The 70,761-nt window shown below is 53.7% G+C and overlaps 1 long non-coding RNA gene and 1 pseudogene across 1 annotated transcript; one reads left to right on the forward strand and one right to left on the reverse strand.

The window, feature by feature from the left end:
• Positions 1-17,300: 17,300 nt before the first annotated feature.
• On the reverse strand, positions 17,301-25,202 carry LOC125166560 (uncharacterized). Its single transcript, XR_007152465.1, has 4 exons — positions 24,977-25,202; positions 24,706-24,711; positions 22,577-22,579; positions 17,301-17,313 (listed from the first exon to the last, which is right to left on the reverse strand). It is a non-coding gene; the product is annotated as an uncharacterized LOC125166560 (long non-coding RNA).
• A 17,560-nt stretch (positions 25,203-42,762) lies between these two features.
• Positions 42,763-55,237, forward strand: LOC125166095 (F-actin-capping protein subunit alpha-1-like; annotated as a pseudogene).
• Positions 55,238-70,761: the final 15,524 nt, after the last annotated feature.

Raw genomic sequence — 70,761 nt, forward strand, 5'->3', positions numbered from 1 at the left:
GAAGAAGGGGGCAGAAGGCAGAGACTCCTGGGGTCCATGTGGGGTAATGGCTAATTGCCAGGATAAGAATAAGCGTTGGAGCTCCAGGGTGGCTCAGTCGGTTAAGCATCCGACTCTTGATCTCAGCTCAGGTCCTGATCTCAGGGTCATGAGTTCAAGCCCTGCATTGGGCTCTGTGCTGGGGGTGAAGCCTACTTAAAAAAAAAAAGAGTGAAGCGCCTGGGTGGCTCAGTCGGTGAAGCATCCAAATTCAGCCCAGATCATGATCTCACGGTTCATGAGTTCGAGCCCCGTGTCGGGCTCTGTGCTGACAGCTCAGAGCCTGGAGCCTGCTTCGGATTCTGTGTCTCCTTCTCTCTCTCTGCCCCTCCCCCGCTCATGCTCTATCTCTGTCTCTCTCTCTCTCAAAAATAAATAAACATTAAAAACACAAATTTCTTGAAAGAGTAAGAGCTGAGGCAAGAAGCTAGGAGTCAGAGGGTCAGTGACCCATAGGAGTCAGAGGGTCAGTGACCCATCCATCCACCTATTCCTTAGCTAGCCATCATTTAGGGAAGTGGTTATTTAGCTGACCAATATTTATATAGTGCAAGATAAAGCACAAGTCCTGTATGAATATTAAGTAATTGAATTAACTAATTGAATCCCCAGAACAAACCTATAAAGGCAGCGCTATTGTCATCCCCAGTTACAGATTGGGAAACTGAGACCCAGAAAGGGTTAAGTGACTTGCCCAACATCATACAGCTGGAAAGTGGCTAAACCAGGATTCAAATCCAGACGTAATGTTACCGGAACCAATCCTTACTGCTAGCAGGGTCAGGGACAGTCAGAGGTCATGAGGCCAGGCCAGGGATGACATCTTTCCTTCAGGATGAGACGGTCCTTTCAGGGAATGGATCAGAGGCCTTTCCCAGAGAGGACTGGAGCTGGAGAGAGCTGCTGATGTAACTGCTCCCTCTTGTGGGGTGGGGGTGAGGTGGAGTTGGCCGAGGCCCAGGGGGTGTGCCTGCCATGACAAGGGCCTGGCCAATAGCAGGGCCAGGGAGGAAAGGAACCTCTCCCGGATATTTCTATTATCTTGAGGAGAAAGGGAGGCGGGAAGAAAATTTGGCCGGAAAGCAGACTGAACTTGCAACTTGGTTTAATAACCAAATCCCAGTTCTCCTGTGAGCCAGAGCTCCCCCTCTGTGTCCCCTCCAGGGAAATCCAGGCCAGGCTCGGGGCTGGGAACTGGGAAGCCTATCTCCATCAACACCCGACCGGCCTAGAGTCCCAGAAGCGGGGCCCGTCTCCCCCAGAACTCTGGCTGGCCAGGTGGAGGAAACGCAGGGTCCTTCCCAAGTTCTAGAGAAGAAGGAGGCTCCCGGAGATGGGGATGCTTTTTCCACGCTGAATACAAGGCTGCATGGGTGGGAAAAGTAAATGGCACTGGTGGGGCAGGGGGTCAACCATTTGAAGGAAGGCGGTCCTGAGAAATGCTAGACTGCATCCCTAGTGAATGGCTGGGGGACGGGGAGGCTAGGGAGAGTGGGCAGAGCTCCTCGAGTCATGGCTTCCGCACCACTTACACACATGCACTCATGCACATTCATATACACATTCACACACCCATAGACACATGAGCACCAACACTCCATACACACATGCACTCACTCATCTACTGTTACACACTCACACACTCACATATATGCACACACACATACACACACACACACACACACAGGAGTGGGCACACTCACACAGGCATATACACATGCACCCACATACGCACCCGTCCCCCAGGGGTTAGGACCAGGCTGGGCAGGAGAGGGGCCTTCTGAGAGAATGGCATGGCTAGTAGCTGCCAAGGGGTGGGTGGGCAGAAGACTGGGACCGGGCAGGGAGCCCAAGAGTCGGGGGTGGTGCTGACAGCCACCATGCCATGACAGGGCCAGGGCTGTGAATGGAGTGGACACTGCTCCTGCCCCCTCCCGGGGCCTGCCTCTGGCCAGGCCAGCCTCCATTCCCGGCATTGTCTCGGGTGCCTTGGGCAGGGTTCCCAGGCCTGGCTGAACTGGGGGCCCGGCCAAACAGACCTCCTGTGCCCTCCCATTCCCCTCTCCCCTTGGAAGAGAGGGTTGTGTGGGGAAGCAGAAGAGAAGGAAGATTCCTGAATCACTGACATCCTATCCCCTAGCCCACACAGGCGGCCTACAGAGGAGCTCAGGTGCAGAGGATAGCCCCAGAGGCCGCCATCTTTCCCAGGGCAGGAAGCCTTAGAAGTCCAGCTCATCCTTCCACACACCCCTGACCATGACATTCATTTCCTCTCCCATCCCTGGGGTTCCATCAGCCCTCTTCACAAGCTGGGCTTACTCTGGGGTAAGCTAGTCTCCCTCCCAACATCCCCACCCCCCAAGCAATGGGAACTACCTGGTTTTACTCTTAATGGCCAAATTAATCACCATTAATTGGTGGTTAATGGGCGGGGGACGGGGATGCAGGTATTAATGGATTAATGCAAAGCATCTCCTTCTCGGACAACTGGCTCTTCCCTGCCTCATTCAAGAGGTCTCCCACCCGCTTCTGGCAGCCTTCACCCAGAATGGGGCCCACCCTCCCCCATGGTGCCAGAGAGTTGGGCCACCATCGCAGTGGCTGCACCTCAGCCGGAGGAAGGGACCCCGTGGACAAGAAGACCAGCCATCACCTGGGACCCCACATGGCCTCCCTTTTGGGACTTGGGCAACACTCCCCTGGGCCCTGTGGGCCAACAAGAAGGCCACCATCCTGCCTTCATGGGGCTTGTGTCCAAGAGGCGCTCCTCCCTGCTCTGGAGCTAAACACGGTACAGGACTTCCTTCTGGCGCCCTCCAACCTGATTGTCATCTGAGCCAAAGGGATTTTTCCAAAACACAAGTCAAATCCCGTCCAGCCCTTGCCCAAAGCCTGTCAAAGATTTCCCAGTGCCCTCCAGACAATTCTTTAATGTAGCACAACTCGTGAGACCTGGTCCCTGCTGCCACTATACCTCACCTCCGCTGCCCCCCCTCAGGCCACAGATCTTGCCCCACAGAGAGGCCCTTCCCCACCCGCATCCCAGGATGCCTCCTCTCCTTCCAGGCCCCCCCTCCCAGCTCACTCATCAGCCTGTGGGTCTTTGCTCCGCCCCCTCTTTGCTCTCCTGGGGCCCCTGTCTCTCCCCTCCTGGCACTGATCGGTATGTTGGGGTGGCCTGTTTGTTCATCAGCCTTCCATCTGAGCCAGGAGCTCCAGGAGGGAAAAGACACATCTATCCTGCTTGTCATTAAGTGCTCAGTCCCAAGCACAGTACCTGGCTTAGAGGAGGTACTAGGTAAATGCAAATGAATAATGAATGAGTGAATGAATAAACGGTCCATATCTGCCCAGCCTTTAGGGCCATGATGCACACATCTTCCAGGGCTGGCTGGGGCACGCATGCCCACACCCCTCCCCTCTTCTTCTCAACCCATTGCCATGTGCAGCTTATGAAGGCCGGCTCCCTATCTCTGGGAAGAATCACCCCTCCCCTCTCCAAGCCCCACACCCTTTAAAGCTCAGCTCCAATCAGGGACCCCGCCTCAGGAAGTCCCCTGACTGCCTCCACTCACCTGGTCCAAACCCCTGAAAAGCTCTCTGCTGGGGCTGCTCTTGGATTTATATTATGATGTGCATGTTTCAGTGCCTTCACTATTGGTTCCCCGAGGGCTCCTAGACTCCCCTGAACTGTGAGGCCCTGGCAGACGGAGCCAACATATGCTACCTAGGCTGTGCCAAGCGGCATGCCCTGGGCTGGATCCCCTAGAAAGGTAGATGAACTTGGTCTGCTCAGGGGGGCGTGGGCAGGGCTCAGGAAGCCAGGGCTCTACGATTTCCTTCCTCACCACCAGGCTCTGCTGGGGAACTCCAGGACCTGGAAAATGAACATCAGAGCAGGAAGCCCCCAGCGTGGAAGGGGAGGGCGTGTCAGCCAAGCAGGTGGGATCCTAAGAGAGGAAAGAGCTAAGATCAGACATCAGAAGCCAGACTCCTGGCCCTGCAGCAGGAGCCCAGAGAAGCCTGGCAGGAAAGCAAATGGAAGCTTCCACCCATTCTACCCATCTTCCTTGGCTGCTGCTTAGCTGGGGCTTCTAGGGAAGCAAAGGGCTTATTGTCAGGGCAGGGCTATGTACGCACACACCCGACCCCCTGGCGACCTGCCTGTTCCCCTCCCACACCTCCTGGCAGTGGCTCAGTCAGCCCCCACTCAACTCACCAGTGTTCTCAGTACCTATCTGCAGGGGTTTAGATGCCCACCTACCATGTGCCCAGGACAGGTCTCCCCCTTCCCCACCCACCACAGTGAGCCAGAAGTGCAGTAGACCCAGCCCTGGCTTGACAGGGGAGCAGGGGCGGGGGGGCGTGGCTCATGGCGCAGGCACTCTCATGCCCCCCACGACGCACACACACTTAGAGGCCTGCGAAGCCCTAAAGACAGGGCAGAAGCCTCCGAAGGGGACCTAGAGCCCTCCTGGCCCCTGCTGGGCTACGCTGGGTGACTTTGGAGGAGCCCTCATCCTCCAATCCATAAAGTGAAGGTGATGACCCCTGCTTAACTCACCTCTCGGGGTTGTCAGCCAAGGTGTGCCCTTGAAAGCACTCCCCATGGGCTTTGTAATCTGCAAAAAGAGAGTTTTCTTATTGTCATTCTTATCGCTGATCTTATACATCCAGGGAAACTGGTCCTACTGTCTCATTAACATACAGCAGCTTCGGGGGGCGCCTGGGGGGCTCAGTCGGTTAAGCATCCGACTGACTTTGGCTCAGCTCACTATCTTCTGGTTCCGTACCTTCCAGCCCCCGCATCAGGCTCTGTGCTGACGGCTCGGATTCTGTGTCTCCCTCTCTCTCTCTGCCCCTCCCCCGCGCTCGCTCTCTCTCTCTCTCTCTCTCTCTCTCTTAAAAATAAATAAACATTAAAAAAAAATACGACAGCCTCACCTCCCCCACAGGATCCCCTCGCCCAATAACCATCTGGGGTCCCCTTTGCCTACAGGAGAAAGGCCTCATTCCATGCTCTAGGGGTTCCCCTGGCTAAAGTCCACTTTCCAATTTTATGTCCCTTATACTGTAATCTCTCCAGCCCTCTCGGATTGCCCTCAACACAGTTTTTGCCTCCCTGCCTCCATGCTTTTGTTCATGCTGTCCCCTCCTCGCGGAATGCCCTTGCCCAGTGTCATTTCTGTATTTAGCTCTATCCTTCAAGACCGAACTGTGGTACCAACTCTTGCCTGAGGCCTCTTTCCTCAGCCAAGCCAGAACTGATCTCTCTGCTGCCCTGTAAGGGATCTGGTTTACACCACATGTCATGACACTTCCTGGCACAGAGTTGGTGCTCAGGAAACAAAAGTTGTAATAATCACACCCTGGGCTCTAAACACTTTATATTGACCGACTCATCCAATCCTTACCTGTTGGTGTACTTCTATTAGCATTCCCATTTTCCAGGTGGACGAACCAAGATATATGCCCCGTATCTTGCCCAAGGCAGCATGAGACCAAGATTTGAACCTGGAGACTGACATCAGAGCCCACGTACATGCCTCTAAATATCACGAAGAACTGAGCCACATCCACTCGTTCATCTAAGTCATCCCCCTGCCCAGCCCAGGACATGGTTCAGTACATATCTGATGGTCGTGGCATTCACGTGTCTCCAGCCCCCTGTACATGCTCAGCTCACTGTGCCGGGGGGGGGGGGGGGGGGGGGGGGGGGGGCGGGGGGCGGGGCTCCTTTAGGGTGGCGTCCAGAAGCTGGCTCAGGGTTCCAGGAAATGTGACCCGACAGCCTCCCTGGGCTGTGGACCCACACCATCCTCAGGCATCAGAGTGCCAGCCTAAGGCTGGGGAAAAAATGCGGGCAGCAGCCCTTCGGCCACCGCACAAGGCTGCCTGGCGGTACGCTTGTTGATTACATCGATTGCCGACCAAGGTTGTGATTAACGCACCCACCGTCACCACGACGGGGTATTGGGAGAGCCCAGGGTGGGGGTGGGAAAGGAAGCAGGCAAGAGCGTCAAAGTCCAGGCACAGGGGACTCTAGGGACCACCTAACCCCATTGCTCGCTCCCATTTAACAGATGAGAAAATTGAGGCCCTAGAGGTGGAATAACTTGCCTAAAGCCGAAGAGTACAGCAAAGTCCCGCAAAAGCACCGGCACTTCTGAGCCTTTCCTCCTCAGCCTGCCTGCGGGCCCGGACCCCACCTCTCTCCCTGGAGAGCTTTATAATTAGCCCTGGGCAGTCCAGTAACCAAGAGGCCCGAACGCTTCGGTGATCCCAGCAGAGGAAAGGGTGCCCGCAGACAGCTTCGCCAGGCTGCCGTGCCCAGCCAGCGGTGGGTCCTACCATCAGAACTGAGAGAGTAGTTGGGAGAAGGCCAGCCGCTAATTGTGGAAAATAAATCACGGACATCTAAACCACGCAGTTGAAGAAAGGCCAGTTGCACATAGACATGTTTCCTTTTGTGCTCTTGCTCGCCCACTTCAATTGTTAATTGAAAGCCATGAGTTACATAAGTTACATGGATACCAAAGAAGGAGTTGAATGAGCTCCTGAAAATAACCCACTCGCTGAGTGGTTTTCGGGATGAGGAGAGGTCTTAGAAAAGCAGGTGGCTGAGGAGGGCAGCTGGCCTTCAGAGGGCAACCAGGGCAAACCTGTCCCCTAGTGACGGCAATCTGGATCTGCAGACGCCTCGTTCCCAGATTTTGAGAGGACGAGGATGTGTGTTCGAGTTGCTGGTTCTTCACAAAATCTCAAAGAAAGTCAAAAGTTGTGCTATTATATGGATGTCTTTTTTTTTTTAATGTTTATTTATTTTTGAGACAGAGACAGAGCATGAACGGGGGAGGGTCAGAGAGAGAGGGAGACAACAGAATCGGAAGCAGGCTCCAGGCTCTGAGTCATCAGCCCAGAGCCCGACGCGGGGCTCGAACTCACGGACCACGAGATCGTGACCTGGGCCGAAGTCGGACGCTTAACCGACTGAGCCACCCAGGCGCCCCTGGATGTCTTAGTTTCATAAGAAGATAAAACCTCTCCCATCTCTGACGCTGAGCAAATTGAGGGCAGGGCTGTGTGTCTCCCCCCTCGGCCTGGGGCTCCCTGAAGGCAGGGCTGTGTCTCCCCTCAGACTGGGGCTCCCTGGGGGCAGGGCTGTGTCTCCCCCTTCAGACTAGGTCTGAACTACATTTTCTCCAAAAGACTAAGGTCTCCCTGAAAACAAGAGCTATGTTGTTTCATTCCCTTCCCTAAGGCAGGGGCCGGGTCTCTCCATTAAATTAAGCCCAGCCCACTCCCACCAACCTGGGTTGAGGAATGAGGGACCTGGAGTCACCTGTCACCGTGGGAAAATCTCAGGACACACCCTGGTGCCGGGGGGTGGGGGTGGCAAGGGTTAAGAAACTGCAGCTACAGGGACACCTTTCTCATTAGCTGCCCTCCCCGCTGCCGCCTGCTGCCAGGGCTTGGTTGGGCTTCTGATGGGTTCCAGCTGACAGCTGGGCCTCCTCTATTCTGACCCTCGGGCAGCGGTGTCCTGTAATGACCCCACCACCAGTACCCTTAGCCACCCAAGCCAGGGAGGCTGGCCGTCAGGATGGAGTAGGATGCAGGGAGGGAGGGGCAGCCCTGCCTTGGAGGGATGCAGAGCCCAAGGAGGACTGGGGGAGGGAGCCAGGGGCAGGGGTTCCATTAACTCCCTCTGAGGCCCAGAGCGGAGTGACAGGGGCCACCCTGTCCACATGGGCTAGTTTCTTCCGCTGCCACCACCCCTGGGGGAGAGGCCTCCACATAGCCTCCAGCCTGCGCAGAGACCCGTGGCTTCCCCGGCTCCTCCTCAACCGTGAGTCATTCCCAGCAGTCTGTGCGAGCAGAGGCAGCAAACCCCATCCTGCAGCCTGAGGAGAGCAGGGAACAGACTGCAGCACTGGCCAGACACAGGTGCCCAGCACAGGAACGCCAGCCCGGTCTGGATGCGGAGGCTAAGACTCGCCCCTTGAGAAACCCCCGGTCTGGTTTCCCAAACGTGGTCTCCTGCCCCACATCTCTTCACGCCCGGCTCTCTGAGACTCTGCTGTCGTTCTCACTTGTGCCCTTGTCCCTTACCCACACCTCCTCCCAGCATCCTTGGCCTTTCAGGACTCATCTCAAATGTCACTTCTCCTGGGAAGCTCCCCTGTTCTCCTTTGTGCACCCTCAATGCCATGGGCATCCTTTTATCTGCTTTCCACATCTCTTCTCAGGCTGGAAAAGGAGCCACAAAGAGGGCAGCGGGGACCGTACTCCATTCCTCTCTGTATTTCCAACCCCCGACGCAGTGCCTGGCACGTCCTAGGTGCTCATGGTAGTGTTTCCAAAGGCAGATCTGGCTAGGAGTTAAACAAAACCACTCAGACCCCAATAACCAATATTTGCTGGTCCCAGCTGCTTCCAAAATCCCACCAACTATTCCTGGACAGGCCTAGGAGTTTTCTCATCCGATGCAATGACCTGGTGCCAAACCTCGCCCCAGGACCACCCACAAAGGGCACGGTTGATGTGCCCGAGCCCTCAAGGTGCCAAAGCTGTATAGTGGCCTGTGTTACGGTGGGAGAATGCATCGCCCTCTGCCTTTCCCTGGGGCAGAATCCAAGAACAGAGCTGCCTGCACCTAGCATCTTACAGAAGTCTAGGAGACAGTGTGCAGGGGACATTATGGACTGGATCTTAATCCATTCTACCTTCTGCTAGGTGCCCCACCTAGACTGAAGAAACAAGAAAAGTAAATAATAACAATTATAATAATAAATAAACAAAACACTACATTTGTCAGTATCCCTTGCCGTCGAGATTCAGGATATAATTCAGAGTCAGCCAATCGGATGCAATTGCATAAGATTTAAAAGGCTGCACTTCTGCAGGTGCTGCTGCTGCTTTCTGGGAAAAGGGACAGGGACAGGGGTGTTTTTTCTTCTTGATATTGTTGTTTTGCGGCAGTGCTGGCCAACAGGGTCAAGAAGGTGAGGCCCAGGGGCACCTGGGTGGCTCAGTCAGTTAAGCATCTGACTTCGGCTCAGGTCATGATCTCACATGAACCTGTTTCACATTCTGTGTCTCCATCTCTCTCTCTGCCTCTCCCCCGCTTGCATTCTGTGTGTGTGTGTGTCTCTCTCTCTCTCAAAAATAAATAAACATTTTTAAAAATTAAAAAAAAAAGAAGCCAGAAAAATCTCAAATAAACAACCTAAACTTACACCTAAAGGAGATAAAGAAGAACAAACAAAACCCCAAATCAGAAGAAGGGAGAAAATAATAGATTAGAGCAGAAATAAATGAGATAAGAAACAACAAAAAGCTAGAACAGATCACTAAACCAGGAGCTGGTTCTTTGAAGAGATCAACAAAATTGATAAGCCTCTAGCCAGACTCATAACACAAAAGAGGGGGGTGGGGGTGGAACTCAAATAAACAAAATCAGAAATGGCAGAGAGAAATAACAACTGACACCACAGAAATACAAAGGATTGTAAGAGAATGTTATGAAAAATTATATGTGAACCAATTGGACAAACTAGAAAAATGGATACACTTCTAGAAACACTTGCTAAAGTGTTTCCTAAAGTGAAGCAGGGAGAAATTGAATATGGGAACAGACCTATCACCAGCAATGAAATTGACTCAGTAAATCAAAACACTCCCAACAAACAAAAGTCTAGGACCAGACAGTTTCACAGGTAAACTCTACCAAACATTTAAAGAAGAGTTAACACCTATTCTTCTCAAACTTTTCCAAAAAAATAGAAGAGGAAGGAAAATTGCTAAATTCATTCTATGAAGCCAGCATTACTCTGATACTTAAACCAGATAAAGACACCACAAAAGGGGTGCCTAGATGGCTCAGTCAGGTTAAGGGTCCAACTTTTGTTTTCAACTCAGGTCATGATCTCACGGTTTCTGACATCAAGCCCCAGGCCGGACTCTGTTCTGACAGTGCAAAGCCTGCTTGGGATTTGTTCTCTCTCTGCCCCTCCCCCACTGGGGCTCTCTGTCTCTCTTGTCAAAATAAATAAATAAACATTTAAAAAAAGACACCACAAAAAAAGAGAACTACAGTCCAATATCTCTGGTGAGCATGGACGCAAGAACCCTCAACGAATTATTAGCAATCCGAATCCGACAATACATTTAAAAAAATTATTCGCGGGGCGCCTGGGTGGCGCAGTCGGTTAAGCGTCTGACTTCAGCCAGGTCACGATCTCGCAGTCCGTGAGTTCGAGCCCCGCGTCGGGCTCTGGGCTGATGGCTCAGAGCCTGGAGCCTGTTTCCGATTCTGTGTCTCCCTCTCTCTCTGCCCCTCCCCCGTTCATGCTCTGTCTCTCTCTGTCCCAAAAATAAATAAACGTTGAAAAAAAAAATTATTCGCCACAGTAAAGTGGGATTTATTCCAGAGATGCAAGTGTGGCTCAATATTTGCAAATCAATCAACATGATACATTACATCAATAAGAGAAAGGGTACAAACCATGTGATCATTTCAGTAGATGCAGAAAAAGTATTTGACAACATCCATTCATGATAAAAGTATAGCATTCATTCATGATAAAAACTCTCAGCAAAGTAGGTTTACAGGGAACATACCTGAACATAATAAAGCCCATCTATGAAAAACCCACAGCTAACATCTCCTTAATGGGGAAGAAGTGAGAGCTTTTCCCCTAAGGTCAGGAACAGGACAAGGATGTCCACTCTCACCACTTTTACTCAACATAGTACTGGAAGTCCTGGCCACAGCAATCAGACAAGAAAAAGGAATAAAAGGCATCCAAATTGGGAAGAAAGAAATAAAACTTTCACTATTTGCAGATGACATAAAACTATATATAGAAAACCCTAACAACTCCACCAAAAAACTACTAGAACTGACAAAGGAATTCACTAAGGCTGCAGGCTACAAAATCGATATACAGAAATCCATTGCATTTCTATACACTAATAATGAAGCAGCAGAAAGAGAAATTGAGAAAATAATCCCATTAACAATTGCACCCAAAATAGTAAAATACCTAGGAATAAACTTAACCAAGGAAGTGACAGACCTATACTCAGATAACTACAAAACACTGATGAGAGAAATTGAAGACAACACGAACAAATGGAAAGATATTGTATGTTCATGGATTGGAAGAACAAATATTAAAATGTCCACACTACCCAAAACAATCCGCATATTTAATGCAATCCCTCTCAAAATGCCAACTGCATTTTTCACAGACCTAAAACAAACAATCTTAAAATTTGTCTGGAACCACAAAAGACCTCAAAACAATCTTGAAAAAGAAAAACAAAGCTGACAGTATCGCAATTCCAGATTTCAAGTTATATTCCAAAGCTGTAGTAATCAAAACAGTATGGTGCTGACCCAAAAATAAAGCACCCAGCTCAATGGAACAGAATAGAAATTCCAAAAATAAACCCACAATTATATGGTCAATTTATATTCGACAAAGCAGGAAAGAATATACAATGAGAAAAAGACAGTCTCTTCAACAAGTGGTGTTGGAGAAACTGGGCAGCTTCATGCAAAAGAATGAAACTGGACCATCTTCTTACACCATGAACAAAAATAAACTCAAAATGGATTAAGGATCTAAATGTGAAACCTGAAACCATAAAAATCCTAGAGGAGAGCATAGGCAGTAATTTTCTCTGACACTGGCTATAACAACATCTTTCTATATGTCTCCTGAGGCAAGGGAAACAAAAACAAAAGTGAATGATTGGGACTCCATAAAAATAAAAAGCTTCTGCACAACAAAGGAAACAACCAACAAAACTAAAAGACAACCTACTGAATGGGAGAAGATATTTGCAAATGACATATCCAATAAAGGGTTAGTATCCAACATATATAGAGAACGTATACAATTCAACACCAAAAAATCAAATAATTCAATTAAAAGAAGGGCAGAAGACATGAACAGACATTTTTCCAAAGACACACAAATGGCCAACAGACACATGAAAAGATGCTCAACATCACTCATCATCAGGGAAATGCAAATGGAAACCACAATGAGATATCACCTCACACCTGTCACAATGGCTAATATCAACAACACAGGAAACAACAGGTGTTGGCAAAGATGTGGAGAAAAAGGAACCCTCCTACACTGTTGGTGAGAATGCAAACTTGTGCAGCCACTTGGAAAACAGTGTGGAGGTTCCTCAAAAAATTAAAGATAGAATTACCCTGGAGAGTATGGGTGGCTCAGTCTGTTAAGCGTCTGACTTGGGCTCAGGTCATGATCTCATGGTTCGTGAGTTCAAGTCCCATATGGGACTCTCTGCTGTCAGTGCAGATCCTGCTTCAGATCTTCTGTCTCTCTCTCTCCAAAATAATAAATAAACATTAAAAAACAGAATTACCCTATGATCCAGAAATCATACTACTAGGTATTTACCCAAAGAATATGAAAACACTAATTTGAAAAGATACATGCTCCCCTATGTTTACTGTGGCATTATTTACGATAGCCAAATTATGGAAGCAACCCAGGTGTCCATCGACTGATCAATGGATAAAGCAGATATGGTGTATATACACAATGGAATATTATTCAGCATAAAAAAGAATGAAATCCTGCCATCTGCAGCAACATGGATGGAATTCGAGAGTATAATGCTAAAGCGAAAGAAGCCAGAGAAAGACAAACACCATTTGATTTCACTCATATGTGGAATTTAAGAAACAAAACCAAGGGTAAAAAAAGAGAGATAAACCAAACCAAAACAAAACCAAAAAAACCGGACTCTTTTTTGTTTGTTTGTTTGGTTTTTTCAGACTCTTAATTATAGAGAACAAATATATGGTCATCAAAGGGCAAGTGGATGGTGGGGAGGGGTGAAATAGGTGAAGGGAGTTAAAAGTACACTTATCCTGATGAGCACTGAGTCATATACAGAATGGCTGAATCGCTACACCTGAAACTAATGTGCCATTGTATATTAACTACACTGGAATTAAAATAACATTTTAAAAAAATAAAAAAGAAGGTGAGGCCAAGGATGCCGCCCACCTACTAGTATGGATCACAGCAGGTGTAGTGTGGACCTAGCCACAGAAGCAGCTTCCTATCACGGCACTGCATGTGGTTCTGGAGTTGGTGACCTCATGATTGCCAAAGACACAGCAGCCTCTTTAGTGGCCCAGTTCTGTGGGCATTGAGAATTGTTCCTGTAAGTTCAACCTTGAGTCTCTGTCTTTGGCCTTCCAGTAGTTCTGCAGAGTTTCGTACTCTGGAATAAATCTCTTCCATTTAAACTCACCACAATGGATCCTGTTCCCCGCAACAGAGTCCTGACGCACTGGGCTTCGTATTTTATTCCCAGCTCTGTCTCCTGCTCTGTCTCTGAGATGTGGACGCAGGTCTACCAGAAAGCCAGACCAGAGCACATCCTGGTGACAATCGCCTGCCCTGTTAAGAACTGCCCTGGCTTGGGGCGCCTGGGTGGCGCAGTCGGTTAAGCGTCCGACTTCAGCCAGGTCACGATCTTGCGGTCCGTGAGTTCGAGCCCCGCGTCAGGCTCTGGGCTGATGGCTCAGAGCCTGGAGCCTACTTCTGATTCTGTGTCTCCCTCTCTCTCTGCCCCTCCCCCGTTCATGCTCTGTCTCTCTCTGTCCCAAAAATAAATAAACGTTGAAAAAAAAAAAAAATTAAAAAAAAAAAAAAAAAGAACTGCCCTGGCTTGCCTTCTGACAGTGAAGCACTGTCACTTGGCCAAGACTGTCTCCCAACTGTCTCTTCCCTCTGGAGGGTTTTCTTCTAGGAGTTTCCTTAGACCCTTGTGCATGTCTGAATGCCCATGCAGAACGGTAGATTTTAATTTCATTACGTTCTGATGCGAGGGCCTGGACCGGTGTGTGAGGTAAAAAGCATGAGGCTGATTCTGGACTCGGAAGGACAGAGGGCTCTAACCAGCTAGTATGGCTGCCGTGGTGCGGAAGTGGATGCTGACAGTGGGCAGGCTGTGTGATTGCTCCCATATTTGAGGGAGAAGTGAATGAAGGTGCTTTCTGCCTAACTCAGACAGGGATCCATTCAGCCACACACTCCCCAGGCAGCTACCCAGCCTGAATGCCCCCACCCAGCTTTCTGACACGACCTCTGATTTGCCCACCTAAACATTTGTTCATTGCCGCATTGCACCGACTATTCCCGATGCTTCCTGACTCCTGTCTCCAGCTTACATCCCCAACCCATCGCTCCAATGTTCACACTAGCTGTCACGCTACCCTGGGGAGTTGAACCCAGGAAAGAGCTGGAGCTGAAATGGACTAATTCCTAAGTCCACACCTCCTCCAGGGAGAGCCTTCACCTCCAGGCTCCCCGAAGGCCCTCCTTCACACGTCTCTGTGCCCAATCAGGGCTGGGCACTTGGGAAGTGCTCCATAAACCCATGGATCAGTGAAAGAATACACAGATTGCCCAGGAATGATCTCACCAACCACTGGCTTCCCTTTCCCATTCTTGCCTCTTGCCCTTTCCCGCACTCAAATACCTTTGTTGACATTGACATCTGGCCTCCCAAATCTCCAGGAAACTTGCACGCAGTGGGCCCCCACCCCCCTGCATCCCATCTGAGTCACTGTTGAACCTAAATCCAGCCTGCTGCAGAAGCCAGCTGCGGTGGGATAGAAATTGTGTCCTCCAGGGGGGCCCCCAGGCTCTCTCGTTTGAGGGAGGGGAGGCACCCTCTAGGCACAGTAGAGATGGCGGGGAGAGTGGTAAGTCATTTTCCGGGGAAGAAAACCATCCCTGAGCCCACCGCACAGCATCCTTGCTCTGGGCTCCTGCTCACCAGCCACACTCTTTCCACTTAAAGGGAAACAGATGGTGTGGTTAATTGGGGTGTCGTAGTGGGCTCTGGCCCTCGTTAAGGCCGAGGGTGGGGACAATGAGTGATTTACCGGGTCATAAACAGCAGCTCAAGGGAGGGTCCGTGCCCTCATGCCCACAGCCCCTGAGGATTGAGCAAGCAGTGGCCAGTGGCCACTGGTCTTGGGCCGTGAGGTCAGGCTGGAGTTCAGACGGATCGGGACACTCGTCACCTCTCCCTGATCACTGGACTCTAAGCTGAGGCAGCCTGCGGCAGCGGCAGCGGAGTGCAGCGACAGCTCCTGGGGGGGTCCTGATGCTCACAGCTGGAGAAAGTGAAGACTGACCTAGGAGGGGCGGGCAACAGCAGGGTGGAAGGGGCAACCACAGAGAAGCAGGGACACCCAGGGTAGGATGGGCAGGAGCTGCCGGAGGCCGGGAGATCCCAGAGGGGTAACCGGGGCCTGCCTCTTCCCACCAGAGGCACACCGCCCCAGGCACACCGCCCAGCCCCAGCCCTTCACACAGAGGCATGTGTGGGAAAGGCAAGTCCATCCCTCTCTCCAGGGAGCCCTACGCCAGAGAGAGGAAGTAGTTAAGAGCCCAGCTGCCTGGGTTCAAGCCCCAGCCCTGCCCGTCACAGGCCTGTGTGACCTGTAGCCCCTCTGTGCCTTGATTTCCCCGTCTGTAAAATGAAATAACATTTCCCCATGAGAATTGCCTCGTTAGTAGGCTCAGAACGGCACCTGGCACACAGCACTATGTATTTGGTTTAGGTGATTATATTTAGGTGACAGACCCTGTGTTGATGAACTGGGCGGCAGCAGGGGGCAGGGGGCGTTCTCACCCTCCCCTGTAGCCAGCAACAGCAGCCTCTGGGGAGCATCTCCTTGCATATCCTCTGAGTCTCCTCTCTCACCCCACCAGGATCCCCAAGTGACAGCAGAGACAAGGGGCTCCAACCCTAACCAGAAAGTGAACGAGCCAGCCAAATCCCAAAGACAGCCTGGATAAACGTGGAGAATGAACACTGTTGACCGAGCACCTGCTGTGTGCCAGGCCGGACGCTGGAGTTTTATCTGCACTTGCTCACTTAGTCCGTGGTAGATTTTGCTGTCCCATTCTATAGATGTGAAACCAAGGCCTCGAGAATAAGTGTCTAAAATCACCCAGAGAGCAAGAGGAGGGGCTGGGGTCGGGACCCAAGACTTCCTGCCTCCAGAATCTGAGCTCTTTCCTCAAAAACAGCTACTGATGGGGCGCCTGGGTGGCGCAGTCGGTTAGGCGTCCGACTTCAGCCAGGTCACGATCTCGCGGTCCGTGAGTTCGAGCCCCGTGTCAGGCTCTGGGCTGATGGCTCAGAGCCTGGAGCCTGTTTCCGATTCTGTGTCTCCCTCTCTCTCTGCCCCTCCCCCGTTCATGCTCTGTCTCTCTCTGTCCCAAAAATAAAATAAACGTTGAGAAAAAAAAAAATAAAATAAAAAAAAAAAAAAACCAGCTACTGATGTCACAAATATTGAGGGACTTTTAAACTAAGACCCCTCCAGACCTAGAAAATTCCAGTCCCTGTAAGTAGAACCCAAGAGCCTATATTTATTTATTTGGGTTTTTTCCAATATATGAAATTTATTGTCAAATTGGTTTCCATACAACACCCAGTGCCAAGAGCCTATATTTAAATACGATAGCTGCCCCTGGCTTTGGACCTCCTCCCACCCAGTGTGGGCCCCCTCTCAGATGATAGGCGGACCGGATGCAGAAGGAAAAGGGAGACGGAGCCCAGTCAGCCTGCACTGGTTATTTCTGGGGGATAGAAGCATCACCCCTGCCTCTGTGCCCCGTTTCATCCCCAGGATCCCTCATTCTCTCTTAGAACCGGGGCCCAAACAGGCAGAGGGGGCCAAAAGAGGGCAAGAAAACATGTCTCCAACATGTCTTGGAGTGGGAGGTCCAAAGCATGGGGTGCGAGGAGCAACAAGGTCGATGGGGCCAGCTCCTCTGTCCATGGCAGGGGCACAAGTGGAACGCAGAGGGGACTGACACGCCAGACGGCACCAGGGGCCCCGTCAGCTGGGGGTGACCAGCTCTGCGGTGGGGAGCTCCTTTTAGACCAGCCCCTCCTCTCGTCGCACAAGGATATCCCTCTCCCCACTCTGACTTCTCCCTCAAACACCCCCGGACATGATGAGAGAGCCGCCCCAGGCTCCCTGTGCTGCGGGGGCAGCAGACGCTGGTCTTCAGTAAGGAGTGGAGAGGGATCAGCACACATCACATCACGCTTGGCACGGCCCCCATTGGCGGGCACTGTGCCACTGTGTCGGCCAGCCATCTCCCCGCAGAACCTTTGTCAGCGGAGGAGGGGCTGGCAGGGGGATCGGCCCCCACGCTGAGCGGCCCAGACTCAGGAAGCCCCCTTACTGCCACCCCACCCCCTGCCCCCAAGCCCTGCCTCCCCTGGGCCTGGTTTGTGATTCCTTTTTACTAGTGTGACTATTTGCTTTCTCTCCTGGCTCCGTGAGAGCCTGCGTGTGCGGGGGTCACCAGAATATCCCGAGCACCTGGTGCATTTGTTGAATGATGAATGACTTGAACGCGAGTGCCACGTTCCTGTCCACGCCCTTGCCCCTATAGGTGCCCCGTGCTCAGACGTGGTGGGACGAGGAGCCCATCTTGCCAGAGCTGGTAACTCAAGGTCAACCTCAGAGCAATGCCAAAGCAGTTAATCAAGGAAGGCTTCCTGGTGGAGGTGGGCAGGGAGTGGAGGCGCCTAGTCTCACATCTGTTTTCCCTGCTCATCACCTGTTTCCGGCGGGAACTCCCAGAGGGCAGAGGTCATGTCTGGGTCTCAGGGCCACCGCCAGCACAACCTCATTGGAGCTGCACATGCCTGCCTCACTGTCAACTGTGACTCATGGCTCATGAGCCTTTCCTCTTGACTAGGGATCAGGGAGCAGTTATTACAGTAACATTACTAACCTCATATCGTGGCTGTGACCACGCTTACGTTCAGTGTTCCTTCCCCAACCCCAGGCCAGAGCAGTGACCTCACCCTTGGGGGTCAGCAAGCAAGGATAGAACTATTCCCCCAGAGGCAGGGGTTGGCCTTGATGGGTCTGGACTGCCTGAGAAGCCCAGAATCAGGCCCCTTTCCCTCAGAGCTGGTTGCACATCCTGGCCCTCCTCTCCCCAAAACAGCCAGCTAGGGTAGGGGCTAGTCCCCTGCTGCCTCCTCCCCCACCAGGGTGGGCACAGGAGAAAGAGAAAATGGTCGGGGCTGCCCTATGCCTGCCTTTCCCCACCACTGGGTCCAGGATGCTCACATGCTGGGGAAAGTTGTGTAGAGGAATGTGGCCATAGTGGCCAGCTCCTGGCACCAGCAGAAATCCCCGAGCCCGTCCATAGGCCCTGTTCAGACACGTTCCCTGACCATGGCACTGAGTAAGTGCTGAGGAGACACCTGCGGACTGAGGTCACATCGCTGCCTGCCCTCTCCTCCCAGACAGGCCCCTCCTGGGGCCCAGACCATTCTAGTTCCTCCTGTCAGACCACGAGAGGGCCCAAGGCATTTACTCCTACAGGAAACGCTCAATGGGGAAGAAAGGAACACACGAAAGCTGGGCTAGGACCCCAGCTGGGTGCTCTTAAGGAAGTTACCCAATTTCTCTGGGCCTTAATTTCTTTTTTTTTTTTTTTTTAATGTTTATTTTTGAGAGAGAGACAGAGACAGAGAGAGAGAGAGAACACGAGCAGGGAGGCGGGGAGAGAGAGGGAGACACAGAATCTAAAGCAGGCTCCGGGCTCTGAGCTGTCAGCACAGAGCCCGACGCGGAGCTTGAACCCACAAACTGCGGGATCATGACCGGAGCCGAAGTCGGACACGTAAATGACTGAGCCACCCAGGCGCCCCCGGGCCTCCATTTCTTCAACTGTAAAATGGGACTAAGACTAGCTACTTCTTGGCCTGGATCTGCAGTGGGTGAATAACAGCCGAAGGCAGCCACTCTTGGAATTTCACTGCTGCCGTCAATTGCTCCAGGCAGTAAACGTAGTAGTCCCCCCTTATCTGTGGGGGGGTGCTGGCAAGACCTTTAGTGGGTGCCTGCATCCACAGACAGTATAGTACTCTACATATACTATGCTGTTCCCATACATATATCCCTGTGCTAAAGTTTATCAGTTAAGCACAGTAAGAGATTAACAATAATAACTAATAGCAAAATAGAACAATGATCACAATACAATGTAATAACAGTTACGTGAATGTAGTCTCTCTCTCTCTGTGTCTCTCTCGAAATATCTAACTGTACCATGCTTACTGTTCTTGTGATGAGGTGGGATGAGAGCATTCCCAGGTGATGAGATGGGGTGAGGGAAATTACAAAGGCATTACAGTGTAGCCTTACGCTACTATTGACCTTGTGATTCTGTATCAGAAAGAAGATCGTCCGCTTCCAAATTGCAGTTGGCAGGTAACTGACACCGCAGAAAGCGAAACCGTGGATAAGGGGGTGGGGGACGCCTGTCCTAAGTATCAGGAAGAACCGAGGCTTCAGAGAAGGGAGAGAATCAGAGTTGCTTGAAGAAGGGAGTTGGGAAGGCCCCACCTCCTCTCTGCCAATGGCAGACTAAAGGGAACAAGGGCCCTGTGGCAGACACTGTCTCCCAACATCCACTGTTCTTTTCTCCTCCCCGGTTTTCAGCCAGACCCCCATGATGGAAAAGGCTCTAGTGCCCAGCTTCCCTTGCAGCTCGGTGTGGATGGGTGATCACGCTCTGGCCAGTGGGTTGTGAGCAGTGTGTGTTCAATTTCCAGGAAGGGTCCAGGGAAAGGGTACGCCTTTCTCCAGCCTTTCTCCCTCCTTTCTACTGGCTAGAGCTCCGACAACCATCTTGAACAATGAAGTGACCTTGGAAATGGAAACTACACCCAGCAGATCAATAAGAGAGAAGGAGCTGAGACTCCGACGGCCTGTGGTCGTCAAACCAGCCTGGGGATGTTTACTTGCAGACTTCAAGTACAAGGAGCAAAAAAAGTTCATCTCTATCTTGTTTAAACGGAACTTAACTCTGATATAGACCCCTCCTCTGGTAGAATCACCTCAAGATTCACGTGTGGCTAGGTGTTATAAAGAACAGTTGCCCAGGATGTGACATCCCCCCATGAGGAACATTCCCTTTTTTTTTTTTTTTTAATGTTTCTTTATTTTTGAGAGAGAGACAGAGTGTGAGCAGGGGAGGGGCAGAGAGAGAGGGAGACACGGAATCCGAAGCAGGCTCCAGGCTCTGAGCTGTCCGCACAGAGCCCGACGCGGGGCTCAAACCCACAAACCGTGAGATCACGACCTGAGCCAAAGTCGGACGCTTAACTGCCTGAGCCACAGAGGCACCCCAGGGGAGGAAGAGCATTCCCTCCTGCGTGCCCTCCATGGTCAAGAGAAGTCCTGTTGGGAGGACTTAGCTCCAGGAGGAGCTGGGGATGGATGGATGGGTGAATGAAAAGAAAAAAGGAAGAGAAAGAAAGAAAGAAAGAAAGAAAGAAAGAAAGAAAGAAAGAAAGGGAGGGATGCAGGGAGGAAGGAAAAGAAAGAAAGGAGGGAGGAGTCGGGTAAGTGGGTGAAATGAGAAAAGATACCCAGAAGGAAAGAAATACCCCAGAAAAATGCTTCAGGTGACAGCCAGCCAGCCGGGCTTCGTGGTATGGGAAGAGCAGCATGGCCAACCTGACCCACTACCCATGTCCAACTCTGTTTTCCTATCTGTATTTAGGAATGGGCCTTACGTGCGGCCTCACGACTCAAGACAAGTGTGAAGTGATTTTTTTCAAAACACACAGAATCAGTGTGGTATTATGTCAATACAGCCCTTAGCAGGCACCCCCTCTCTGATGTTCCTGGGATTCCTCACCTGTAAAGTGGGGATAATAGCAGAACTCCCTTTAGCTGGCTGTCATGCGGATTCAGTGGGGCGATTCCTGCAAAGTGCTTCTCGCTGTGTCTGGCGCCTTGCAAGTGCACAGGGGAACTGCCCAGCACTCACTAGTGCTGCTGTTGAAATCCTGCCCTGGTGTAGGGAACAAAGAGGGGACACCCAACCCATGGTGTGAGCTTAGGGAAAGAGACGTGGGGCCCTCACCCCGGAACGACCAACCCCAGCCCTTTAGGACCCTAAAGATCACGTAATGCAAATGCTGTGGGAGAGCCACACCTTCCGCCCCATCAGGATCCTGCCTGGTCCTGCCTAGGAAGGCACAGGTCTGCCCTCAGTGTGAGTTTCAGGGGTTAAATAAGATAAGGCACAGGGCTGCCCTTTCTAAAACTCCCCAGGGGGGCGCCTGGGGGGCTCAGTCAGTTAAGCAGCAGACCCTTGATTTCAGCTCAGGTCATGATCTCACAGTTTGTGAGCTCGGGCCCCACGTTGGGCTCTGCGAGGACAGAACAGAGCCTGCGTGGGATTCTGTCTCTCCCTCTCTCCGCCCCTCCCCCGCTCGCTCCCTCGCTCCCTCTCTGTCTCAAAATCAATAAATAAACTGAAAAAAGGGGGGGCGGAGGGGATTTTACGAGGAGAACTGAGGGTTGTCCTAGCTCCTTGGAGCAGCGAATGAGGAAATGAGGAAAAAATAACCTTACATGAAAGTCGCTGTCATTCCAGGTGGCCTAAAGGAGAATTTCGACAGCCCCCGCGGCATGAACTGTGTAGGGCAGGGAGCTGTTGGACGGAGTGAGGAATAAAAGGGTCTTGCAATTCTAAGAGCAACCTCCAACCAGCAGCTGAACTTCTGAGCCTCTGCTCCAAGCTCTATAGAATTGGACAAGGTAATGATTTGGGGCGTGGGCTTGGAAATCGTGCGGAGAGGAGTCTGAAGCCGCTTTGGACAACGTTATCTAATTGCGCGCCTCTGTTTCTTCTTCTGTTTGAAACAAAACAAAAACAAAACTGAGCCACCAGGACGATCGACTCAGGGGAGGCCAGCTGAGAGCCTGGCCCCCAGGACAAGCTCCATAAATATTCTCTAGTAGGCTGCTGTCTTTCTCCTGTCTGGGCAGGAATCGGACTGAAAGTCTCTCTCTCAGTTCTTTCCAAGTCTAGAACTCCTTGACTCCACAATCCTGTGGTTCCCTGATTCCGATTCTGGGACCTGAGGATTGGATATGACACGACCCGATGGCTCCGCCGTGCACACCCCCGGCCTGGAGGCCCCGCCAGCAGTCCGCATCATTTTGCTTCCACGAGTGGGTTTCACCCTGCCCATCACATGTCCCCCAGCCCGGTGGCAGCCCCAGTGGCCCCGCCAGCCTTCTCTGACCCCCGCACCATGCCTTCACCTAAAGTCAGGGCAGTGTGGATCCCGCCCCACCCCCAACCGTCTTCCTCACACCTACAGTCCCCTGACAATGTCACATGCTGTGGAAGTTGGCAGGCCCGGAGGGGCCACAGATGCCAACACAAACATCATTCCTGTAGAGGGAGAAGAGTCCATGGGAGTTATTTTTAACCTGTTGATCAGAGACAATATCTCCAGCTCTGAGCTGGAGGCTCTAAGGGGAAAGTGACTTGTCAGGCCTTACCTCAACGATTCCCAAGGACATTGGGCTGCAGGCACCCCAGGCCTCACCCCACTTTGATGGAGAAGGGAAAAGGGAGACACAGCTCAGGACATGCCCCATATTGTCTCCAACAGTCTCAACTGGGGTTGAGCTCAGCCAGGAAGAACAAGGACGCCATGAATCACAGAACATTGAACCCAGAGGTGGGTCCTCTCCAGTCCCTTCGTGGTTCAGCTGAGGACGCTGAGACCTGAGAGAGGAGGCCCAGCCACGCTGCCAGTTAGCGCTAGCTCCCCTCTCCCTCGTCCATCCACAAACCTGACACTTCAATAACTCTCCAAGGCTCTATCCAGGGGGCCACCTTGCCCTACCGCTCTGCCCAGTGGACCACCTTTCCTCTGCCCACTTCCCAGTCTGTCCCATCCCGGTGGACTGAGCCCCCCGACAACCCCACGATGAGGCCTCTAAGCCCTGCCTCACCCTGCAAGGTCTTCCCAGGCGCCCAAGCAGCGCCCCCTGGAGGCCAGCAGCGGCAGTAGCCAGGGCAGCGGGTAGTGCCATGGTGGCTGGAGGCCCAGGCGAGGACGTGCAGGCCAGGGCGTGCCTGCGTGGGGGGAGCAGGATGGAGCTTCTGCCAAGAGCCCGCTGCCGGCTGCTGCCGAGCCTGTGCTCGCCAGAAAGGGGGAGGCCAGACAATGGACCCCACAGCCCAGCCTCCCGGCCTTGGCCCCTTGAGCTGGGCAGGCAGCTGCCGCCTCCACTGGGCCCTCACGTAGCCCACGTCCTGCCTGCTGGGTGGCCCTTATTACCGGGTACGTGCTAGAAGCCCACGTGCCTACACTCTGCAGTGGAGAGGGGACTGGAGGTCAGGGTGGATGGCACCAATGGGGAGTAAGGCTTCCTGGTCCCCCCCACCACCCCGGGCCACTCTCAAGGAGGGGCCGGAGCAGGCCCCGCGTACCCTTTGGGGAATGTCCCAACCCCAGAGAGACCTTAGCCGCGTCTTGCCCAGTTTCCCAACTCTTAACTACTCTTCTCCTCTCCGACCGAGAGGGTTGGGGGTGGGGGAGAAAGGAGAGCCCGAAATCTTCGCTTGAGTACTCCGGCTCCCCCAGCTCACAAAGACCGAGCGGGCTTCAACATAACAAGCACCATCACGTTATACCCATCGAATACGTGGGGAAACAGAGGCACAGAGAGGTTGAGTAAACTTAACCACAACCAAACAGCAGGTAGGGACGGAGTCAGAATTCAAAGCCAGGCAGGCTGAGTCAAGAGCCAAATCTTTCCTCAACCGAATGCGGCAGGAGCAGGGATGCGAGTGGGCAACGCTCAGCCTCCTACCCCACGGGAACCATGGCTTTTGGGGTCTGACAGACGTGGGCTTCGAGCCAGGCACTGTGTGCTCCAGGCCAAGTGAAGCCCCTCTCCGGGCCCACGCTTCCTCAGCTGAACAAGGCCCACAGGGATGCGGTAAGTGCACAGCGCGTGCCTCCCCTTCACCTAGCAGAGCTCAGGGTCCCTCCATCGAGTGACTAGAACGTCCTCTAGCTGCTTGAAGGCCACCATGCCAGCCTGCACTCCCTCAGGCCAAGCCCACAGAGCAGCTGCATCCCCTGGCACTCGGGCTCTGCAGCAAGCAAGCCACTAGCATGCCCAGCCACGAAGCCCCTGTGCCACGGCTGCCTCAGCCCAGGCACCATCATTGAGCCGTGGGCACTGGGTTCGCCCTGTCTTCTCCCCAGGGAGCCTGCGAGCACCCGCGGTTGAGCTGAGGAGGGTGGGCTGAGGGCAGGCACTGTGTCTCCCCCATCAGATCAGCGGCTCCAAAGCAAGACGGGGGCAAAGGTGCTCCCTTCGACACAGACACTCCGAGCTGGGGCTCCCTGAAAGCAGAGGCTTAAGCAAGCCACGTCGTCCGGGCTAGCTGGCTGAGCACACACGCATCGGCAGGCAGGCCCTGCTCCCATTTCCAGTCTGCCACCCAGGGGCTGTGTGACCCGGAGTAGGTCCCTCAGCCTCTCTGAGCCCTTTCCTCACTTGTCAAAGGGAGATCGCCTTCCCTATCTGCCACATCCCAGGCTTGTGAAGACAAAATGAAGCCCCATGTGCGACACTCCCTCCTCGTGACCTCTGATAGGGAATTAGGACTCCATTAGGGGGGCGGGGGAGGGGGCCGTCCTGACTGGGAGGACACAGGAGACAGGCATAGACGTCAGAGAAAGAGGGAAGCAGGGGGTTTCCCCATCGTGATGTGAGACCTAAGGCTGCTCTCGCAGGGAAAGACAGCTTGAGGGGGCTGAGTCACCAGCCGTGTGGAAGATGCTGGGAATCTGCTGGGAGATTCCTAGCCACTGGGAGTGAAGTGACCACAGGAGGGACCACAGGAGACACAGGGAAGCCTCAAGGAATGAGGAGACGACCGAGCAGCACAAGGAAGCGAACTGTGGCAAAGCTTCCCTTCCGGCACTCTGGAGGAAGCGGCTTGAGGAGCGAGACTCAGCCCGGCCCTCACACGGATCTCGGACTAACGGGGAGACACAGCCCTTCCCTCAGGGACCCCCGGTCTGAGGGGGGAGACACAGCCCTGCCTTCAGGGAGCCCCAGTCTGAGAGGGGAGACACAACCCTACCCCCAGCAAGCCATAGTCTGAGGGGAAGACACAGCCCTGCCCTCAGGGAGCCCTAGTCTGAGGAGGGAGACACAGCCCTGCCCTCAGGGAGCCCCAGTCTGAGGGGGGAGACACAACCCTACCCCCAGCAAGCCATAGTCTGAGGGAGAAGACACAGCCCTGCACTCAGGGAGCCCAGTCTGAGGGGGGAGACACAGCCCTGTCCTCAGGGACCCCAGTCTGAGGGGGGAGACACAGCCCTGCCCTCAGGGAGTCCAGTCTGAGGGGGGAGACACAGCCCTGCCCTCAGGGAGCCCCAGTCTGAGGGGGGAGACACAGCCCTGCCCACAGGGAGCCCCAGTCTGAGGGGGGAGACACAACCCTACCCCCAGCAAGCCATAGTCTGAGGGAGAAGACACAGCCCTGCCCTCAGGGAGCCCAGTCTGAGGGGAGAGACACAGCCCTGTCCTCAGGGAGCCCCAGTCTGAGGGGGGAGACACAGCCCTGCCCTCAGGGAGCCCCAGTCTGAGGGGGGAGACACAGCCCTGCCCTCAGGGAGCCCCAGTCTGAGGGAGGAGACACAGACCTGCACTCAGGGAGCCCCAGTCTGAAGGGGGAGACACAGCCCTACCCCCAGCGAGCCATAGTCTGAGGGGGAAGACACAGCCCTGCCTTCAGGGAGCCCCAGTCTGAGAGGGGAGACACAACCCTACCCCCAGCAAGCCATAGTCTGAGGGGGAAGACACAGCCCTGCCTTCAGGGAGCCCCAGTCTGAGGGGGGAGACACAACCCTACCCCCAGCAAGCCATAGTCTGAGGGGGAAGACACAGCCCTGCCTTCAGGGAGCCCCAGTCTGAGGGGGGAGACACAACCCTACCCCCAGCAAGCCATAGTCTGAGGGGGAAGACACAGCGCTGCCCTCAGGGAGCCCAGTCTGAGGGGGAAGACACAGCCCTGTCCTCAGGGACCCCAGTCTGAGGGGGGAGACACAGCCCTGCCCTCAGGGAGCCATAGTCTGAAGGAGGAGACAGCCTTGCCCTCAGGAAGCCCCAGTCTGATGGAGGGGAGACACAGCCCTACCCTCAGGGAGACCCAGTCTGAGGGGGGAGACACAGTCCTGCCCTCAGGGAGACCCAGTCCGAGGGGGGAGACACAGCCCTGCCCTCAGGGGGACCCAGTCTGAGGGGGGAGACACAATCCCTGTCCTCAGCAAACCCCAGTCTGAGGGGGGAGACACAGCCCTACCCCCGGCGAGCCATAGTCTGAGGGAGGAGACACAGCCCTGCCCTCAAGGAGCCATAGTCTGAAGGAGGAGACAGCCTTGCCCTCAGGGAGCCCCAGTCTGAGGAGGAGACACAGTCCTGCCCTCAGGGAGACCCAGTCTGAGGGGGGAGACACAGCCCTGTCCTCAGCAAACCCCAGTCTGAGGGGGAGACACAGCCCTACCCTCAGCGAGCCATAGTCTGAGGGAGAAGACACAGCCCTGCCCTCAAGGAGCCATAGTCTGAAGGAGGAGACAGCCTTGCCCTCAGGGAGCCCCAGTCTGAGGGGGAGACACAGTCCTGCCCTCAGGGAGCCCCAGTCTGAGGGGGGAGACACAGCCCTGTCCTCAGGGACCCCAGTCTGAGGGGGGAGACACAGCCCTGGCCTCAGGGACCTCAGTCTGAGGGGGGAGACACAGCCCTGCCCTCAGGGAGCCATAGTCTGAAGGAGGAGACAGCCTTGCCCTCAGGGAGCCCCAGTCTGAGGGGGGAGACACAGCCCTGCCCTCAGGGAGCCATAGTCTGAAGGAGGAGACAGCCTTGCCCTCAGGGAGCCCCAGTCTGAGGGGGGAGACACAGCCCTGCCCTCAGGGAGCCCCAGTCTGAGGGGAGACACAGCCCTGCCCTCAGGAAGCCCCAGTCTGAGGGGGGAGACACAGCCCTGCCCTCAGGGAGCCCCAGTCTGAGGGGGGAGACACAGCCCTCCCCTCAAGGAGCCCCAGTCTGAGGGGGGAGACACAGCCCTGCCCTCAGGAAGCCCCAGTCTGAGGGGGGAGACACAGCCCTGCCCTCAGGGAGCCCCAGTCTGAGGGGGGAGACACTGCCCTGGCCTCAGGGAGCCCCAGTCTGAGGGGGGAGACACAGCCCTGCCCTCAGGGAGCCCCAGTCTGAGGGGGGAGACACAGCCCTGGCCTCAGGGAGCTCAGTCTGAGGGGGGAGACACAGCCCTGCCCTCAGGGAGCCATAGTCTGAAGGAGGAGACAGCCTTGCCCTCAGGGAGCCCCAGTCTGAGGGGGGAGACACAGCCCTGCCCTCAGGGAGCCCAGGTCTGAGGGGAGACACAGCCCTGCCCTCAGGAAGCCCCAGTCTGAGGGGGGAGACACAGCCCTGCCCTCAGGGAGCCCCAGTCTGAGGGGGGAGACACAGCCCTCCCCTCAAGGAGCCCAAGTCTGAGGGGGGAGACACAGCCCTGCCCTCAGGAAGCCCCAGTCTGAGGGGGGAGACACAGCCCTGCCCTCAGGGAGCCCCAGTCTGAGGGGGGAGACACAGCCCTACCCTCAGGGAGCCCCAGTCTGAGGGGGGAGACACAGCTCTGCCCTCAGCAAACCCCAGTCTCAGGGGGGGGACACAGCCCTGCCCTCAGGGAGCCCCAGTCTGAGGGGGGAGACACAGCCCTGCCCTCAGGGAGCCCCAGTCTGAGGGGGGAGACACAGCCCTGCCCTCAGGGAGCCCCAGTCTGAGGGGGGAGACACAGCCCTGCCCTCAGGGAGCCCCAGTCTGAGGGGGGAGACACAGCCCTGCCCTCAGGGAGCCCCAGTCTGAGGGGGGAGACACAGCCCTACCCTCAGGGAGCCCCAGTCTGAGGGGGGAGACACAGCCCTGCCCTCAGGGAGCCCCAGTCTGAGGGGGGAGACACAGCCCTGCCCTCAGGGAGCCCCAGTCTGAGGGGGGAGACACAGCCCTGCCCTCAGGGAGCCCCAGTCTGAGGGGGGAGACACAGCCCTGCCCTCAGGGAGCCCCAGTCTGAGGGGGGAGACACAGCCCTGCCCTCAGGGAGCCCCAGTCTGAGGGGGGAGACACAGCCCTACCCTCAGGGAGCCCCAGTCTGAGCGGGGAGACACAGCCCTGGCCTCAGGGACCCCAGTCTGAGGGGGGAGACACAGCCCTGCCCTCAGGGAGCCCCAGTCTGAGGGGGGAGACACTGCCCTGGCCTCAGGGACCCTAGTCTGAGGGGGGAGACACAGCCCTGCCCTCAGGGAGCCATAGTCTGAAGGAGGAGACAGCCTTGCCCTCTGGGAGCCTCAGCCCTCCTCTCCCCAGTCTGAATGGAGACACAGCCCTGCCCTCAGGAAGCCCCAGTCTGAGAGGGGAAACACAGCCCTGCCCTCAGGGACCCCAGTCTGAGGGGGGAGACACAGCCCTACCCTCAGGGAGCCCCAGTCTGAGGGGGGAGACACAGCTCTGCCCTCAGCAAACCCCAGTCTCAGGGGGGGGGACACAGCCCTGCCCTCAGGGAGCCCCAGTCTGAGGGGGGAGACAGAGCCCTGCCCTCAAGGAGCCCCAGTCTGAGAGGGGAGACACAGCCCTGCCCTCAGGGAGACCCAGTCTGAAGGGGGAGACACAGCCCTGCCCTCAGGGAGCCCCAGTCTGAGGGGGGAGACACTGCCCTGGCCTCAGGGACCCTAGTCTGAGGGGAGAGACACAGCCCTGCCCTCAGGGAGCCATAGTCTGAAGGAGGAGACAGCCTTGCCCTCAGGGAGCCCCAGTCTGAGAGGAGAGACACAGCCCTGCCCTCAGGGAGACCCAGTCTGAAGGGGGAGACACAGCCCTGCCCTCAGGGAGCCCCAGTCTGAGGGGAGAGACACAGCCCTGCCCTCAGGGAGCCCCAGTCTGAGGGGGGAGACACAGCCCTGCCCTCAGGGAGCCCCAGTCTGAGGGGGGAGACACAGCCCTACCCTCAGGGAGCCCCAGTCTGAGGGGGGAGACACAGCCCTGGCCTCAGGGAGCCCAGTCTGAGGGGGGAGACACAGCCCTGTCCTCAGGGACACCAGTCTGAGGGGGGAGAAACAGTCCTGCCCTCGGGGAGCCCCAGTCTGAGGGGGGGAGACACAGCCCTGCCCTCGGGGACCCCAGTCTGAGGGGGGAGACCCAGCCCTGTCCTCAGGGACCCCAGTCTGAGGGGGGAGACACAACCCTGTCCTCAGGGACCCCAGTCTAAGGGGGGAGAAACAGTCCTGCCCTCGGGGAGCCCCAGTCTGAGGGGGGAGACACAGCCCTGCCCTCGGGGACCCCAGTCTGAGGGGGGAGACCCAGCCCTGCCCTCAGGGACCCTAGTCTGAGAGGGGAAACACAGCCCTGCCCTCAGGGAGCCATAGTCTGAAGGAGAAGACAGCCCTACCCCCAGTGAGCCATAGTCTGAGGGGGGAGACCCAGCCCTGCCCTCAGGGAGCCCCAGTCTGAGGGGGGAGACACAGCCCTGCCCTCAGGAAGCCCCAGTCTGAGGGGAGACACAGCCCTGCCCTCAGGGACCCCAGTCTGAGGGGGGAGACACAGCCCTGCCCTCAGGGACCCCAGTCTGAGGGGGGAGACACAGCCCTGCAATCACGGAGCCCCAGTCTGACCTGAAGACACAGGAGGTCTGCCTTCAGGGAACTTCCAGTGCGATGAGGAAGTTGTACTGACGTCTGCCTAAGGGAAATTACCGTCTGAAGAGGAGGCTGAGCTCTGCTCTCAAGAAGCCCCAGCTTAGGCGTCCAGGTCTGTGGGAACACATGCTTGAGTGAGTGCTGTGCATTTGGGTGCCGGCACCTTTCCTGTCTTCCTTCAGACCCCCTACTCCGATGGGGGAGACATGACCCCCACCCCGGGAGAGCTCTCTGCCTGAGGGCATGTGTGCCCACGAGCACGCAGGCTGAAGTGAAGGGGGGTGGGGTACACGTGACTCTGTGTCCCCTCTGTTCTTACTAGGGGATGCCTTCCTGATGGGGGGGGGGGGGGGAGGGGAGGGGAGGCGGGCAACTCCTCGCAGGAGGGAGGGAGGATCCCGGGTTGAGCCCCGGGTTGGGGATCTTCCCCAGAAATGCTTCTGAGAGCCTGGAAGACGGAGGGTGGAGGGACACAGAAGTGCTGCCACATCTGGTCTGGGGGCGGCTGGGCGCGCTGCCCCGAACAGCTGGGCCACATCTGGCTTCCAGACATCCACTCTTGCTCCATGATTCACTCCAGCCTCACATGTCTGCCGAGAGGCAGAAGGCAAAAGGGCCTCAAGCTGCACATGTTGTCCCGCACGCATGCGCAGCCCTGGCACGCCCGGGAGAGGGTGCCTGGGGCTGGGAGTCGGCAGGCGCCCCTTCCTTCCCTACCCCTGGCCCCGGTGTCACCTCTCACACAAGCGCTGCTGCCCTGGGGATGGGGGCTCAGTTCACCCTTGAGTCACCATGACTCAGTCTCCCGCCTGGAACCCTCACACTCAGGCTTCGTGGGCTTTGCACAGGGATGGTGAGCAGGCTTGGAGTCAGCAGGAAGGAGGGGGCAGAGCCAGACAGGAACTCCTGGTGCCCCTCACCCAACCTTTCCTAGGCACGGAAACCTCCGTGAGAGTAGGGGATGGGGCCAGGGAGAGAAAATAACATGCCCAGGAGGGGGAAAGTAAGAAACATATGGCACTCCCCCCTCACACACTGGGGCTCCCTGAGGACAGGGCTGTGTCTCCCCCCTCAGTCTGGGGCTCCCTGAGGGCAGGGCTGTGTCTCCCCCCTCAGACTATGGCTCCCTGAGGGCAGGACTGTGTCTCCCCTCAGACTGGGGTCCCTGAGGGAGGGCTGTGTCTCCTCCTTCAGACTATGGCTCCCTGAGGGCAGGGCTGTGTCTCCCCCCTCAGTCTGGGGCTCCCTGAGGGTAGGGCTGTGTCTCCCCCTCAGACTGGGGCTCTTTGAGGGCAGGGCTGTGTCTCCCCCCTCAGACTGGGGTTTGCTGAGGACAGGGCTGTGTCCCCCCCCCTCAGACTGGGGCTCTTTGAGGGCAGGGCTGTGTCTCCCCCCTCAGACTATGGCTCCCTGAGGGCAGGACTGTGTCTCCCCTCAGACTGGGGTCCCTGAGGGCAGGGCTGTGTCTCCTCCTTCAGACTATGGCTCCCTGAGGGCAGGGCTGTGTCTCCCCCCTCAGACTGGGGCTCCCTGAGGGCAGGGCTGTGTCTCCCCTCTCAGACTGGGGTCCCTGAGGACAGGGCTGTGTCTCCCCCCTCAGACTGGGCTCCCTGAGGACAGGGCTGTGTCTCCCCCCTCAGACTGGGCTCCCTGAGGACAGGACTGTGTCTCCCCCTCAGCTGTGATTTCCATGAAGGCAAAGGCTGTGTCTTTCCCATCAAACCGGATCGGAACTGGATCTCTTTTAGCTTTAGGACGGGTGATGCATAGACCAACCATATCATTGGGGTTTTTCAGGCCGGTTGGAGGTAGCAGGGATCCACTTCCCAACCAACTCCCATCCTGAAGAACGACAATTATCCGCGCTGGCAGGGGCTCCCTCAGTGAGCAACCTGTTCCCAGCAACCCACCCACCCTTCTGAGTGGTCCCTCCTGCAGTCTAGCCCCAGTAGCTCACGATAAATCATCTGCAGGGTAGGGTGGCCCCAGAGGATGTGTGCGCAGGGCCCAGCTGGACGTGGGAGTCCAGATGAAAGAGTCGGCACTCTCTGGGGTCACCGTCTCATATCTGGCTGCCCTCAGCGGCAGGGGCGTAGATCCAGCTCCCCCTAGACCCGAAGCCAAGCTTGGGGAGCAGTAGACAAGCCTGGGTATCATCTGTGGCCTGGGAAGGCCAGGCTGGGCAGGCTCCGGCTTCCATGAGTCCAAATCAGCACAAGAAGTGGGTCCCAGGGGCGCCTGGGTGGCGCAGTCGGTTAAGCGTCCGACTTCAGCCAGGTCACGATCTCGCGGTCCGGGAGTTCGAGCCCCGCGTCGGGCTCTGGGCTGATGGCTCAGAGCCTGGAGCCTGTTTCCGATTCTGTGTCTCCCTCTCTCTCTGCCCCTCCCCCGTTCATGCTCTGTCTCTCTCTGTCCCAAAAATAAATAAACGTTGAAAAAAAAAAATTTTTTTAATAAATAAATAAATAAAAAGAAGTGAGTCCCAGCCCCCTCAGCTAGTCCTTTTCCAGCATGGCGGCCCCTGGATCAGAGAGGAGAGGCCTCCTATCCCAGCGGGTCACTGCAAGAGGGCCACCCCATCCTATAGTGGGTACGTTCGGTAGTGAAGGAAGCAGGAAGCAGGACGGACAGGCCTGGAATCTCTCTCGAGACCCTATGTCACCTTTCCATACCCGTAGCAAGGCTCTCCCCAGTCTTCTATCCCACTCCTTACCTCCTACATCTCTTTCAGGGAAATGAACCAGGAGGCCACGCAGCGCTGGGGTTGGCGTGGTCCAGAGGAGGCAACAACTTCTGGCCCTCCTTGTCCCACTGGCCACCCCACCTTCAGGCTGGTGGGATCAGAGAGTCTGTGCCTCCCCACCTGGTACTGAGAATTGGGCATTGCCGTGGCTGAGACTGCCCCCAGGTGCCAACCCCACTGTACAGATGTCCTGGGACTAAGGCAGAGCCGGGGTGGGTCCAGCCCTGGAGTGAGCCGGCCACTCTGCCTAAGTTAGGGTGGTCCCTCTCCCAGTCAGGCTGTGAGCTCCCTGAGGTCAGGGACTGGTCTCCCGCTTCCTGAAAGGAACTTGATAAATGTGGGCCAGCCCTGGGGTAGGAGTGGGGGATTCAGGCAGGAAGCCTCCGACCTCAGTGTTGTGGTTGCCTTATTGGTGTCTCCGGCCCCAGTCCTAGAGAGCACACAGAAGCTCGTAGGATTCTCCAGATCCTCTCCTCCTTTCCTTCACTTTGTATTGCCCCCCAACCTGACCAGGCTGGCTGCAAGGCCTCCTTATCTCTGGGCCCATCTTTGCCCACAAGTTCCCCTTCTCCGTTCCTGGAAGCTCCAGGTTCCTGGTGCCTGGGGAGGGAGGGTCGAGGGTATACAGGCAGACCTGCCAGAACGGACCATCTCTGAAGTTCCGGAGCCTGATGCAGGAACCCTCTCCCCCATGCTGGCAGGAGGGCTGGCAGAAGCCGTCGTGCCAACCTCTGTCCCTGGGCCCCAGACAGGTGGCTGTGCTAGGTCCAGCTCGACCAGTGTCCCGTGCTCTCACCCCTTCCCCTAGCATCACCCCTCTTTCAAGTACAGGCTTTGCTGCAACCGGATGTCGGGGCACAGGCTTGTCCCCAAGAAACCCATCCCCTGCCCTGCCAGTGTCTGCACATCCTGCCCTCCCTCCCTCCTTTCCCCACGCGAGCCATCTCTCTCCGGGCCACTGTGCTCACCACACTCTCTGCAGAGCCCTGACCCACGTGGAGAGCCGACCATGCCCCGGCCCGCAGCCAAGGAATAACAGAAGGGTCTCAGCAGAGACAGAAGGAAAGGAGAAACGACCCAGCTTCCCCAATAGCTAGCATGCCTCTGTCTTCACCCAGCCCGCTCTCCTATCTCTACCTGTTCTCAGCCTATGCCTGCTCTCAAGGCAGCGAGTTCGTTAGGTCTACTTCCCATTGTGTGGGCGAGGACATGGTCTCTCTCTTATCGGATGCCAAGACTTGCTGCAACCCGACTCAGCAGCAGAAAGAGTTGTCGTCAAGCCCAACCCTCAAATTCACACTGTAATCTAGAGGGAGGCTCTCACAGAACCTTCTGGCTTCAATCACTATTCCTACGTTATCCAACATCTTGGTCAGGTAGCTTTCTTCTTTGTACAGCTCTTAAATTACACGGGAACACAACATTCACCCTCTTTACCATTTTAAAGTGCAAGTTCGGTGGCATTAAGTGATTCACATTGTTGTGCAACATTACCGCCATCCTTCTCCAGAAGTCTTTTTATCATTCCCCAACCGAAACTCTACCCATTAAACTCTAACTCCTCATTCTTCCCTCCCCACAGCCCCCGCAACCATCATCCTACTTTCTGTTTCTATGTGTTTAGTACCTCATTAAAGTGGAGTCATACGGTATTTGTCCTTTTGTGGCTGGCTGATTTCACTTCGCATCATGTCCTCAAGGTTTGTTCTTGTTAGTAGCGTGGGTCAGAATTTCCTTCCTTTTTAAGGCTGAATAATATTCTATTGTACGTATAGACCACATTTTGTCTCTCCTCTTGGGTAGCCTGTTTATTAACTACTTTTTTATCTTTTTAAATTTTTTTAATGTTTATTCATTTTTGAGAGAGAGAGAGAGACAGCACATGAGTGGGGGAGGAGCAGAGAGAGAGAGAGAGAGAGAGAGAGAGAGACAGAATCAGAAACAGGCTCCAGGCTCCGAGCTGTCAGCACAGAGCCTGAAGCGGGGCTTGAACTAATGAACTGCGAGATCATGACCTGAGCCAAAGTCAGATGCTTAACCAACTGAGCCACCCAGGCGCCCCAATTAACTACTTTTTTTAGAAAGTTAAGCCACTATATTCTCAGAAGAAAATGTCTGAAGAGTTCAGAAGCAAAAAAAAAAGGGGGGGGAGGGAAAGTTCACCCCAATCTGCTCAGAGCAAACCCCTGAAGTTTTTGAAGCAGAGGGCAGATAGATTTATACACAAATAGCGTTTTTTACACAAATAGTGACACACTCCTCACCGGTACTTCTCAAATGCAAAATTCATCAGAATCCCCTTGAGCGTGTGCTAAAACAGACCTCTGGGCCCCAGCCCCAGGGTTCCTGACCTAGTTGTTCTGAGGCCACCCAAGATTTGGGGTCTGCTGAATGCTGGTGCAGCCCAAGGGGGTACACTTTGCTGACTTGCACCATCTAAGCAGTGTCTTGTCACTTGCTCTTACTCTTAGTGAATACTGACACTGAAAGCTGGACCTCATTCTTTTTTTTAAAAAAGATTTGATCTTTAAGTAATCTCTACACCCAATGCGGAGCTCGAACTGACAACCCTGAGATCAAGAGTCATATGTTCTTCTGGCTGAGCCAGCCAGGCACCCCTGGAGCTCATTCATTTTAACCACCGCATACTACTCTGGTCTTTGAATGCCCTATAACATAGCTAATCAGTGCCTTATGGGTGGGCTTGACATTGCTTCCTGTTTTTTTAGATCTGGAAATAAAATTGCAGTGAACACAGTTATACATATACTTTGAACACTTGTGACTTTTGTGACAGCGTATCTGATCAATTCCTAGATGTGGAACCCCTAAGCCAATGGTTTGTGAATTAATTCTGCTCATGTGTATGGCCAACCCCCTTCACAGGTGCTGTTGCCTTCCCACCAACTCAGAGGATGCCTGTATCCACAGTCAGATTGGGGAAAAAAAATCTTATTGTTTCTTAATTTTGATTTCTTGTATTGTGGTGGAGGGTGGGCATTTGCACCTGTTTATTGGCAATTAGTACTCCCTTTTCTGTTCATGTGCTTTGCCCAATTTTCTATTTGCTTTTCTTTTCCTTATTGACTGTATGAACTCATCTGTCATATATATTGAAAATGCTTTTTTCTGGTTTATTTGCCTTTAGACTTTAAGATATTACTTTTTGAGAGAGAGAGAGAGACAGAGCAAGTGAGCAAGGGGCCGAGAGAAAGAGGGAGAGAGAGAGAATCCCACAAGGGGCAAAAAGAGAGAAGGAGAGAGAGTGGGGGGAGAGAGAGAGAAGTGGGGTTCACCCGAAGCAGGGCTCGAGCTCACCCGACGCGGGGCTCAAAGTCAAGAACCACGAGACCATGATCTGAACCAAAGTCAGATGCTTAACCAACTGAGCCACCCAGGCGCACCAAGATACTACATTTTTATGCAGCCCATTTTTTTAAGTCTTTCCTTTTGTGACTCCTGTTTTGTGTCATACTTTCCCCAATCCAAAAATATGTATTTTTTAATCATGTTAATATTTTCTTCTAGTAATTTTACAATTTCCTTTTTCCATTTAAATATTTGGTCCATCTGGGACTTATTTCAAAATAATGAATAGAAAACTGGGGTGTTTTTTTTTCCTAAACAGCTAGCAAGTTGTCTAATTTGATTATAATTCATTTTTTTTTCTCTAACATGTTCCTTTATCATATATTCAATTTCCATTTGTTCATGAGTGTGTGTCTGGACTCTATTCTGTTCCTTTGATCTGTCTGTCTGTTCTCGTGCCAGTACCCAACTGTTTTATTACGAGAGCTTTATACAACATTTTAGTAGCACTGGCCGCCCCTCGTAATGCCTGTTTTTCAGAATTTTCCGAGCTCCTTTTGTATGTTTACTTTTCCAGATGAATTTTAATATAATTTGTCAAGTTCAAAAGATCTTGTTGTTTTTCACATCCACGAACAGATGTGATTTTCTAATTTCTCAACCCAGAGCAGAAGAGAAACCAGTGAAGAATGAGGTGGGGTTGTGGTCTGCAGGCAAAGTGACGGTGATTGATAGGGCAAGCGACCGCTGATCGGGAGAGAGTTGATGAAGTGAAGGGAACATAAAAAGGAGACACGAGAACCGTGAAACGTAGCCATCATGGAATGGGCCTTTAGTGGGGGGCCCAACAAGACTATATTACAACCAGGATAGTGATGGACACTTGTAACCACAACTCTGAGTCATAAAGACTCACATGGTCTGCAACCTCTGATTAAGAAGGCAGGAAAGTGTGTAATACCCGCTAGTGATTTCCATTCCAAAATACCTTTTTAAGGGCTCAGATATTAATGTTTGGAAAACTAATGTGAAATGGTTCATTCTTGGATGATGACAGAAGTATGACATGTTACTGGTTCCGCTACAGTTTTCTCAAAACCCACCTCTAAATTCCAGGGAGCTGCCAGCTCTGGGATTTGAATTTATTCCATCCGTGGAGACGCAACTGAGGGAAACGTCCCCAGCCTTTCAGCCAGTTTACACACAATAATACAAAAAGATTTAGCTCTTACTGAGCATCTGTCTCCCAACACGTGAGGCATGTGAGATGCAGACTACGTTTTAATTCTCAACAGCCCCCCGAGATGAGTGCCATATTCCCATTAGACAGGAAAATGTAGCCCAGAGAGCTCAAACTTGGACAAGTTCAAGTTAACGCGTGTGACAAAGAACCCTCAGCCCCCGTCACCCACATGCCGCTCACCAGCCCCCTTCTACTCATTCCCACTACCACTACAGGAGGTCCAAAAGGGAACCAATCCTATCCACACACCCCTTCACAAGGCCTGGCCCCTGCCTTACCCAAAGCCTGCACAGCTTAAAGAGGCCTCATCCCACGTCTCAGCCACGGGGAGGGTGGAGTGAGGATACTAAGGAAGAAAGGAACAGCTCCCAAGCCACCCACTTACCAGCCCCTTGAGATCAGGGGCTCAGGGAGCAGGGAGGGTGCTCCTGGGACTTGGCACACGCTTCCAAGACCAGCACCGCCTGCCACAGCCTGGCGTGGCCTCCCTGCACTCACTGGTTATGTCAAGGCATAGACTCTGTGTTCACCATACCACACCTCTGCCAGCGGTGTGGGCTGAGCCCAGTCCCATGCAGGACACCCCAGGGAGTGGGAGTCTGCAGGTGACAGACAGTGGGAGGAGGTGACAGGGAAAGGCACACCCTTGGGAGTTCCCCATCTCAGAAAAGATAGAGGTCAAAGCATTTTTCCTTGACAGCCGTTTTGAAGGCCTTCTAGAGGCCTTACCAGCCTGCCCTGGATTCAGGTACAGAGAAGTGGGAGGGTGAGGGCCTCCAGGCTGAAAGCTACTGGGGCAAAGGCAGGGCTATAGGCTCCTGAATCTAGTCCCCAAGGAACCAGAGTTTTCAGCCCTCCATGACCCCCTGCCCCAGCCTAGGAACCTGCTGACTGTAGAGCAGTGACCCCGAGGGTGAGGAGGGCAAGCAAATCAATTCATTCCAGCACCCACTAATCGCGAAGCGCCTACTATGAGCAAAGGACCGTGCTATTGGGGTGGAAGATGAAAAGGGGACTGGGTAGAGGTGAGGTTCGCTGGAGTGGGGACAGAGGGCGGTGGGAAGGCCTGGAGCAGCGGAGGCCCTACTCCCTGAGCATCCCCAACCTCGGCACACAGAGGAGCCGCTCGCTCCGGAGCTCGGCGCGCGCGCGCTCAGCGCCCGCGCCGCACGCGCACGCGTGCTCGCAGCCGCTCCCCCGCCCGCGCGGCTCCGGCTCCCGCGCGCGCGCACTTGAGGCCTCCCTTGTGCGTCTCCTCCATTCGCTACGTGCAGAATGGTCCGTCGGCAGCAGCTGCAGCGCCGGGTGGGAGGGGGAGGAGGAGGGGAGGGGGAGGCGGCGCCCAGGTCTGGAGGAGGGGCCGCGGCGGGCCAGGCTGGGGAGAGCTGGGGGAGAGGGGCTGGGGGAGAGCCCGGGTGGGCGCATCGCTAACCCCTTTCACTTCCCTCCTTTGCCATCGTCCGCTGCTGCTAGACCATTATGACCATCCCCCTGTTCCCAGCTTGGGCGTCCTGGAACCTAGCCGATCGGGGTTTTCTCCGTGTTGTCCCCTCCCCGAACCCCAAACCCAAGAAAGAAACACTCCTGGTGTCCCGTCGCCCTTCCCCCCCCCCTCGCCCCCCCCCCCACCCCGCCGCCCCGTCCCAGACCCAGTAACATTCCCAGGCTTTTGTGTGAGATGACCTAACAGTAAGCCTTTCCCCACCTTTCATAGGGTGGGGTACCTAAAAGATACTGTAGCCCCACTCCCCTTCTCCTCTCTATTATGTCCCTGGAGGAAGTGGAATGTTCAGGATGAATACAGAGCCTATTTCCCAGTATTTCCAAAATGGGAAGGCCAGAATCTCACCATGCACACCCTGACAGGATGGCAGAAAGGTCTGATGGCCCAGAAGAGCAGGCTGCTGCCCAGGGCCCTAGGGCCACATTCACAGAAATGAGTGTCAGGGCCCCTCCTAGACTGGCATGAATTCACCCGTATTACCAGTTTGTGCCCTAGACACCTGTTTGTAGAGAACTCTCCAGAAATGTAATGGTGAGAGGCCACCAAGGGATGGATCTTAGATCCCTGGTGGATCCCAAATTGACCAGCTCTCCCTCCTGCCAGGAATCCAAATGTGGCCCAGATATCCACAGCAGCCCCTCCCACCGGGTGGGACAACAGGTATTTTCTGTGGCACCTCCCAACCCTTCTCCCAGGGACGGGAGGAAACGTGCCATTGTCCAGTGCCCCTTCCCCATTAGGGCTGCTGGGAGGGGGCAGCTCCCTCATCCTTTCCTTCCTGGCCCCGGGGGGGCCCACCTGGGTTCATCTCCAAGACAGCCACCTGGGTTCAGCCTGCAGTCTAACCTCTGGCAGTCTGCTGACAAGTTAAGTCCAGATCCTCAGGAAGTAAGGCATCTTGGGTCAGTTTCATTTTACACAAACGGACCCATGAGCCTGGACTTTGCACAGAGCTGGATCCAGGGAAGCGGATTGTCTGTTCCTTCCCTGGTGCCTCAGTCTTTGGGGGGCGCCCTCTGCTGGCCACTGGGAAGTGCAGGAAAGAACAGAGTTCGACAGATGCACTCTCTCAGAGGGTCTGGAGAAGGGGACAAGAGTCAGAGAAACAAGTGAAAACCAGGAGCCAGCTGAAAGTGGCATACTGACCACAGATAAGAGAGGCATGCTGAAGCCTTTCTGGAGGTGGGGAGTTTTAAGCTGGCTTTCAGTAGACAGAGGAGGGGAAGCCACGCTGGCAGATGGGGGCTCAGGACATACCAGAGGCAGCCTTTTCCGTGTGTGGAACCCTGCCCCTGCCCTAAATGGCTCACACACCCACTGATATGTGTGGTGCCCTGCCAGGACTGGGAGAAGTGGCCCCCAAAAGAAGTCCGCAACTGACAAATCTCTGCGTCCATCCCCACCCCCCAAACACAAGGATGGCCCAAGCCCAGGTCTGTGGCATGGTGGGGCTCAAGGTGGGGTAGGGGCCTGAGTCACAGCCTGGTGTGGTACTGCCCTGTCTCGGGAAAGGCCAGGTCAACAACCCATCACTCTGCCTCTGGCCGCCAGACATCCTCCTCGTCACGTCTCACACGTGGGGCCAGGGGGGTGTCAGGGCAGTGTCAGGGTGGTGTGGGCCATGTTAGTGCTAGGGCCTGTGCTTCAGGGCCACAAATGGGCAGGAGAAAAAGAATGAAGGGCTTCTCACTGCTGTAGCTGGAGGAGTTTGGGTTAGAGGGAGGAGAGACTGGATGGACGCCTGGGCATCTGGAATGCCTCCTGGTATGTCGGGTAAGGGAGGCAACAGGTGCCACCAAGAACTGGCAGCTCCTAGAATCTGTCCCTGAAGTTGCTTTTTCTGAGGAGGGTCACCCTCAGGGCCTCAGTATCTGCACAGGCCCTTGGCCCAGGTCTTAACCTCCAAAGGTGGCCCACTGCTTTCGACCATCAGGCCCCACATGGGCCTATGTACCCCAGACCCCAAGAAAGGCGGAGGCTCTGGCTACCCAGACCACTCCGCAAAAGTAAATGGTTCTGTGGGCTTCTCTCCTCCCCTGCTCTACTCACTGATTCCCAGACTTCCACCCTAATGGCCAGGCCTCCTTCCAGACCTAGCCTGGGTGAAGGGGACTCCCAGGGGCGGGGATTGAGGCCCAGGAGGGAACAGAGAGCATGGCGCTTTAATTGGAGGTAATTAGTTAATTTACTCTGAAAGCAGTAGGGGGAGGGGATGGGTCTGTGTCCTAATAGGGCCCAAACTCTGCTGAGTCTCTTTCTGAATAGAGCTGACCACCCACCCAGGAGACCCACTCTTTGGCCCCAGGTCAGAGCAAGGCCCAGAGCAGACCTGCAGTAGAGCTGCAGAAAAAAAGCGGGTGCCTTGGGGTGGTGGGAACAGGCCTTTTGAGGTTAGGCAGGGGGGAACTGGCATGATTGGGGAGGTGCAATCTGGAATTGGAACTGGTTCTTCTCTCACCTATACTTCCATCCCTCCCAAGGTCATTGCCCTCCCAAGTTGGGGGCCCACCCCCCTCCTATGGTCAGTGACCTCCAAGAGCTGCCCACCCTAAGGGCAGCAGGGCCTGAAGGCTAACCTCACTGCCTCCTGCTTCGGGAAGCCATTCCAATAACCAATAACCGGGGAAAGGGGCGCCAGAGGGGAGAGCCCCTGCCGGGCCCCAGGGGGGCGTGTCGTCGGCCCGACGCGTCGTCGGCGGTGGGAGGGAGGCCAGGACGGCGTGGCGGGGACTCTGGGCGACAGCCTCCGGAGCCCCGTCTGAAGCAGCTGACCCGCTGGTGGCGGGCCAGGTCGCGGCGGGGCCGGGAGGCAGCAACGTGCGGCGCGGCATGTCGCGGCCGCAGCGGCAGGGAAATGTGGGGGCGGGCCGGCGCGCCGCCACCCCCACCCCACGCAGGCCCATTCATAAAACCCGCAGGCATTGCCCGGGCCTGGCAGCCTCCCCTCCTAATTGCAAACTCATTAAGGAGTTTGCATCTAATTTGCATGGAAATCATTTCCTGGCCCTAAACAGCGCAACTCCCCCTTCTTTTCAGACCCCTCTGCCCTGCTCTACGCATACAGCCTGCGAGAGGAGGTGGGGGAGGGCATTATCTCTGCCCTGAGCCCCCTCCCATGCCTCACTCCCCCCATCCTCCTGGCCGGGAGCCGGGAGCCGGGGAGCGGTGTTGGCAGAGCACCCACCTAGCTGGGAGTCCTGCCTGTGCCCTAGGTGAGCCCGCCCTGCACCAGTGGGTCCAAGCAAGGGGAGGTACCCGCCAAGTCATTTGCCCCCCGGCTTGGCCATGCCCAGGGAAGGGAGGAGGCGGACGGCGGGCAGCCGCAGTAGCTGGTTGTACCTGGCAGGAGTACGGTTGGTAGGTGAGGCTGTTCGTGCCCAGCCTCACGTACGTGCCCCCACCCCCACACCCCTCACCCCACAGAACAAGCGCCCAGTGACTACAGAAACAGACACCCAGCCTCTGCTCACAAAGGCACCCACACCAGGCCAGCCATAATGGCTGCCGTCTTGGCAGCTACCCTGAAGGGCAGACAGATGCCTTCACAGGCCGTTTGGTTCTTCTCCAGCACCCAGACAGGGTTGGGGGGAAGGGGCTTCTTTTAAGACTTCTCTTAAGACTTCTCTCTTAAGGCTTCTCTTAAGCCTCATAGAGGGGCTCCCTTCTGTACCCCAAATGTGGCCTCATGCCCTTCTTCTCCCACAACCCATATTCATGGAGGTCCCCCAAGTTCTGGGCCCTACATGAGGATCTACCCAGGTGAGGGGGACACAGGGGCCTCTAACCCAGGAGGGACAGTGGAGGTGGCAGCCCCAGAGAAGGGGGCACCTAAGTGCTTCCCCAGATGGGCTCTCTCCTTCCTGTAGTAGGTGGAATGTTCCCCAACCTCTGGGAAGGGGGGAATGGCATGGTTTAAACTGTTGGAAATGGAACAGAACTACCTAAAGTACATGAAATCAGATACTACCTGGGGCACAGTGCCCTGGTCCTGTATGTCCTGAGACAGTGTAAAAAGCAATCACAAAATTTTCAGCAGCAGGATCGAAAATTAAAACCTGCCTCTTGTCTGGATTATCTGGATCTCTCCTCAGACATGGCCCTGCTTCTGCTTCCTGCCTGCCCACACTCCCACCTGCTGTCCCTGAAGTTTCTCCCTTCCATTGCTAGGGCCTGGAAGGGGTGGGCAAGGGTGTTCTGGAACGCTGACCACACATTCATCTTGAGCAGAGTTGGACCAACACTCTCCTCTCATCTCCTAGAACAGTTGGGGCTAAAGTATTGTGTGTATATGAGTACAGAGGTACAGGAGGAAAATAGTAGGGCATCTATTTTTTTTTAATCTCTTTTCACTTAGGTTGAGTGTGGTTTATAAGGTAAACAACATAAAAATATGCTTATATTACTAGTGTCTCTCAATAATGTTTTTTTATTGTTAGGGAGCATGGCCAAACACTCTTTGGAGACCACTGGTCTAGACTTCAAGTGGGGTGACTGCAGGGGGGGGGGGGTGGCTTGTCTTGTCCCTCTTAGTATCTGTCCTTGAGAAGTGGTCAGTACAGAGGCCAGCAGGAGGCAGGAAGCCGGGACAGTGTATCGGATGAACAAAGTCTGCCCCTGGAATTGACAGGTAAAGAAATTGAAGTAACTCTGGGTGGGGGAGTTTGCTCAGAGAAGCACATGGGCAGACAGAGTACGTCTCATTGCTGCTGTGTGTGCAGCCTGCGCATGTCCAATACCCACAACGAATCCAGACTCCACTCCCAGCCACCCCAGTGGATGTGGATGTGGTTCCTTCCTCTGCCTGCTGGCAGCATGACCTGTCTGAGCTCCTCTCTAGCCAGACAGCAGGGCCACCGGCCACATCCACTCCAAACCCAATGGGAAGCCTGCTGCAAGTTACCTATCCTAGGACTCTCTGGAAGTAAATATGGTGTAGGAGAAAGAATTTAGGCTCCAGAAAGCCCTCAATCCTTGTCCCGCTGGGTAACCTCAGGCCCAACACATAACCAGTATGAGCCTCGGTTTCCTTGTCTATAACATGGGATTCATAATCGTACTAACCCAGAGGGTTGTTGTCAATACTGAATGGCCAACTGTGTGTACAGAGTCTGCACATAGTAGGTGTTCAGTAAAATTACCCTATGTGTGCAGCAGGTGCCCCATAAAGAACCTGTTGAATTGGGATTTGCTATCAGCATGGGAGGGAGAATTCTGAAGGCAGACAAATGAGGCTTTGTACAACACCTTCCTGCAGAAATTAACAGCCATCCCACCATCCCGGGCCCTCTCCAAGCTCACCCACTCCCAGAGGGGGTGTGGGAGGGGAGGGATGGGTCCTCCTCCCTTTCTCCAGCCAGCTCCTTTTCCTCTTCCTGTGCTGCCTTCACTTCAAGCATGAGCTGAGGGTGACACCTGACGGCCATTCCTGTAGCTGCAGGACCCATACCAGTGACACCACAATAAGAAAGGCAAGAGGTCTGGTGAGAGAGGGAGCCATTCTTTCCAGCACTTTCCTTCCACTTCACACCTCCCTTCCCGGGCCCAAGGAACCTCTAGAAAACCACCCCTCACTCCACCTGAGAGAGCTCTGACACTCGTACCTGCCTGAGGGGTGTGATGATCAAGGAGGCCTCTGCCCAGACCCTGCCCTGGCCCTCGGCAGAAAGCAGAAAGATGAAGGTTACTCTTCCCCCACGTGCATTCAGGGCCTTATAGGCATCATCTCATTCAATTCTTATCACTAGGACCTATTATCACAGCAGGGAAAGCAGGTACAGCAAAGTTAAGCAACTTGCTCAGGGCCACACAGCTCCTAAGGATCTAAATGATGAAATGAATGGGACACCTGGTAAGCCTCCAGGTGACAGAGGAGGCCAAGAGGAAGTGGCCTGCCAGAGGGTTAGAAACACCAAGTTCCAACCCAGCCTTGCCCAACTAGTGGAGTGACCTCCCTCAAGGGCCTTCTGCTGGCTCGAGGGCAGTGGGGTGTTAGATAGAGCAGTGATTCTCAAACTGGCCCTCCCTCCATGAGAATTATCTGGGGAGAATTAAAAAAAAAAATTAATGTTTATTTATTTTAGAGACAAGAGAGACAGAGCACAAGTGGGGGAGGGGCAGAGAGAGCCAGAGACAGAATCTGAAGTGGGCTCCAAGCTCTGAGCTGTCAGCACAGAGCCCGGCGCGGGGCTCAAACCCACGAACCATGACATCATGACCTGAGCTGAAGTCAGACACTCAACCGACGGAGCCACCCAGGTGCCCCGGAGAATTTTTTAAATACCAATGATTGCCCCAGCCCTGGCTGATGAAATCAGTGTCAGTACAAGTGGGGCTGAGGTATGGGTATTTTTAAAAATCTTTCTAGGTGATTCTAAATGAAGCTAGGGTTGAGATTGTGGCCTCTGGGAGTTTTCCATCTTTAGACCTCCTTGCCCTCCAGAGGTCAGCTCCCCAGGGCTTCCCCTGTCCTGAGGGCTCTCCAGAGAAACCACGCCTTCCTTCCCCAGTGTTCTCTGGACATCTTAAGGTGTCCACCCAGACCCCCAGGGCAAGCTGCCTCCTCACCCCTCTGTGGCCCCAGGGGGGAACTGTCCATCAGCTCTTTCCAGAGGGGGCCCAGCAGGCTTGAGCCTCCTGAATCTCTGACCCCAGGCCTGGCCACTGTGATGGGGGCAGGGAAGGCCACTGAGAGCTTAACCCCAACAGGATGAAGGCGCCATAATTAGGGTCAGGTGGTTGGCTCAGCCTGCGGAAATCCCCAGCTTAGTAGGGATAGGGGGGCTTCAGCCTGGGAGGGGAGGGGGTCAGAGCAGAAGTGAGGGGGCAGGGGAGCCCAGGCACGTGGAGACCCCAGGACCTAGCCCCTAGCCACCTCCTGGGAAGGCCCACTAGAAGCTCAACCCAGTTCACCCCACCCTGGGTCGCTGACCCCCAGGGAGACAGGAAAAGACTGACCAGCTCCCGAACCCCAAATGCCCCGCTGCTCCTTCGGGCTGGGGTGTGCCAGGATCAACTCCCAACCCCAGCCTTTGGTGGGAGGAGGAGGAGGAGGAGGGTACTGGTGGGAAAGGGCTACGTGAGTGTTCCCAGGGCAACACAGGCTTCTCTCTGGCCCATAATCCTCAGGCCTTGAGTGAAGGATCGCTTTCTTCTGTGGAATGTAACAGTGAGGGGACAAAATGGGGCAGAAGGAGAGGGGGGGTGGAGGGAGCAGATTCCAGGGAATAAACTTTGCTGGAGGTTCTTGCCAGCCCCCAAATGGTGGCAGCTACAAAGAGAAATCCCCACCACCCCCAGATCACCCCAGGGCACAAGGTCTTGGGCTGGGCTGGCCAGGTAGCTCCCAACAGTCCCCCACCCAGAGTCCCAGGGGGCCTGGGTGATCACCTTTGCTAACCGGGCATTTGTAAGGGAAGAAATGGGGTCTAAGAGATTAGAACCAGCCAAGTCACGTAGCATCAGAACCACACCCAGAAGCTCCAGCTTCCCAAGAGACTACCCAAGTGAGCCAGCAAGAACCAAAACCTGCTCCCACACTTACCTGGGCCAGAGTCCCTCTGCCCCCAAGCTGGGCACCCCTCCCCCCTGCCATCGGGGTCATGGGCTGGGCATGGCTGAGCAAGCAGGGGGCGGGTACCTACCAGTCCACAGGCCATGATGGCTGGGACCAGGGGCCAGCCCACTGGCTCCCTCATTGAGATTCAAAACTTATACTCCAGGAAGCCTTCTAGGCTGTTCCACAAAGGGCTGGTGGTGCCAACACGCACACACTCAGCCTTGACCTCCCAGAGGATGTTTTCCCCTCCCTTGCCTTCCCCTGGCCCATCACAGAGGTCCTACGTAGGCCCCCGTTCTGCTAGCTAGCTCTAGGCTAGTTCTAGTCCCAAGAACCCCTGAGGGCAGGACTGTGTGGGCACAAGGTACTGTGCCCAGCCCAGCACCAGCAGCAGGGAGACTTGGGAACAAGAGTCTCTTAGAAAGGGGCCAAACTTGGGGCCCCTGGGTGCTCAGTCGGTTGAGTGTCTGACTTCGGCTCAGGTCATGATCTCACTATTCAGGGGTTCGAGCCCCACATTGGGCTCTGTGCTGACAGCTCAGAGCTTGGTGTTTGCTTCAGATTCTGTGTCTCCCTCTCTCTCTCTGCTCCTCTCCCATTCTCACTCTCTCTCTCTCTCAAAAATAAATAAACGTTCGGGGCGCCTGGGTGGCGCAGTCGGTTAAGCGTCCGACTTCAGCCAGGTCACGATCTCGCGGTCCGTGAGTTCGAGCCCCGCGTCGGGCTCTGGGCTGATGGCTCGGAGCCTGGAGCCTGTTTCCGATTCTGTGTCTCCCTCGCTCTCTGCCCCTCCCCCGTTCATGCTCTGTCTCTCTCTGTCCCAAAAATAAATAAAACGTTGAAAAAAAAAAATTAAAAAATAAATAAATAAATAAACGTTAAAAAAATTTTTAAAAAGAAAGAAAGAAAGAAAGAAAGAAAGAAAGAAAGAAAGAAAGGGGACAAACTCAGCTCCAGTCACAGAACCTGGAAAGGACCTGCAGTAGGAAATCACCTCAAAAGGCATCTGGTTCTGGTTCAGCCCCCACCCCCTACACCCCATGACCTTGCAGTTGTGGGATAGCCTTCTGTCTCAACACCTGCAGAGATGGATGTCCCTTCACGGATCCGTTCACTCATTCATTCACGCAATGCTCCTCACCCAATCATCTTCCACACCTCAGGGGCCAAGGCAAATTGTTTTCAAGGTCGTTGTGGGGGTGGTATCTGTCGATCACCCTTCCTGGGCCAAGCACAGTGCTAAGTGGAAATAAAAGATCCCGGCTGGCAACACACCCCCGTGTTCATGTTGCGCCGTGGCACTTACAGTTTGCACACCCCAGTATTCCTTTCAGACCCCAAGCAAGCGTCCTGGGTGGTGTTGGTCCTGCTCACTGGCAGCAGCTGAGACTCAGAGGGGGCATGTCTTTGCAGCTGGGAGAGGGGTGGCCTCAGGACACAGCCTGCACAGCTGTGCTTCCGGCCCAGCGCTCCCTTCACGCACCCACTGCCGGCCCTCTGCCAGCTGGGGTTCCCATGTGGGAGACAGGCTTTGCCCAGGGGAGAAGAGGGCTCCTAGCCATAAAAATAATAGTGCGGAAGAGTCAGACTTCCGCTGGATCCCAGACACTGTGCCGAAACTGTTAGCAGCAGGGGAGTCAAGTGCTGACCCCGGAACTCCCACCACCTGTCCTCTGGGACCAGGCCCGCAACAGGGACCCGCACAGCTGGCACATGCATACGCGCACAGACACACCCAGGTGGCATGAGTCCCTGCACGTCCTACGAGACGGGCTGTCCCGGCCCATTCACTCCCCTCTGATAACCCAGCAGCTTCCAGCAGGACACGCACGTACCTCCAGGCTGGTCACCTCGGGCACATGCCAGGCCAGCTGCCAGGGCCCAGATCACCAGCCCTGCTGGGCCCTAGAGCGTGACCTCCTCCATGGCTCACCCTGTTCGACCTCAGGAAGGGGCGTGACCCCACGGGATGTGAGGTCCAGAGGCCCCACCGGCCCCTCCTCAGGGCCAGCAGGTGCTGCAGGGCTGGGGTCTAATGAGGAGCCTCAGGGACACCCCCTGCCAGGCTCCGTGCAGGCACCCAGCTCCTGGGCACACTCCAGGGAGATGCAGAGTAACAAAGAGAGGCCTGGAAGGGCTGACAAGGCTCTAGCAGGGAAGGGGGCAGAGGCGGAGGGGGGAGGCAGAAGGGAAAGTAGGAGTAAATCTGGGAAAGGTGGAGGTCGAGGTTTGGGATCAAGGAGAAGCACAGAGAGGGCTTGGCCAGGGAATGCTAACAGGGCAGCTGGAATTTAGGAAAGGGAGGACCCGTGGGGCATGAGCAGAGGCAATTAAGAAATGGACCCTAGAGCAGGCAGAGCTGGGTTAGAATCTTTGTCCAGCCACGTACAAGCTGGGTGACCTTGGGCAGGTGGCTTACTCTCTCTGAGCACCGTGGTATAATAGTACCTGCCTCACAGACTTGTGGGAAGTAAATGAAGCAAAACGCCAAGCACGGAGCCTGACACACAGGACCTGCTCGACTCATAGGAGCTGTTGCAAGGAAAATCCAAAAGGCTCTGAGGGCAAACCTGAAAAACAAGTCAAGCCTGCCCTGGGCCTAGCAGAAAGGGGGCTTAGGGAGCAGAGAGCCCAGGGAGAGACTGGGGCCATGGACCCAGGGCAGCCTCCCCACAAGGTCCTTGTCCCTTGAAGGGGCTAGGGGGTGAAGAAGAGGGCAAGACAGCCACTGCCGCCATGTTGGCATCATTCCAGGGATTCTGAAAGGTCCCAGGAGTGCTTCTGTCCACCCCAGGCCCTCATTATTCACATGAGGGGGCCTAGGTCCAGCGAGAAAAAGGAACTTGACCAAGGTCACTCGGAGACGGCAGATCTGCTAACCCCCAAGCCAGCCTCCTTTTCCTGGTGAGGCACCCTGGGCCCTGTTCAGAAGCAACAACCAGGGAGAAAGGCCCCTCAACTCCATGAAAGGGAAAGACCTAGAAATCATATTCCCTGGAAATAAAGATGAAAAACTCCACTCCTGTTCCCACTTGCTGAGGCCTGGAGAACACCCATACTTCCTCCGAAGCCCAGACCAACGGTACCGCCTCTGAGAAGCCCTCCCTGACCGGCGATGGCAGTTGTGGAGGTTACATTCTGCAGAGCCCTCTCTCTGAGGCCTCCACCTAGCCACCGCTATAGTCAGTGGGTGTGTTTTGTTTTGTTGTGTTGTTTTTTCCCTCCACTGAGCTGGAGTTTTTGAGGCCAAGGGCAGGGTCTTAATCAAGTTGGAGGGCCCAGGTCCGACATCATGATCCAGCCTAGTGCTGCTGTGTGTGTGAACGAAGGAACCAGTTGAATCCAGATCTGCCGGGGCAAGGACACCCTAGGGGTGGGGACCGGGCTCTGGGGCAGCTGCCTTCCTGTCCTGGCCAGTCTCTCCCTCCCCCATGCCTGAGAGCCCCGTGCTAAGAACAAGTTCCTGGTGCAGGCTGTACCCTGTCCCGGATGCCTGGCATTTACCAAAAGGGCAGAGACAGTGAGAAGGGCCTCACCTGTGCCATCCACTCAGAAAGGAGCCGGGCGGCCGGCAGGAGGGAGAGGAGTTAGGTTTCAAAGTGCCCGAAGATGACAGACTGATGGTGGAGGCTGGCCATCTCAGAACCTGCAAAGGATTAGTACCTAGATGAGATGATACAAGGGGCATCTGCAGAGCTACGGGAGGATGGCAACCCTACCCCCAAAATGGGCAAGAGATATGAGTGGGCAGTGAAGGGAGACAAGACCCCAAAAGCGAACACACATGAGAAGAGGTGCTGAAAATCACCAGACATCACTTCTTTCCAATGGATGGGCAAAGATGAGAAAACTGGATAAAGCCCAGTACTGGTGGGGATGTGGGGACACGGGAGCCCTTTGCATGGCAGGCGTAGGCCCGATGGCACACCGTGGACTCAGGGTGGCCATGCTTAGTCAAGTGAAATACCAGGTGTCCTGTGACCCTGCAGCTCCCCTTGTGACTACATACTGAGAGTCTCAGGCGGGTCCCTCTGGTCCAGGCAGAGCTGGCCCGCAGCTCATTCCCTCCAGGGGGGTGGGCAGAAAATTGTGGGGTGGCACATCATGGGATAAGTGACAGCAGGTTGGAGCAAAAAGGCTAGATTTTTTTTTTTTTTTTTTTGAAAGGGAGAGAGAGAGAGAGTGGGGGAGAGAGGCAAAGGGAGAGGGAAAAAATCTTGGGCCCCATGCTCAGTGCAGAGCCTGATGCGGGGCTCAGTCTCATGATCGTGAGATCATAACCTGAGCTGAAATCAAGAGTCAGATGCTTAACTGACTGAGCCACCCAGGTGCCCCAACAAGGCTAGATTTTAAAACAGTGCTGAGTAAAGGAGATTGTGACACAATGACATTAACCGAAGTTGTTCCAAAACAACAGTGCCTATTTGCAGGAAACATACAAATGGAAAGATCCACATCCAATATTGTGAGGGGGGAGAGGAGCGGTGTGGGGGGCTGAAAGGAATATATGCACAAACTAGACAGGCCAGTGATGCCCACTAAGTCTGTCCCCGAGGGCCACAAAGGGGGATGGCCCCAAAGCCCTGAGCACAGGCCACAGGTGGAGCCAAGGGCCCCATGCAGGTGGGTCAGAGCCCTGCTGACCTCAGAGGTCACCCTCCACTCTGGCAGAGAAGGATCTTGGCCAAAGTCAATCCACTGCACACTCAGAGCCCACCCAGCGTGGGCATCTTTCATGCCCTGGAAATGGAGGCAGAAGGAACCTCGAACCTATGGCAGTGGGGTTCCCCTGAGCTGGAGGAAGTGAGAAGTGAGTCCTTGACCTCCCAAAAGTCTCTATGATTAAGGGGCTTTGTACTTTTCTTGAAGGAGAGTCTTTATCTTCAGATGTACATTCAGGGGCATCCGGGTGGCTCGGTCACTTAAGTGTCCTGCTCTAGGTTGCAGCTCAGGTCATGATCTCATGGTTTGTGGGTTCAAGACCCCCATGAGGCTTGTGCTGACAGCTGTGGAGCCTGCTTGGGGTTCTCTGTCTCCCCCTCTCTCTGTCCCTCCCTTGTTCGTTCTCTCTCTCTCTCTCTCTCTCTCAAAATAAATAAATAAACATTAAAAAAAAAAAAGAGAAACATCTGTGAAATGATATGCAGCCTGAGGTGTGCTTCAAAATCATCTAAGGGTGGGGGCAGGGGAGAGTGGATAGGGGGTTGGTGAAACCAGACTGACCATGAACTGATGGCTGCTGAGTCTGGGGATGGGTGCATGGGAGTTCATTATGCTTTATTCTCTACTTGTGATTGCAAATTTCTCTAATAGAAACTTAAAAAAGGAAAAAGTTCCCCCTAAGAGAGTCTATCATCTGAGGAGAGTAGCCCCTGAGCTCAGGGAGCTCCCAGTCTGATAGGGGAGACACAGCCCCCACCCCCCCAAATGCCCCCCACCCTCTGTGTGGCCACGGCCTTCCTGCATCTTCTCAGCCTGCCTAACTGGTCAGGGACCACGCGTGGGACAGAAGCATGGTCCTGTCACCGGGAGCTGAGCCCCCAGACCTGGCCTTTGTCACTGAGCCCCAAGGGTCAGGCACGGGTGCCACGCCTAAGCAGAGCTGGCTCTGGTTCTGGCTCTACCTGCTTGTGGCCTAGGTTCCTCACCTTTACAGCACCTGCCTGAGGAAATGCCCCGGGGGGTCCAGCTGTTGTCAGTGGGGAGCCGTCTCTGTTGACCCAGCCCCTCCCTGACCAAGTCTCCCTGTCCGTATTGTGGTTACTCAGCTGTTGCTGCCTCTGCCTCCCTGCTTGTATGATGAGGACGAGCGAATTGGAGGCAGTGTTTCATAAATGCTCACACTGTCACCAGGACCAGGGGAAGGAGCTGGACAGGGTCACACAGTCAGATAGTGGCAAAGCTGGCTTAGTCACAGGTGCAGAACACTGAGCCAGCTGCCCCGTCCCTCACTATGAGGCCTGTAGGCCGACAGACAGAGTGCCCTCGTTCCGAGTTAGGGTGGGGTCCCTGGGACAGTCCCCTTCAAGCTCCCAGTCCCACTGCCAGGACCTCTGACTCAGAGGAGCACCAGAAACTCCACGTGGGTGAGACACAAGCCAGAGGGGGGAGGCTGGGGAAAGAGGGAGGTAGAAGCCTTTATCCTGCACCCCCTCCAGGTACACAGAGGGGTCCAGGGACATCTGTCCAGGAGAGCAAGTCCAGACTCAGGGGCTCTGCCAAGAGCTGCTGGGTGAGTCAGGGGTCTTAGGCAGGCCTGGACACCCCTCTCGTGACAGTAGTAATAGCAGTCAACGCTTGTATAGTGCCTGCTGTGCACAAGGCAGAGTTTACAGATGGGAAAACTGAGGCATTGAACGATTAAGTAATTTCCCTCAAGTCACTCAGCTTGTAAACGGCAGAGCTAAGGGTTTGATCCCAGGCGGTCTGCCTTGAGTCTGTGCTCTCAGCCACCCCAGTACACTCTCCAAGGGCAACAGTCAGGCTTCTCCTGAGACAGTTCTTCTGATTCCCCACGGGTCTGGTGGCCGTTGACGTAAAGAGGGGGGGCCTCTATCACAAAAGGGCACAGGCCAATGGCCACAGCTCCTTCCACCATGAGAGCCTGAGAGCTCCTGGGAGCCCAGATGGTGTAGAGACTGGGCAAGGCAGCAGCTAGAACCCTGTTTATACCACAACCCATGGGATGGGCTCTTCACCTGGGGCAGACCGCACTGCCCCGGGGCAGGACCTCCACTCATCTCTTGCTCTGGAAAGCAGGGAGTGGGCAGGGAGTGACTGTGTCAGAGAGGTGGGCTTGTATTTATTTATTTTTGTTCTTAATTAGTATCATTCACAGAAAGTTAACCAAGAGGGGTGCACTCGGGTGGCTCAGTCAGTTGAATGCCCAACTCTTGACATCGGCTCAGGTCATGATCTCATGGTCACGGGATCGAGCCCTGCGTCAGGCTCTGCACTGGGTGAGGAGCTTGCTTGGGATTTTCTCTGCCCCTCTCTCTCTCTGTGCCCCTAACCCCCTCTCAAAATAAATAAACCTCAAAAAAAAAAAAAAAAAAAAAAGGTTAACCAAGATCAGCAACAAATTCTTTGTGAAACACCCTCACAGCCAGTCACCACGTGGGCCCTGGAGAATCTCTGTCCTCTACCGAATGGGAGCAGCTGAGGCCACCCCCTCCCCCCCTCCTCCTGAAGCGTGGCCCTCTGCCAAAAAAAATGCCACACCGTGTAGTGGTGGGTCAGGAGTACGGACTTCCGGAGCAGAAGCCGGGGCTCTGGATGAGTGCTGCCACTTCCACACTGAAGTGCAAGACCACATATTAGGTGACTTCTGGGCCTCGGTTTTCTCATCTGCAAAGTGGTGGTGATAATACCATCCCCTCACAGAGGGTCACAGGGTTGTTGTGGGTTTTTTTTTTTTTTTAATATTTATTTATTATTTATTTATTTACTTAACTTATTGATTGATTGATTGATTGATTGATTGATTTTGAGAGAGAGCAAGAGAGAGAGACCAGAGGAGGAGCAGAGAGAGAGGGGGAGACAAAGAATCCCAAGCAGGCTCGGGGCTGCCAGGGCGGAGCCAGACACAGGGCTCGAACTCACAAACCATGAGACCGTGACCTGAGCCAAAACCAAGAGTCAGACGCTTAATAGACTGAGCCACCCAGGGGCCCTAGGTTAAGGGGTTTTCATGAGGTAAGGTATGTCAAGTGTTCAGCCTGGTGCCTGGTACATAGTAGGTGTGCAACATTGGCTTCTTACCGTTACCACTGCTGTCAGGATCAGCCCCAACCAAGCTGTGAGCTCGTTGGCGGAAGGAACCACATCTTAATCACGGTCTGTCTCAGCATTTTGCACAGAGCTTGGGATACTGTAGGTGCTCCTGGCTTTAGGTCAAGTTCCCCAGAAGCAGGTCCTGAGATGGGGAATCCCAGCTCGTGATTTCCTAAAGCAGTGCTCCCAGGGGGATCAGGGGCCAGGGGGACACTGAAGAGAGACTGGGGGAGGCAGAGGAGGCCCACAAGGGTGCAGAGGCTGGGTTCATCCTGTCCTGCAGGGGACTCTGCTGTGCACGTTACACCTCAGGGCTCTCCCCATGCCACACAAGGGAACTGAGCCCTCTCTCACCTGCACTCCATTTGTTGGCTAAGAGCTACTTTGGGGGGCGGGGTGTAAACTTCCAGGCACTTCCACTATGCTCCAGGAGCTGAGTGCATTATGTAGAAAGAGAGCCTGAAGAAGGGAAAGCACACAGGGGGCAGGGAGGGTGCATGGAAATGGGAGAAGGGAGAGTAGCCCAAGACAGCCGACTTTGAGGATTGGGTGTGGGTGAGGAGAGGGTACACATAGCTGCTAAATTCATCACTCATGCACCCCCAGGGGAATTTAATGCAGTGTTCAAGGATGTCCGGCTACTACTTAATAATGACAATCCCCTCAGGGAAGGGGCAGCACATGCATTTGCCCGGTATAACATGGGTCAGTTCACGTCTGTGAAGATAGAAAGATATGAAGATCAGGTCTTAAGTACAGAACACGGTGACCTGGGCAAAGGCAGATTTTTAGATCCAAAAAACAAAATTTCCTTTAAGTTGGATTATGGACGGAAAGAAGCAAGTGACCCCCAGCCAGAGGACGTAGATGGAGGTCTGAAGTCTGGGAGAGAATCCTGTGACAGTGCTTTAAGGGCCTATGTGAAAGATCGTTATTCCAATGGCTTCCATACTGTTTACGCTAAAACTATAGGTGAGCAACAGATCATTACTGCATGTGTTGAAAGCCACCAGTTTTAGCCTAAAACCTTCTGGAATGGTCATTGGAGATCAGAGTGGAAGTTCACCATCATACGACCTACAGCCCAGGTTGTTGGAGTACTTAAGATTCAGGTTCACTGTTACGAAGGTGGCAATGTTCAGTTGGTTAGTCATAGAGATGTACAAGATTCAGTAACTGTTTCGAATGAAGTCCAAACTGCCAAGGAGTTGATTAAAATCATAGAGCATGCAGAAAATGAACATCAGACAGCAATTAATGAAAACTATTGAACAACGTCACACACCTCATTCAAGGCCTTGCGCCGGCAGCTTCCGGTTACCCGCATGGAAATCGACTGGAACAAGATACTCAGCTACAGGACTGGCAAAGAAATGCAGAATGCTTAAAGGCTGAATGTAGGATTCTTCAGTATGTGGAAAGAAAGGATTCGACATGCAGTCATATGCTAAATCAGTGATTTATAAACAAGAGTGATATTTTGCAGGTTTTCTAGCCTCATGGAAGGCTGTTTAACCTTGATTCTTTTGTGTTCTCTGCCTTGTAATTTTCTGTTTTCACTACATTTAGTTGTAATTTTTTTTTTTAATTCTGCTACATTTAATGATGGAGAAGGAGATCTATCCTAGAGTCATTTTACCTTTTAGAAATTTTTCCTAGCCATGAAGCCCTGTCATTGATATAGACAGGTAATACACTCAGCACTTTTCTATCCCTATCCTTCAAAGCACTTCTGGTACTTCCGTGGTTTTTACTGATCCACCCACCGCTAACGATGCTATGTTACAAACGTGCTGAAGGGAAGACACATTCATCCTCTCCCTCTGACTGCTTTGATCATCATTTATAGCATCCCATAACTGTAGTGTTCAAAAGTTTGGATAGGGCTGTTCAGGTCCTTTTGTGGGGGCAAAGGAAGTTTTCTGGAAATGCCATCATAGCCAGCTTCTCTGGGGAAGTTGCTTTTAAATCCAAAGACTTGAACCACATTCCCTGCGCATGAACGTGTTTGCTTTTTTTCTCTTCCCTCATTGTCTCTTTCCAATCTAGCACCATTATGGTTATAGACATCTGCATTTTTAGAAGAGTTTTACTCATTTACTATTCTCTTTTTATTATTCAAGAACTGCTGACATACTAGGAATGCAGTAGAGTCGAAAACGTGAAAAAGTGCAGATGTTGAAGGAAGAATAGGTATCTTGTGCTTTAATACTTTGTGGCTGGATTGTACTATAAGCAGATGATTCAAACAACTAAGTAAATCACAAACAAAACCAAAAAATGAACCAAAGTGAGAATGCTATGTCCCAGGCAGTATCTTTCTATTGTAACCTGTTATTTGAAGGGATACTAGGGATTTGTTCTAAACAGGATGGAAAACTGCTTCCAAATTACTTGTCCTCAGTCCTGCCTGCCAAGAACATAAACATAACTGTGATACACCAACCCTTCCCAGGTATATTGGCGGGTGTATGTGTGATCTCAGAATACACGGGGGGACACAGATACGGTATGACAGCTGGTCATGGTGGATTCATTTCCATTGTTTACACTTCTATGACCAGGCCTTAAGGGAAGGTCAGTTTTTAAAAAACCAAGTAGTGTCTTCCTACCTATCCAAATACATGTCAAGAAAGAAGGGTGCTTGTTTTTGCTCAGTAATATAGTTAAGCAAGTTTGTTTCCAAGTGACCTGTTGACCTATATAAGCATTTTTGTTTACTTCAAATAAAATATATTTGTATTAAAAAGAAAACGAAAAAAGAAATGGAAAAGGGGCCTCAGCGGATCTGCTAGGCTCCAGAAACATCTTCTTGGTTGGCTGGAAATCAGTCCCAGCCCAGCCTCTGAAGGGTCACGGATCCCTGCTAGTCCAGGGAGGTAGAGGCAGAGAGGCACAGACCGCAGGGCAGAGGGCAACAGCTCTAACTTACCTGCAGAGTCCCAGCCTGTCAGAGCCAGGAGGGTCCCCTGAACAGCCGCCTCTCCCCTAGCTGAGCAAGGGTGGGGCTGGGGCCGCCTGACGTGGTCTTGAGAGCCCCCCTGCACGTCTGACATGGGTGCTAAGTTCTTCTCATGGGTCACTCGCTTCACTCTCATACAGCCCTGGATGGTATCCCGGTTTAGACATCAGGAAACTGAGGCACTCAGAAGGCAAGGGACCCTGCCAGAGTTCCCCCAAAGAGTTCAGGGCAAAGATGATTAATGCGATTAGTCATTAGGAAAATGCAATCAAAACCCACAATGAGATACCATTTCACACCCACGAGGATGGCTATAAAAAGGAAAATAACCAGTGCTGGCAAGGAGGTGAGGAAATTGGAGCCCTCACATGCTGAGAACATATAATGATGGAGCTCCTGTGGAAACAGTTTGGCGGGTCCTCAATAAGTTAAACATAGAATTGCCATATGATCCCTATGATTCCACTCCTTGTATGGACCAAAAGAATCAAGAACAGGTGTTCAGATGGAACTTTCATAAGGATGTCATAGGAGCACAATTCACAACAGCTAAAAGGTGGAAACTACCGAAATGTCCATCAGCTGACAGATGAATAAACACAACGCAGTATTATCCATACGGCAGAGTATTATTCAGCCATAAACAGGAACGATGCACCGACGCGTGCTACAACATGAATGAACCTTGAAAACATCGTGCCGAGCAAAAGAAGCCAGTCACAAAAGGCCACAAGTTGTAGGGGGCCATTCATATGAAATGTCCAGAATAGGTGAATTTGTAGAGACAGAGTAAATGGGTGGTGGCCAGCGGCTGGGGGAGGAGGCATAGGGAGGGACCATCTAATGGGTGTGGGAACTACATAGCAGGGATGTTGCAGAACCCTGTGAACATTCTACGTGCTACTGAGTTCAGTACACCTCAGTGTTTAGTTTATTTATTTATTTATTTATTTATTTATTTATTTATTTATTTATGAAGGGGGTGAGGTGAGGCTCAGAGGGAGTGTGTGTGTGTGTGTGTGTGTGTGTGTGTGTGTGTGTGTGAGAGAGAGAGAGAGAGAGAGAGAGAGAGAGGGAGAGAGAGAATCTTTAGCAGGCTCTGTGCTCAGCGCACAGCTGAACTCAACACGGGTCTCAGTCCCACCACCCTGGGATCATGACCTAAGCTGAAATCAAGAGTCAGACACCAGTCAAGCTCCTGGGTGGCGCAGTCGGTTAAGCCTCAGACTCTTGATCTCGGCTCAGGTCATGATCTCACAGTTTATCAGTTTGAGCCCCCCATCCGGCTCTGTGCTGATGGCCTGGAGCCTGCTTAGGATTCTGTCTTTTCCTTCTCTCGGCCCTCCCCCACCCTCTCTTTCAATAAAATAAAATAAAATACAATTAAAATAAAATAAAATAAAAAGTTGGACTCAACCAAGACACCCAGGTACCCCCTGAATTGTACTTTTAAATGGTGCAAACGGTAAATTTTATGTTACCTTACCACATTTTTTTTAAGTTTTAAAAAAAAGTGACTTTTTAAATTATCCTATGTCCTTATTTAACAAAATGAGATGTCAGCAACCCTTGCATCAGTTCCCAAAATGACTTTTTTTGCAATTTTGTTGGTAAATCCTCAAATCTAAGAAGCACGGTCCTGCCCGACCTGCCCATCAAGTTTCCCTCTTCTGGCAGAGGGTGAATAGGGTCTCACTTGCTCAGTGAGTGGGAGGAGGGTGGGGCCCCTGGGGACCATCCCTGGCAGGGTGGCTCTTTGCAGCCCACCCCACCCCGCCCCTTCACACAACAGCATCCTCACTGGCCAACCTCTGCTTACCCCGAGGCTGCCTCCTGCATCCTGGTACCAGAGGCCTGTCCTCCAGCAGCAAAGGGGGACACGGGGCACCCTGCCACTCTCCCATTTACCCAGACCTCCAGTTTGGCTTAAGAAGAGGCAAGCCATGGGGCGCCTGGTAGCTCAGCTGATTAAACGTCTGACTCTTGATGTCGGCTCAGGTCATGACCTCACGGTTCCTAAGTTTGAGCCCTGACAGCACAGAGCCTGCTTGGGATTCTCTCTCCCTCTCTTTGCCCCTCCCCTGCTTGCTCTCTCTCTCAAAAATAAATAAATGAACTTAAAAAAAAAAAAAAAATATATATATATATATATATATATATATATGGGCAAGTCATGTTCACGGACCAATTTTCTTGTGAACCAAATGAGGCTTCATTAGACCGTGCGGACCGCACTCAACCTGAGCAGCTCACAGCCAAGTTCTGAGGGGGCTGTGGGCATCACTGGGACCTCTTGGCCCTCTCCAAGTTTCTCAGACTAGACCAGACCATTCTAGGTGTGATGCTGATGCTGCGGGCATAGTCAAGGCCTCTGATGCTGCAGCCAGGAATGTACCACAAACTGCTCACTTAAAATCCTGTTTTGGGCTTGGCAGTAAAATAAGTGGCAGAGACCTAGGGCTTGTGTGGGAGGCACTGCTACTCCAGAAGAAACCATTAGAAACCATCAGGAGGGGGCGCCTGGGTGGCGCAGTCGGTTAAGCGTCCGACTTCAGCCAGGTCTCGATCTCGCGGTCCGGGAGTTCGAGCCCCGCGTCGGGCTCTGGGCTGACGGCTCGGAGCCTGGAGCCTGTTTCCGATTCTGTGTCTCCCTCTCTCTCTGCCCCTCCCCCGTTCATGCTCTGTCTCTCTCTGTCCCAAAAATAAATAAACGTTGAAAAAAAAAAATTAAAAAAAAAAAAAAAAAAAGAAAGAAACCATCAGGAGCCCATGGGGAGCTGTGAAGGGAAAAGAAGGGAGAAGAACAAGGATGGACAGACAGACAGCAAACATGGCCTGAAGGCCCGCTCTGGGCCAGGCACGGTGCTCGGTGCTAAGAGTACAGCATGAAAGAGACATACTCCCTGCCAGGAGCAGGGACATACACCTGAATGCCTGATGAGCAGGTGGAGAGCCGTTGCCAGGACTAACACTTATCAAGCCTGGTCATCCCCATAATCCTGGAGACAAGAGCTTCATCCTCAAGAGCTCACGAGCCGCCAACCAAGTCAAAAAGTAGGAAACTTCCAGACCGAGGTTAAGACTGAGAAGAAAAGAAACAGAAGGCGGGACAAAGCAAAATGGAGCCAGCAACTCAGGGGGTGGTTGCAGAGGGCCTCCCTGAGGAGGGGACATTGGAAATGAGGTAGAGGAGAAGGAAGAGCATTCCAGGTGGGGAACAGCAGGTGCGGGGGCCAGGAGGCAAGAAAGGACCTAGCGTGTTCAAGAATGAACAGTGTGTGGAGGCTGCTGTGGCTGGAGCGTGTACCCGCAGAGGGGCCAGAGACAGGTCAGGCAAGACCTTGCTGACTGCAGCGAGGAGTCTGGGTTGGGTAATGATAGCTTCATTTGCATTTAGCAGATAAGGAAACTAAGGTTCAGAGAAGAAAATTACCAGGGCGCCTGGGCGGCTCAGTCAGTTAAGTGACAGACTCTTGATTTTTGGCTCAGGTCATGACCTTATGGTTCGTGGGATAGAGCCCCGAGTCAGGCTCTGCGCTGACAGCAGGAAGCCTGCTCAGGATTCTCTCTCTCCCTCTTTCTCTGGCCCTCCCCTGCTCGCGCTCGTTCTCTCGCTCTCAAAATAAATAACACTAGGGGCGCCTGGGTGGCGCAGTCGGTTAAGCGTCCAACTTCAGCCAGGTCACGATCTCGCGGTCCGTGAGTTCGAGCCCCGCGTCAGGCTCTGGGCTGATGGCTCAGAGCCTGGAGCCTGTTTCCGATTCTGTGTCTCCCTCTCTCTCTGCCCCTCCCCCGTTCATGCTCTGTCTCTCTCTGTCCCAAAAATAAATAAACGTTGAAAAAAAAAATTTAAAAAAAAAAAAAAATAAATAAATAACACTAAAAGGAGAGAGAGAGAGGGAGAGAGAGAGAAGATTCCTCCACACAGTCTGTTGTCAAAACCCACAGGTCTTTATTTTCTCAACAGGCACTGGAAACCAGACAGTGATTAACGACAGCTGATTTAATGACAGGGGCCTGGAGGTGGCCAGTTCGCCAGGGAAGTCTTTGTGGTGGTGCTAACATCTGAATTGGGCCTTTAAGGATGAGGAGGACTTTACCAGGCAGAGAAGTGGGGAGGGAGAGTTCAAAGCAGCTTAAGTTGAGGGGAGACCGGAAGCACGTGGTCGGTTTGGCGGATGAGAAGCAATGGAGAAGAGGCGCCCGGGCGGCTCAGTCAGTTAAGCATCTGACTCTTGATTTCAGCTCAGGTTGTGATCTCACGGTTTATGGGTTTGAGCCCCATGTCAGGCTCTGCGCTGACAGCACGGGATTGGGATTCCCTCTCTCTCCCTCTCTCTGCCCCTCTCCTGTTCATGCTCTTTCTAAACAAACATAGGAAGAAAGAAAGAAAGAAAGAGAGAGAGAGAGAGAGAGAGAGAGAGAGAGAGAGAGAGAATTGCCGAGTTGGAAGACAAGTGTGATAAGGCAGGTTGGGCCAGATTATAAGGGACTTGAGTGCCTATCAAGGATGTCTGAATTGACTCACAAGCAACGAGAAGCCAAGGAAGGTTCTTGAACAGGCTAAGCTGTTCTGTGCTTTAAGAAGATAATGCTGGTGCAGGAAGCAGGAGAGGCTGGGGATGGGGGGGAAGGGACAGCTGACATAAATGAGGGGACAGAATCTGAGGGAGAAGAGAAGAAAGAGGGGAAGAGGGAGGGGGAGGAGGAGCGGGAGAGTAATGAGTTGTGAACTGCAGAGGGAGGTGGAGCAGGGTAGGACCCCCTCAAATCCCAGAGATCAAGACCACCGGCACTGCTGGTACCCCCCTGCCACCACTTCCAGCCGGGGACATACTTATCCTGATTATACATGACCTCCACAACCTGTCTGGTGGGTACTTGGGAGAGCAGAGGAGTTCAGGCAGCAGATAAGGAGGTATTTTTGCAGGACCTCACCCCAGGACCCCACCCTGCTTCACTCCACCCACCCCTGGCCTGGGTCCATGGTCCATTCCTAGCCAGTGGCCCCAGGCCCTGCTGCCGGTGATCCCATCAACCCCAGGCTTCCTGTCCATGCCCACAGCCCCCAGGCCCATCTCCTTCCCTCTTTGCTTTCATGATGATCCTGCCAGATGATTCCGGCCAGGACTCAGGGATTTAGCATCTGGGCCTCACCCTCTGCCTCACCCCCTCAGGCGACACCTGCCCGCCTGCTACAGCTGGTGATGAGGAGCTCAACTGGTCTGAAGCTTCCTCTGCCCCTGAACCAGTGCAAGCCCCCCACCCCTGGTTTGCCCACAGCAAACCCCAGCCAGCCCATCCCTGCCCCTCTGCTGAGGAGCCAACCAGGCAACCCCTGCCGGGGCTGTCCAGACACCAGGATGGCGGCTTGGGCTCTGGGACCGGGGAGCTGGGAACCCTTCTGCCCACTAGATGTCGTGATGCGCACAGAAATGTAGGTTTTACAAGCCGGCCTCCCTCCTCACCTGCCCAGGGAGGGAATTTTCACCACGCCCTTTGTCTTTATCTCGTTTTTTATTCCCACTCCTTGCCCCCACCCACAGCCAACCATTTGTATGTGTTCTTGCAAAACAGGTGCATGTATTTTGTAATTTCCTGTTTAGTATGTCATATATTTCTTTGTTTTCTCAGTACCATATTTTTAAGCCCTATCTATGTTGCTAGGCCCCGGTGGGTACCTTCCACAGTTTCTGGCTGAGAGGGTGACAGGCACCCAGGTTCCCTCCAACGCCCCTCAACAATCCTGCCATGAGAGCCCTTGCACATGTCCCCTGTGGACCTGCCTAAAGATTCAAGGAGTGGAACTGCCCGGTCACAGGGTTGACCTGATGATTTCAGTCCTGCCAGCCAGCTCTCAACTCACCCAATTCATGGATGCTTACCGGGAAGAGACTCCAGGCCTCCACCTCCTGGACTGCCCGGCCTGGCCTCCCTCCCTCCCTGTGGGTGACCCTGAATCCATCCATCAGGAATCTGCCTGGGCCTTAGGAGAGTTGGGGGATTGCTGGCCAGAGTATCTCAGTGACTGAGAGACCTCAGGTCTCGCGGTCTCCCCTGGGCCTGCTCTGCCCACCTGTACTGAGTGCTCACCAAGGCCCCGCTGGCCCACAAGGGCCCCACATCTCTGTCTTCAGCACTCTTCCTGGTAACATGGCCCATTTTCTCCCTCTTCCCCTCCCAGAGAACTCCCTCAGTTTCCTGCTTCTTCCCAAGTTCTTTCTCTTCCTCAGCCCATCCCTCCTGTGTGATCAGTTCTTCGCTTTCCAGCTGTGTCTATGGGCAACTTTAGACTCTCCAAGTATCCTTGTCTATAACATGGAGATAAGGGATATCATTACTAGTAACAGACACACAGACATGATCCCTCCTCACCTCTGCACACAGCCCTCTTTCAGACTCCCTGCTGCCCTCCTTCCTACACATGGTCAAGTCACTTGAACTCCTCCTTCAGGAAGTCATCTCTGATTGAACCAGATATGGTTCCTAAGCCATGTTACCTGTCACCTAGTAAGAGCTCAAATGTTTTGTGGGCTGAAATTTGAAATCACAATAATGACTGTGATTCATCGATCACGTGCTATGTGTTAGGAGTACTTTATGCTACTTCACTCTCACAAGAGCCCTGGAAGGCAGACATTAGCATCCCCATTTCACAGAAGAGGAAGTTGAGGCTCGGAGAGTTGAGGTGACTTACCCAAGGTCACAGGCAGATAATTGTCAAAGTCAGGACTGGAATACAAGATTGTCTGACGTAAGGTTTTATGACCTGACCCCACACCACCTCCTTCAGAATCCCTTCCTCCTTGCTTCCTCCATATACCCAGTATGTATGCTGCATTTTAAAATGAGTGATTGATTGATTGATTGACTGATAATGTTTATTTATTTTTGAGAGACAGAGACAAAGAGAGACAGAGCACGAGCAGGGGAAAGGCAGAGAGAGAGAAAGAGGGAGACACAGAATCTGAAGCAGACTCCAGGCTCTGAGCTGTCAGCACAGAGCCCGATGTGGGGCTCGAACTCATGAACTGTGAGATCATGACCTGAGCTGAAGTCAGACACTCAACCAAGCCGTCCAGGAGTCCCTAAAATTAGTTTTAAGTATACAAATAATACAGAAGTATATTCTCCTCAGAAACATTAAAGCACTATAGATATAGCTTTGTCATATTTGAACAGGATTTCCCACTCTCCCCATAGTACCCCCTACTACTAACTGTCCTGGATATGATCTCAGTCCTTTTCTTTTTTTTTTTTTTTCTTTTTTTTAAAATTTTTTTTTTCAACGTTTATTTATTTTTGGGACAGAGAGAGACAGAGCATGAACGGGGGAGGGGCAGAGAGAGAGGGAGACATAGAATCGGAAACAGGCTCCAGGCTCTGAGTCATCAGCCCAGAGCCTGACGCGGGGCTCAAACTCACGGACCGCGAGATCGTGACCTGGCTGAAGTCGGACGCTTAACCGACTGCGCCACCCAGGCGCCCCGATCTCAGTCCTTTTCTATGCATTCACACACATTTTCTACATGTGCAGAAGTAAATAATATTGTTAAGTGATTTTATTTTTACATAAATGGTGTGTGCGTGTGTGTGTGTGTGTGTGTGTGTGTGTGTGTGTATCAATCTTCAACATGCTTCTCCCCACCCAACAATATGTCTTGCACAGCTACGTCTATTTACACCTACACCATTCTTTCTTGGAACCGTTGTACCTGGATCGGCTTTACCTATCAAACCGGCCCTTCCTGCTGGCTGTTCAAATTGTTCCCAGTTTCCATTATTAAAAACGGGGCCGTGGGGCACCTGGGTGGCTCAGTTGGTTAAGTGTCCAACTTCAGCTCAGGTCACGATCTCACGGTTCATGGGTTCAAGCCCCGCGTCAGGCTCTGTGCTGACAGCTTGGAGACTGGAGCCTGCTTCACATTCTGTCTGTCTGTCTGTCTGTCTGTCTCTCTCTCTCTCTCTGCCCCTCTCCCACTCACGCTCTTTCTCTCTCAAAACTGAATAAACATTTAAAAAAATTAAAAATAATTAAAAATTAAAACGGGGCCAAAATGAACATCCTTGTACAGACTTCCTTGTACACTGTACCAGGAGGCCTTGTCTGTCACACTGTTAATGAACACCGCTGATGGGAGTTCTCAACCTGGAAGCCACTGAAGGCCTTGGGGGGCCTTGAACACCTGAAATCATACATAAATTTACCTACGTGTGCCTCTGCATGTTTGGACTATTCTGGGGAGAGGGGCCATAACCCTCACAGGTTTTCTGGTTTTCAGAGGCCCTCATAAAAGCTAAGAAGCACTGACCTGTGTTAACTTTTGTGCCTTTACGAAATACCATGTTATGTGCTTAAAAGGACAAGGTGGACAACATAAAGCAGCTTCCCTCCCAGCGGTTTTGCTGACAAGGGTTCCATCTACTGCTGAGACAATCTCTGGAGCCCAACCTAGCCCAAATTCTGGTGCCACCCCTCACTGTGGGCAACTAATGAACACCAGCCTCAGTTTCCACTTTACAAAGTGAAGAAATGCCTGCCTCATAGGACTGCTGTGAAAACAATAAGATCACCGGTGCCAAAGCGTTCGGCACATACATTAGGCGCTGCTCTGTGTCCCTGTCCTTGGCTTCCTTACTTCTGGCCAAGATCTTTAGACAACCTGAACCCTCTCAAGGGCAGGGACCGAGCTCACCCAAAGTCTGCAATCCCCTTGGGCTCAGAGCCTAAATCCATTCTGGACAAGTTGGGATGCTGTGAGCGGAGTCCCTGCCCCGCCTCTGCGGGTCACACCACAGCAAAGCCACAGGACAAGCCCGGTGCCTGAAGAGGTTCTGCTGGGGGGAACTCTGACTGAGGTGGTATATGCATGTGTGTGCACGTGTGTGTGCATGCATGTGAGTACATGCGCACGAACATGGATGTGTTCATGGGAATGTGTGTGTGTGTGTGTGTATGTCCATGTGTGTTGGAAAGGCAGAGACCAAAGGTGAAGGCCAAGGTTTCCTAAGAGGCAGGCTCCCCAGCCCTCCCCCCTTAAAGAGCTTCCAGGCTGATTGAACAAATATGCAATCACCTACTGTGTGCCCAACACTGCTCCCGTCCTCAAAGAATTCATAGGGGACAAAAGCAAGACAGTTGGGTTCAAGCAATATTTCCAGGTGGTGGCCTTGTCCCACCCCTTAGAGTCAGACTCATAATTCCACTAGTGTAACCTCATACATGGCGCCTTGGAACAGAAGCGTGTTCAAGGGGCGCCTGGGTGGCTCAGTCGGTTGAGTTTCTGACTTCGGCTCAGGTCATGATATCACGGCTTGCGAGTTCAAGCCCCACATCGGGCTCTGTGCTGTCAGCTTGGAGCCTGGAGCCTGCTTCCAATTCTGTGTATGTCTCTCTCTCTGCCCCTAACCTGCTCACACTCTTATCTCTCAAAAATAAATAAACATTAAAAAATTAAAAAAAAAAAAAAAAAGAAGCAGCATGTTCAAGACCCAGAGTAGAAAAGGGTGGAGTCAACTCTGTCCTGGGGCCACAAACCCACTGGGAGAGAGGGGGCATTTCCACTGCCGGGCCTTGCCAAACCTGATCCACGATGTCCCCCGCAAGGCACTCTCCTCCCTTTCCCCCACATGGTCACTGAGCCTTGCTCAGTGCAGACCCCTCTTCTGCACAGGCAGGAAACCATCGGGGCCCAGCGCCCTAGTGCACTAGCAACCCCTTCTCCATTCTCAGCTTTCTCCCCCAGGTGGGCAGCTGGTCCCCATCTTTCCCACCCCTACCCCACTCTCAGCAGACAGCCTCCCTCTTACAAGGCTTTCAGGAGTGAACCCTTCAATGTCCTGCCCGCCCGAACCTATACAAAAACTGACCTCCCTGAGCGCCCAGCCTGCCACCAGGCTCAGGGATCAGGTGTCCCTTCGCTTGTTCGGGCTCCCCTGCTTCCCCCTCCGTTGGGGCCTCCTTCCACCACTCACCATGCCTCCACCTCCAGCAACAACTGCAGAGGCCCAGCACTCCAGCTCCATTTCCTGGCCCAAGGACCTGAGACAGCGGCTCCACCAATCAGAGCTTCAGTCCCCACATCAGCACAGGGCACAACCCAGGAACACTGACAGAACCGACCTCCTGAGGTTTTGGGAAGATGAGATAACATCAGCACATGAAATGCTCAGAAGTGGGCTGGCAGGCAGGGAGTGTTCACTAAATGTGATTGCAATTGCCCTAACCCCTCAGCGACACCCACCTGCCACAAAGGCACCTTCTGGTGATCACTAGGTGCCCATGAATGCAGTCCCTCTGCATGGGACGGCACCGATAGCTGCCTACCTGCCCCGTCATATCCACTTTTGGTCTAAGTCAGAGGACCTTCCCCCAATCCAACCCTCCCAGGGCCTCTGCCCATCTCCACCCGAGGCCCAGGCTCTCCATCAGGCAGCATTTTGTTATACTTTCCTCCCAGGGGTCACTTTCCTTGGGTCTGGGCATCACTAGAAGGCCTTCAGAATGAAACACAGTCCATGCTATGGGGTCTTCTCATGCTGATAATATTGACCTAGTACTTACCAAGTATCAAAAGTTCCAAAATAACAGAAGTAAAACCAGTGAATCATCCAAGCAGTAATTTTTTTTAATGTTTATTTTTGAGAGAGAGAGAGAGAGAGCAAGCGAGCATGAGTGGGGGAGGGGCAGAGAGAGAAAGAGAGAGAGAGAGAGAGAGAGAGAGAGAGAGTTACAGAATCTGAAGTAGGCTCCAGGCTCTGAGCTGTCAGCAGAGCTCAAGGTGGGGCTTGAACTCACGGACCAAAAGGTCATGACCTGAGCCAAAGTCGGATGCTTCAGACCACAAGGTCATGACCTGAGCCAAAGTCAGATGCTTAACCGACTAAGCAACCCAGGCGCCTCCAAGCAGTAATTAATAAAAGTTTATTGTGCACACACACCAAGAAGACAGTTTACAAACCAGCACTCAGCACTCCCAAAACATGGTATGAGGGAGGCTCCGGGGTGTACTGTTTTAAAGCAGTTTACACAGTGAGAAAGCAGTGACTGTTTATTATGCACAGTGATTGGTCATAATATTAGACTCCTCTTAAATGACTGGGAATTAGAGGTTACTTCATATCAACCTTGGGAAAGTTTCAGTTTTGCTTGTGATTTCCAGAGGCATAAGCAAGCAATGGCCCAGGTCAAGTTTGTTGTGCAAAATAAGCTGAATTAAGCTTTGCTTGTATGACTAACCTGATTTTGTCTGCTCAGGAAATTTTAAGTGTTTTTGTTTGTTTGTTTTTAATGTTTATTTATTTACTTTGAGAGAGAGAATCCCAAGCAGTCTCTGTGCTGTCAGCCCTAAGCCTAACACAGGGCTCAATGTCACTATCTGTGAGAGCCACCCAGGTGCTCAGGGAATTTTCAATGCTGGTCTCCATTTGTTTTTGATTTTCACATATGCTAGCATCTTCTTACCAAAGACCCCCTCACAGCAAGGAGGAGAATCCACCTGTCTACAAACTGCTCAGGGTCTCTCCCAACCTAAAGCATCCCTCATGCTGTCCTCTCTCCTCTCCCCTTGTCAAACAAACTTCTTGAAGAAATTCTCCTCCCTCCTCGTGACCGTCTGCTTGCTCCCATCCCTCCTCGCCCCACTGCAGACTGCCTCTGACCTCCCTCCACCAGTGACAACCATGTGGTCACTTCACCCGACCCTCTGTAGACCTCACCCCAGATGTAGACCCCCATCTGACCAGTGGGGTGACCACTTCTTCCTCACACCTCACCTCCGCACCTCCAGGACTCCACTCCCCAGCCCTCCTCCTCCTCCTTCCCATTTCGTGTTGATCTCCTGCCCAGCTTCCTCCTCCTGCACCCACCTCTTAAATACCAGTACTCTCCAGTCTCTCCCCTTCCTCTCCCTGAGGGTAGGGAGGCGGGGGGCAATGGGTTTCCCGATGCCTCTGAAACCTTTCATCTGTTCTCTCCTTGACCTTGTGTTTAGACGATGTTCCCCCAACACTTACAGCTCAACAACCAGAAAAGAGCTTCCTTCCTCCTCTCCTCTCCTTTCTCAGGGACCCACCAGCTCCCCAGGCCTCAGACCTAGAAGGCACCCTGGCCTCTGCCTACTTCCAAATGTTCACCAGATCCTGCCCATTCCACGTTTGGGCAGTTCAACAGTTGGCTGGCCCAGTAGGTTTAAGACCCAAGGTGCAGGATGCATGGATGCCCTTTTATTTCAGGAAAGTGGCTCAGAGGAAGGCAACTGAGCAAGCCCCATGCCTCTAGTCACAGGTAGTCCAGCCTGGCCTCCAGGTGGCCCCAGCCGCATCGGGGATGCTGCAGGCAGCTTCCTCTCCCTGCCTTGACCCAGGCCACTGCCAGTCACCCTCTGAGCTTGCCTCACTCCCCTCCACAGGCACAGCTGGCATTTGCCCCATGCTCAGCGGCTCCCCTCCCCACCCACTCTCCTGTTTCCCACCACACAGTTCCTCTGAATACAAACCTCAGCCCTCAATAACCCATCCCCACAGCCCAGTTGTGCTCTCTTGAGTTTCTAGACCCCTGCCCTGTCTCTCAACATGACTCCCCTATTCCAAACTGTCTCAACCTGCTAAATACCTATTTCCCCCAAATATGTCCTGACTCCCATCCTTCATCCCTGCCTTGCCCTACCCTGGTGCTCTTACCATCTCTTCAACTTCCTGATTCCCCTGCCACCTACCTGGCCCTCATGCCACCCCTTAGAGAGGTCCTCCGCACAATAGCCTGGCCCAACTTGACAAATGCAATCTGGGATGAGGAGCTCTGGGGGCATTTGAAGCCAGGCAGTGAGAAGGTCAGGGTCCCGGGGCTGGTGCGGCCCTGCCAGCCTCCACACTCACTGCTGGCCTCCAGGGTCCCCAAACCATTGGCAGGTCATGGTCCCTCTCACTCAGTGTCATACATCTGGCTTTGGCTAGGATGAAAGTAGCTTCCACTTCAGATGTCACTTGACCAATCTTCGGGCTTCCAGGAATCTCTTCAGGAAGTCTCTCTGGGTCCCCCAGACCAATGGCTGCTGAGGCAGAAGCTTCCTGACACTTCCCATAGAATGAACCAACCCCATCACCTCCCAGGAGCTTCTCCAGGGCAGGGACCATTGTTTGCCATCTGGGTTCCCACGGTCCATGTTTGTATCCGGCAGGGTCCTAGCAGGTCACAGGTGGCCCACTCCAGTCAAGATCATCTGAAGAGAGTTAAACAAAGGTGCGGGCAGCACAGTGGGCTCCATGGTGCCCCAGGGGCACAGCTCTTGGAAGGAGAGTGGCAGAGCTGCTGTGAGAGGGGACTGAGGGTGCGGCCAGCCCTACAGGGGCAGGGGACCATGACAAGTGCTCCGTACCCATCCTGTGCACTCCTGTTGGAGCTTCCCACTGGCCAAACCCAACTGGAAGTCAGAGGGCATGGGAGTCCATACAGGTTACCCTCCAGGACATAACTAGGCAGAAAGGGGGCATGAGGGGCCCCAAAGGGCAAATTAAAAGATGTCCAGCCGGGGGCCCAAAAAATGCCAGTTGATCCAAACTAACTGATGAGGTGTGTGAGCAGGGCTCCATAAGATGACTGACAGCGGCTCCAGGAGTAAAGGACATTCCAAGCTGAACATGTGCAAAGGCACAGCTGTGGGCTCGTGTGGCTCACCTGGGCATAAAGGTACCAGCCAAGGAGGGGTTCGAGAAACAGACCCAGTACAGGTCTCCACGCTGATGGCACCTGGCAGGCAGAGCTGTTTAGTCGGCCTATACAGGACTTCCTTGGCCTGGGTTTTGCAGGTGGGAATGGGTTCAGAGAGGCAGAGGCAGCCTTTCGTGGGGCTGGGGAAAGACCTATGCTTTGATAAATCATTCAGCAAACACTGAGAAGCGACCTGGTAACTGGGTGCTGAGAGCTGAGCCGTGAGCCAAGACCAGGTGCCAGCCCCAGGGAGCCCAGTCAGCTGGGCACAGAACGCAAGGG

The sequence above is a fragment of the Prionailurus viverrinus genome, chromosome B2 (genome assembly GCF_022837055.1).
Source record: "Prionailurus viverrinus isolate Anna chromosome B2, UM_Priviv_1.0, whole genome shotgun sequence".
Taxonomy (NCBI): Eukaryota; Metazoa; Chordata; class Mammalia; order Carnivora; family Felidae; genus Prionailurus; species Prionailurus viverrinus.